The 71663-nt window shown below is 38.0% G+C and overlaps 5 protein-coding genes and 1 long non-coding RNA gene across 6 annotated transcripts; 1 reads left to right on the top strand and 5 right to left on the bottom strand.

The window, feature by feature from the left end:
- Nucleotides 1-11710: 11710 nt before the first annotated feature.
- On the bottom strand, nt 11711-13010 carry LOC306908600. Its single transcript, XR_013788025.1, has 3 exons — nt 12908-13010; nt 12588-12712; nt 11711-12467 (listed from the first exon to the last, which is right to left on the bottom strand). It is a non-coding gene; the product is annotated as an uncharacterized lncRNA (long non-coding RNA).
- A 1213-nt stretch (nt 13011-14223) lies between these two features.
- On the bottom strand, nt 14224-22596 carry LOC306908585 (NACHT, LRR and PYD domains-containing protein 3-like). The gene is made up of 10 exons (XM_079481601.1): nt 22482-22596; nt 21949-22103; nt 21757-21873; nt 20110-20229; nt 17991-19820; nt 17223-17396; nt 16939-17112; nt 16683-16853; nt 16301-16474; nt 14224-16048 (listed from the first exon to the last, which is right to left on the bottom strand). The coding sequence occupies exons 2-10, from the start codon at nt 22092-22094 to the stop codon at nt 15868-15870; spliced, it is 3087 nt and encodes a 1028-aa protein (XP_079337727.1). The 5' UTR covers nt 22095-22103; nt 22482-22596; the 3' UTR covers nt 14224-15867.
- A 10985-nt stretch (nt 22597-33581) lies between these two features.
- Nucleotides 33582-48004, bottom strand: pax3b (paired box 3b). The gene is made up of 9 exons (XM_079482257.1): nt 47675-48004; nt 46775-47010; nt 46433-46559; nt 46100-46237; nt 39797-39996; nt 39414-39579; nt 39156-39346; nt 36385-36574; nt 33582-34424 (listed from the first exon to the last, which is right to left on the bottom strand). The coding sequence occupies exons 1-9, from the start codon at nt 47727-47729 to the stop codon at nt 34390-34392; spliced, it is 1338 nt and encodes a 445-aa protein (XP_079338383.1). The 5' UTR covers nt 47730-48004; the 3' UTR covers nt 33582-34389.
- A 1787-nt stretch (nt 48005-49791) lies between these two features.
- rnf228 (ring finger protein 228) lies at nt 49792-53836 on the bottom strand. The gene has a single exon (XM_079482355.1). The coding sequence runs from the start codon at nt 53599-53601 to the stop codon at nt 52846-52848; it is 756 nt and encodes a 251-aa protein (XP_079338481.1). The 5' UTR covers nt 53602-53836; the 3' UTR covers nt 49792-52845.
- Nucleotides 53837-56446: 2610 nt separating this feature from the next.
- On the top strand, nt 56447-63228 carry sgpp2 (sphingosine-1-phosphate phosphatase 2). Its single transcript, XM_079482371.1, has 6 exons — nt 56447-56746; nt 57740-57901; nt 59475-59654; nt 61011-61100; nt 61760-62269; nt 62834-63228. Exons 1-6 carry the CDS (start codon nt 56450-56452, stop codon nt 62885-62887), a joined length of 1293 nt encoding a protein of 430 aa, XP_079338497.1. The 5' UTR covers nt 56447-56449; the 3' UTR covers nt 62888-63228.
- A 2343-nt stretch (nt 63229-65571) lies between these two features.
- On the bottom strand, nt 65572-71053 carry farsb (phenylalanyl-tRNA synthetase subunit beta). The gene is made up of 17 exons (XM_079482358.1): nt 70927-71053; nt 70381-70436; nt 69956-70110; nt 69781-69856; nt 69521-69636; nt 69265-69415; nt 69077-69185; nt 68919-68989; nt 68772-68833; nt 68546-68597; nt 68290-68351; nt 67994-68201; nt 67794-67874; nt 67229-67321; nt 66811-66928; nt 66575-66727; nt 65572-65965 (listed from the first exon to the last, which is right to left on the bottom strand). The coding sequence occupies exons 1-17, from the start codon at nt 70982-70984 to the stop codon at nt 65814-65816; spliced, it is 1773 nt and encodes a 590-aa protein (XP_079338484.1). The 5' UTR covers nt 70985-71053; the 3' UTR covers nt 65572-65813.
- Between the last annotated feature and the right edge of the window lie 610 nt (nt 71054-71663).

The raw sequence follows: 71663 nt of genomic DNA, 5'->3' as shown, positions 1-71663 counted from the left end.
ACAGGGAACCAGGCAAGAAATCCAAAAACCAAAATACAAGGAACCAGGGAAACGCTCAGAAATGCAGTATTAACTAAAACAAGACTTTACAAAGAATAGTGTGTGGAAGTGATATATATATGTGTATGTAAATGATATGCAGGTGTGTGTGCAATCAGTGCTGATGAGTCCGGGTAGTGAGTTATGGGAAAGGTAGTTGAGTGAATGATAAGTTTAATGTGGAGTGCCCTCTGGTGGTTCTCAAGGGCACTCCAGCTGGTGACCGTTACACATTGCTTATCAAAGGAAACATTATTTCTCCCACCACAGGAGAAACACTCATTGTTATTCTTACAGCGATATAGAGGAACAATTTTAGCAATCAGCTGCAGTGCACTTCTTAAAGTATCTGGCTTTTCACCTATGAAAATTTGTTTAAAGACAAGCGCTTTAATGCTTCTATGATCATTCCACTCTTTAATGCCAGTAAGGACGTTATCTGGGCTGGTCACATTAAGGCAGGTTTTAGAACATGGAGAGTTAAAGCTGTAGAGAATAGTACAGCTGTCTCTTCTTCTATTCAGAAGGTCTTGCATGTGTGTTACGGGTCTATCAGCCGTAGGGTTAAGCAGGAGACGCTCAGAGTGAATGCTGTATTTACCCATATCCTTAACTCCTGCTGCCATGAGATCTGTACCTTGATAAACAGGGTATTCATTTTTAGCAATGTCACGTTTTACATCTGCAGGATTCTCATTAGTGAGAAAGTTGCCCACTGAAGGATAGAATCCAGCTCGACACTGAACCTTCGGCACGTTGATGGCTACAGAATATTGAAGTTCATGTCTTTGTTCATTAACCCTCTTATAGCTGAAAGACATAAATAACAGTTTTTAGAGCAAAAAGGAGTACGTTTACAAATCGCTGATCATTTACTTCTTTTGTTTTTGATCAATGCAAACTGATGTGCTTTGTAACACCAAAACTCACTTCTGCTGAAAGAAGGTGATAATACGAGCAAGAGTATTCATGTAGATGTTCTGTCCATTCACACTGTTCAGTGTCGAGTGATGAATCAGAAAGAGCAACAGGACGCCACTCACAGATACTGGGAACTAGAATCACAACACAATACAAACACACATGAACCTGAGGAACAAAGCACTGCATATGTTGTGTGCAGGTCTGGATTGATGCGATTCAACAAAATAGTCCAAAAATGTCTTTTTACCAATTAATGACGAAACATTCTTCAGTAAAGAGTGCTCTGCTAAATAAATCAATAATCTGAGTTGAGTTATAGTTGTGAATGGGACTTACCATGGTGTCTGTGTCAGAGATGAGTTGTGTGTGAATCTAAGCTGGGATCAAGTAAAGTTGTAAAGTGTGTTTGTGAAGTATTTATGCTGGTTTTGATCCAACTTCTTCCTGGATCCTGTTTGCTGCAAACCATTAATACAACCCCCAAAACTGCTGAAGGCTAACAGTCATCGCTCAGATGTAATAATAATATATATGGTCCGAGGCTGAGTAAAGACCTTTTTATTTACTTTTACTTTGTCTCATGTGCTTATCTACAACTGCTTAGCAGTGTGTGTCTTGACAATATTGAGTTGTTAAATGACAATGCTGCTAAGTGCATACATTTAACAGAAGAAAAATATTTAGAATTTAATAGATTTTATTATGAATCGAATTGTTCTGAAATTACAGAAAATGTTTAATAGATTTGCTGTCTACCTAAAGATTCACACCCCTAGTGTAATGTGTATGTCCACACTTTTGTTGTTTTAACACTTCATAAAGCTGTCAGGATCCTGAACTTCTCCACCTGCTACATCAGTCTGTATTTGTCCACTTGTCTGCTTGCATGCCGCATTTCTGATATTTGGCATAGTCATAAGTGTGAAGACCACATGAGAAGTTAAGTTTGTGTAGAACATTTTATTATGCCACACTCTTAACCTGAATTAGTTGACTTTACTAGAAAATGGTGCCAAAATCTGATGCCTTCAATCTTACATTTTGTTACTGGAAGACCTGACGGTGACCTTTTAATAACAACTGTTTAATGTCCCAATACTTTCTATTCTTTGAGCAAGCATAAAAAGCATCAATATATTCAGTCGCGCAGACCTATGGGTATTCCTTGATAGAACAAGTTTCATGTTCGGGCTTGTTGGATCGGTTCTTGTTGAGCTCCTGAATTAATGAATCGGTCACCTTTTAAGGCTGTAACAGACAGCAAACCAAAACTGTTTCTACATCCATGATCTTGTGAATTCCCCCTTGCAGAAATAGTCTAATATCAATGTTTTTTTGACATCAGTCGTGTTAAGACGGCACATATTTAACAAGCCAGTAATAGATCCAATATGACCAATATTTTTCCCCGACCAACAGCAGAGAAGAAAATAATGTCTTTGAAATGCATCCTCCGACATTCTGCAAGTATATCCATTTATTATTTAAGTACAACCTCAAATCTAGAACTTTTCTTTTGTTTACTTTTAAGAGTATTGAACAACATTAAATAGTGTTGAGCTGGTTTAACACTAATAGACACTTGGGGCCGGTTTCCCGGACAGGGCTTAAGGCTAGTCCCAGACTAACTGAAATGTTAGAGGTGTCTTTAACGAAAATAATTTACACTGGCATATCTTAAAATATATCAGTGCGATAGTTTTGTCTCAAGATGCACACCAGTGATGTTTTTTGTAAAGTATGTTTTTAAACATAACTTAAATATCCTCATTTAACTAAGGCCTAGTCCTGGTTTAAACTAATCCTTGTTCTGGAAACCGGCCCTTGGTGTTAAAGTTACATTAATTCGGTGTAAAAAAGTTAACACATTCATTAACACCCATAGTGTGGACACATATAGACACTTTTCCAGTGTTAAAAGTGACAATGTGGGTGTTTCTTTTACACCAGCAATTGTGCTGTGTATGTTTACCATGTCTTTCGTTGATCATATAGATGACCAGGAGATGCTTCCGAGCTCTGCAGAGATGATGTGTTGGCTCTGATAAGAGTAGAACATGGTCACATATATTTGGCTCGTGGACCAGCCCTTATCGTAAAAATATAGATAACGTACTTTTAATCTTTAATGCTGTTTGGGAAACTGTTTAACATTTGCAAATCATTTGAATTTGAAACGGTACCTTTAGCAAGTCACTGTTATAAACCAATTAACTTTCTATACTGTAGAATTAACATTAGCAAAGTGTAGTTGATGCTGTCCAGTGAACATAAAACTGTTATTTTAAAAAGTGACAAGCTTATAAAAGCCAATATTATACTTTTGGCGGGTATCCAAAGCAACTAACAGTACATTTTATCTATATATTTTCAGATTCTATACTAGTATGGGGTCAAACCTATGACCTTTGCATTCAGTGGGTTTAATCTGAGATCTGAAGCCACAGCAGCACCGCCCCCTTCTGTGACATCACAGTATGACCGCCAGCCCGCGAAACTAAGGGACACTTTTTATAACAGCTTAGGGAGGCAGGCACCCCGCTTCGTGTCTTTTTGCCAGAAAAGAAAATTGTGCATCTGCTGTGTCACCTGTGTGTAGTGTTTATATCTTCATCCTGGAGGTTTGGTGGAGCATCCAAAGATCACTTGCTCTTTATTTATACACAGCTGGATCCAGGAGAGTTTGATTATAGCGACTGAATTAAACTTTAGAAAAGACACATTTTACAGTTTTAAATCCAGTGTTCACATCGAAAAATTGTTTGCATTTGAAAACTAGGTAAACTACTCAACTCTTGAAAGCAGAATTATCAAATTTATTATGATCACTTTTTTGTTTTGTTGCTTTGGTAAAAACTACGGTAAAAAAACGTCCCCAGAAGTCAGCTAAAGCATCTTTGATGTCCTCATGTAGTAATGTTTATAGGCATGCAAGTAAATAAAGTGTATGGTGAGTTGTCTTGATTTATAGCATGAAAATGTGCGTGTTCATGAATTTTGGATTGTAGTCATTACATCTTCAGATAGAAGCTTAAAGTTTGCCAAAAAGATTTATTAGATTTGATTTTAATATATTTGTCAAAGCACCAAGCAAGCATATTGTAAGTCTTTCAAACTTTAAAGTGTGCAAAGTAAGACAAATATAAAGCAATGCCTCAACTATGAGTTTGTAAGACATTTCTCATCAATGGGAAGATTATCTCTCCCACCACAGGGCAAACACTCATTGTTATTCTTACAGCGATATAGAGGAACGTAGTTTGCAATCCTCTGCAGTGCATTTCTTAAAAGTTCTTTTCTCGGTGCATCAAGATGAAAGATTTGTTTAAAGACAAGTGCTTTAATGCTTATATGTTCTCTCCAGTTTGCAATGCCGGGAAGCACCTTATATTCGTTTTTCTCATTAAGGCAGATATCAGCACATGGAGAGTTAAAGCTGTAGAGAATAGTACAGCTGTCTGTTCTTTGATTCAGAAGGTCTTGCATGTGTGTTACGGGTCTATCAGCCGTAGGGTTAAGCAGGAGTCGCTCAGAGTGAATCATGTATTCAGGCATTTCCTGAACTCCTGCTGCTATGAGATCTGTACCTGGATAAACAGGGTATTCATTATTAGCAATGGCACATTTTACACATGAAGGATTCTCATTAGTGAGAAAGTTGACCAGTGAAGGATTGAATCCAGCTCGACACTGAACCTTCGGTACGTTGATGGCTACAGAATATGGTCGTTCAAGTCCATTTGCATCAACCCTCTTATAGCTGAAAGACATTAAATAACAGTTTTTAGAGCAAGAACAGATGATAAAGAAAATTTACACTTCTGTATAAACTCACTTCTGCTCAAAGAAGGTGATAATACGAGCAAGAGTATTACTGTCAATGTTCTCTCCATTCACACTGTTCAGTGTCGAGTGATGAATCAGAAAGAGCAACAGGACGCCACTCACAGATACTGGCAACTAGAATCAAAACACATTACAAACACACATGAACCTGAGGAACAAAGCACTGCATATGTTGTGTGCAGGTCAGGATTGATGAGATTCAACAAAATAGTCCCAAAATGTCTTTTTACCAATTAATGACAAAACATTCTTCAGTAAAGAGTTCTCTGCTAAATAAATCAATAATCTGTGTTGAGTTATAGTTGTGAATGGGACTTACCATGGTGTCTGTGTCAGAGATGAGTTGTGTGTGAATCTAAGCTGGGATCAAGTAAAGTTGTAAATTGTGTTGGTGAAGTATTTATACTGGTTTTGATCCACCTTCTCTCTGGATTGTGTTTGTTGCAAACCTTTAATACAACCCCCAAAACTGCTGAAGGCTGACAGTTATCGCTCAGATGTAATAAGAATATAACTAAAGAATGTTTATTATAAGTTACATTACCTTTTTTTAAGGTTTAACATTTCTTGATACTTTACATTGTTGTTATTATCTACCACATGGAACTTCAGATGTACCCTTATTACAACATACTGAATACTGATCAAACAAATGTGACTTTACCAAAAGACTTCAATAAGCAAAAACTATAACCTCTTACTAACAAATGTAAATACCCTATAAGTTACTATTCTTTGACCAAACAAAAATAATGAAAATATGCAGACACAAGGGGTTATAAGTAATCTTATGTTTTGGGAATTTTAAGAGAACAAAGTGTTTTAAGAGAGATTGTGTCGCTGCACTTTGACATTGTTGTTTACGACACCCTGTGATATTTATTTAAGGTGTGAAACAGACATCATAGCAACAGATATAAAATATCTCAGCTACTCTCTAACTGATCTTGACTCAGTTTTTTAATGTTTCTGAGAGTCGGGCAGCTGTGACTCTGCCTTAAACTTTGATATTCACAACCATCTAAGCACTTTATACCTGTTCTCACACCACTGAACATTAGGTCTGATAACTTGATATTTACATTACATTAAACTTCAGTAAGTACAAACTTTATAACCTCTTACTAGCTAACGTTTAACGTTTAAATACCCCATAAATTATTATTTTTCGACCAAACAAAATATCCAGACACAAGGGATTATAGGGTATTTTATGTATTATGTTTTGTACATTTTAAGAGAAAATGTTTTAAGAGAGATTGTGTCTCTGCACTTTGTTGTTTACAGTATTTAAGGTGAGAAACAGACATCATAGCAGCAGACATTAAATATCTCTTGTGTGGAAAAAGCTACTCAGCTATTCTCCAAATAATCTTCACACTGTTTTAATGTTTCTGAGAGTCGGGCAGCTGTGACTCTGTCTTGAACTTTGATATTCACAACCATCTATGTACTTAATACCTGTTCTCACACCACTGAACATTAGGTCTGATAACTTGATATTTATATTAAACTTAATGATTTTTATTTCAGATTCAGATTGGAATCACAGACTTTTACTAATCTTTGATGTTTTGTCTTCTCTGTATGTAGTATAAATGCTGCTTGCATTTTTATTGTGTTTTCTTCACAGATTTCTGTGAATGGCATAATTTTTTTACTTATTACGGAAGATATCAGCAAATGGAGAGTTAGTTTTAAGCCCTTCGAAGCTGCAGTGAAACTTTAATTTTGACCTTCAACCGTCTGGAGTCCATTGAAAAACATTAATTTCCTTTCGACTAAAGGAAAAAAACAAGCATCTTGTGTAATGAGTTAAGTGCCCAGTAGTGTCTGAAGTGGGTCTAGAACCCGGTCCTTCCTGCTGAGAGCACAACTTAACTACCTTAATCTAGAAATCATGCAGCGCCACCTGGTGGTTGGGAGAGTCATTGCAGACAGATCCTTACATCTTGGATAACATAGGAGTGTAAAAATTTATGAAAATTTAAATTAAAGATGATCTACTCCTTTAAGAAGAGCTGGAAACGGCCACACGAGGAGCCTGCCTAAGCAAGGCACAGGAGAAGCAGCAAAGGACCATTGAAACCCTTCTATGCAGACGTAACCTGCATGAAACAACAAAACAAAAACGCCGCAGCTCACATCATTCCTGGCAACATGATACATAAGCCCAACAAAATAACTATAATGAACCATAATGAACCTAAACAATAACTATAATGAACTATAATGAACCTAAACAATTTTCTAATTAAGAAAATAAAGTTAAAATAAGCCACATACCCAGGGAAATAGGCTGACAGGGCGCATAGCAGTCCCTGCTAACAATAAATATAGTTAACACCCATCCATAATACAGGGCTACAAACAGCACTTCCCTACCTGAAGACGACTGATGACATCACCAAAGAAAATAGCAGTGCCAACAATGACGCACATCCAATTGGCCCGAAGTTCACTCATATAAACCCACGGGCTCAATCAAAATAAATAAATTCAGCTGACCATTCAGACATCACGTGATTCGCCCTGCTACACATGCAGCATGTGCAATGTTTGGCCAAAGGTAGTGTGAAGAGCACATTAGTGGTCAAGAATGTGTTGTCAAGTGTGTGTAGTAGGCCTACATTTTACTATGGGACACTCATAATCTGAATTAGTTGACTTTACTAGAAAATATAGCAAGAATCTGTTGCCTTCAATCTTATACTTGAACGTATAAGACATCTGTGGCCCTTTAAAAACAACTGTTTGATTTCTCATTACTTTGAAATCTTTGACCAAGCATAAAAAGACTCAAACTATTAAGACTTATGGCTATTCCTTGATAGAACAATGCTGGTTCAGACTTGTTGGTTTGGTTCTTGTTGAACTCCTGAATGAATGAACTCCTGAATGAATGAATGAACTCCTGAACTCCTGAATGAATGAATGAATGAATGAATGATGAATGAATGAATGAATGAACTCCTGAATGAATGAATGAATGAATGAATGATGAATGAATGAATGAATGAATGAATGAATGAATGAATGAATGAATGAATGAATGAATGAATGAATGAATGAATGAATGAATGAATGAATGGGTCACCTTTAAAGGCTGTAATGCACAGCAAATCAAAACTGTTTGCCACATCCACTAAGATTTAGCGGTCCCATAAACTCATGAGATCAGCCATACAGAAATATAGTCTAATCTCAAAATGTTTTGTAGAAATCAGTCGGCTTCAGGCTGCACACATTTAACAAGCCAGTACTAGATGTGGCCAATATGTTTCCACGAGAAACATAAAAAAGTAAAAAACATGTCTTTTTGAAATTGTTTAATTCCATGCGTGAATGTTTGTTGAATGTAACTATTGTTTACCTACTACATTTACTTTACTAGAACCTGGAAAATATGAAGCAGTGGGAGCTTATCATCTGCATGAGTTTGTTATGCAACAATAATTGTGTTAAAATGCACATAATAGGGAGACAGAAGAACCGACAGCCACCTCTGATACTGCAGACCATCATTATACCCCAGCACTAGAAGCCCTGAAGATAAGAAGCACAGAAGCTGACCTTTGTTTCAAACAGTAGGTGTTGTATTTTATATAATATTTGTTAAATATTACGTGCTTTTAAACGTTTGTTATAAAAAGAAAAGTAAGCAATTAAAAGAAATATAATTGATTACAAAAACTGCGTATACCTGGTTTTAATTGAGTGTATTTAATATTGAGCACAAACATAGAACAAACAAGTCTTCCGACCAAATTGTGAGTACTTAAAATAGTTATCATTTAGGCCGGACTTGACTTACTTTACATAACCTCAAAATAATTATTTATGTATTTATTTATTAGGGGATAATAAAATGTACACGTCGTAAAACAGTTTGTTTGGTGTTTTTATTTCCATTTTCTGACTCGTTGAACCTAGAAAATATGAAGCATTGGGAATTTAATAATCTGCTTGAGTTTGATCAATGTAATGGACTTTCGTTAATAGGCACATAATCGGGAAATGTTTAACTACTATCTTTATTATACTATTGTCTTCCTGCCAAAGTTTGCATGGGTCTGTGTGTTTTTATTCCCATTTTCTGCATTTAGAGTCCAGAGATGAAGCAGGACGAAAAAGAAGAGGCCCTTTTAGGCTTTATTGAGAACCTAGACCAAACACAACACACTGGTTACAGTTTAACGCATGCTGATATCATCCATTCTATTCAAAATGGTGAATCTTTAAAAATCACATGCACCCATCATTAAAGCAAGCAAAAAACTTCAGTTGAATCTATGAGATTCAGAATTAGCTACGTGTGTCATGATTCCGCTATCATGTCATGCTTATTCTTGGTCTTGCAGCGGAGTCATGGCATAGCCTTAGGTTTTGTGTGAGAAAGACATGGCTTTGTTTTGATTCTGACTTGCCATGTGCTTTCTCGTGTCCTGTCGGTGTTTCCCGCCATTTTGTCTCGTTAACCTTCCCATTAGTGTTTCATTACCTACACCTGCCCCTTGTTAATTATCCTGTGTTTGTTCCCCTTGAAAACATCCTCGTGTTCATTGTCCTTTGCTTGTTCATTGTATTTGTTCTATGCATTGTAGCTCAGTCGTGTCCTGTTTTGCATGTAAAGGAGATTTTGATTACCTTGCCCCTTACCTTCATCCTCGTGTCTGCCTGCAATTGGGTTCTTCCCCTACCACAATCGTGACAACGTGTAAACATCTATGAATTTAACACACGGACCAGTTTGTTTAACTTTGATCGTTGCTAAATAAGTGTATAATGTTAACTATTTTCTCTAACAAACTTGTCTTTTTTGTTTTAAATTGCTTTTTAAATTTCTTAGTTCTGTTGAACACACATTGATTTGGAAATTAATCGTGATTAACCGCGTCAGTCATTACTTGTTAGAACTTTAGTCAATCAAATGTTGTAAATGTACAGTATCTATACTCTATAAAAGTCTAAAAAAAGCAAACAAAAGGTCTCCTGATGAGAAAGCTAAGCAAACAAGCATTTCATCTGAAGATAAAATGATCACATATCATTATTTAGGAGTACTTGCACATTTGTTGCAAAGTAGTTGTGATAAACACCACAAAACCTTTTTTTAAACACCAGCACCGTTTTCTGCAGCTCAGAGCATCTTGAGGTTGAAAAAAAGTTAAACAATTACTTTTTCACAACTGACTGTTTCCATAACAACATACGAGCAACGTGATTGGCCAAGAAGGCTTAAACATGAAAAAATTAAATGGTGGCCAAAACGCCAGTTGGAGCGTGGTTTTGTATACATTTTTGTCAAATTTTTACTTTCAATAACTTTTTATTGCATTTCAAGTGAGAAATGAGTATTGTAGTTTTTAAATATATGATTAAATATAGCAAATAGAAATCCATAACGCTGCCTATGAAGCCTGTCTCTCTGAGCTGCCTCCGGGCACAGATGCTGCCTCTGAACATTGTCGCCGTCAAATATTTTGCTAAAAAAGCGCCATTGTCAACTTTTTCTTGTTAAAAAAGAAGTCAAGTGTGAACACAGAGTTAGTTTACCTACCATGATGTCTGTCGTAGATTATTGGAATGACTTGGAGATGTTTCCGAGCTCTTCGGAGATGATGTGATCGCTCTGTTAAGAGAGTGTGGTGATTGGGAGGAAAACATTTATCACATTTATTCTGCTCGTGTATCACCCGTTATGGAAAAAAAACATACTTTTAATCTTTACTACCGTTTGGTAAACTGTTTAACATTTGCAAATATTTGTTTTAACAGTAATAATTTGCAAATAACTATAATAAACCAATTCACTTTCTATATTGCAGGAACATCATGAACAAAGAGTATTTGTTGCTGTCCATCAACAGATTCAACACTACCAAAGTGGACATGGACACTGTTATTTGAAAAGTTACAGCCTTAAACAAGCTTATTTATTCATTTGGCAGAGATTAAAAGCAACTTTCAAAGTACATTTAATACAAATAATGACCTTTGCATTGCTAATTAAGCGCTGAACCAAATCCAATATACTGCTCAAGATGACACTTTTTTTTAATGTAGAAATATTTTAGGATTTGGCCATTTCTGTGTTGAATAAACATAAGCTGTAATATTAAGCTGTAAATATTTTATCATGTAGAAATTTTGTAGGTGGGAGGGACCTTGGAGTATTTTTAAATACAATGGGGGCCTGTATATAGTAAAAAGGTTGAGAACCCCAGTACTAAACATTTCATTGTGAAATAAATAAATAAATCTATGGCACCGCTGTGAAGAATGACGTTCCTGTTTTAATGAACGAAACTTCTTACGGAAAGAACTTTTGTTCTATAAATGTTTATTATTTGTGTAGTTAAAGATTTTACAGAAGACATGCGTTTTGAAATGTATGTTATAATGAATATAAATGGGCTGGGATGGTATATGAGAATGATGTGGGAAGGCAAACATGACAAAGCCAACCGTTAAACAATAAATTCAATAAATGGTAAGATTTTTGAGATGCAAACATAATGTATGATGTTTAGTCTAATGTGCATTCAACTTAGCATGCCTAAAAACACAGATAGCATTCAGTTTAGCATTCAAGGAATAAGAAAAGACTTTGCGTATATGATGGATTTAATAAACACTGAAGATTGCAGAACTATTATCGTAAGGAAACGACTATTTTTGTATTCATGTAATCCTCTGATAATCAAAGACATGTTTACTAAATGCTAAAGCATCTGTGATGTCCTCATGTAGTAATGTTTATAGGCATACAAGTAAATAAGGTTTATGGTGAGTTAGAGTGAAAACAGTGGGAGTCTTTGCATTGTCTTGATTTATAACATGAAAAATGTGCGTGTTCATGAATTTTGGATTGTAGTCATCACGTCTTCACACAGAAGCTCAAAGTTTGCCAAAATTATTTATTACATTTGTTTTGATAACACAGTTGTTAAAGCACCAAGCAAGCATATTGTAAGTCTTAAAATATAGCATTTTTTGCAAACATTAAAGTGGGCAAAGTAAGACAAAAATAAAGCAATGCGCAATGAGTTCATATCTTTTAGTTTGTAAGACATCGCTCATCAATGGGAACATTATTTCCCCCACCACAGGAGAAACACTCATTGTTATTCTTACACCGATATAGAGGAACATGGTCTGCAATCCTCTGCAGTGCATCTCTTAAAATATCTTCCGATCCTTCACCTACGAAGATTTGTTTAAAGACAAGCGCTTTAATGCTTCTATGTGCACTCCACCCTTCAATGCCAGTAAGGATGTTATTTGGGTCTTTCTCATTAAGGCAAGTTTTAGAACATGGAGAGTTAAAGCTGTAGAGAATAGTGCAGCTGTCTCTTCTTCTATTCAGAAGGTCTTGCATGGGTGTTACTTGTCCTTCAGTCATAGGGTTAAGCAGGAGACGCTCAGCGTGAATGAAGTTTGTTTTACTAATTTTCTTCACTCCTGCTGCTATGAGTTCTGTGCCTGGATAAACAGGGTATTCATTTTTAGCAATGTCACATTTTACACATGCAGGATTCTCATTCTTTAGAAAGTTGCCCAGTGAAGGATAGAATCCATATTCACACTGATCCTTCGGTACGTTGATGGCTACAGCATATTGAAGTTCCTGTCTTTGTTGATTAACCTTCTTATAGCTGAAAGACATAAATAACAGTTTTAAGAGCAAAAAGGAGTACGTTAACAAATCACTGATATTTGACTTCTTTTGTTTTTGATCAATGCAAACTGATGTGCTGTGTAACACCAAAACTCACTTCTGCTCAAAGAAGGTGATAATACGAGCAAGAGTATTCTGGTCGATGTTCTCTCCATTCACACTGTTCAGTGTCGAGTGATGAATCAGAAAGAGCAACAGGACGCCACTCACAGATACTGGGAACTAGAATCACAAAACACAAACACACATAAACCTGAGGAACAAAGCACTGCATGTGTTGTGTGCAGGTCAGGATTGATGCGATTCAACAAAACAGAGCAACAAAAGGTTCTTATTAATTAATCACAAAACATCCAAAAAGTGCTTCTAAAAGTGCTAAAACTTAATAATGTATGTTCTGTTAAATTTGTGACTTACCATGGTGTCTGGGTAAGACTTGTGTGTGAATCTCCTCAGAGGCAGAGATGAAGTGAAGTATTGTGAAGTGTATTGAACGTGAAGTATTTATACTGGTTTTGATCAGCCTTCTTCCTGGATTTATTTGCTGAACACTGTTGATGCAACCCCAAAACACCAAAAAAGTCTGTTTAGTGAAGTTGTGCCACTCGGTCATCTTTTCAACACGCCTCTGGCCAGTTATTCAAACTAGACATGAAATGGAATACTGGTATTTCTACCATCGATGGCTAAAATTCAAACTAAATGACATATTTAAAAACAACATTTGGAAATGATGTAAACCATAACGTTTGTTTCCTATGATCAAATTGCCCTTAAACACATCATTTTTCATTTTGCTTACTGCGCAAAGCTTCGTTAGGGCGGCCATGTTGAGCGCTGCATTCCTGCATGAAGCCATAGAAGATCTTTGGACCAAGTACATTTAGATTTTTCTTTATTTTGTTTCATATAAAAAGCAAATAAAACACTGACTTATAGTCCGTATGGTTTCATCAACAACAGATGCGTTTTAAGATAATGGCAAAGGGCAAAAAAAGTGCAACGATTGTTAGTGAACTATGTGGAAATTGTATTTTTCCTTGAGCAATTATAAAGTTGCTTGCACAATAATAAAAGTTTTGTAAGAATAAAAGGAAACATCTATTGCTTTAAAGCATGAAAAAGAAAGAAACATCAGTTTGTGAGACAGCGCTTAACAATGGGAAATATTTTGTTTTGTCTTTCACAAGCATCAAACCCCTTCTCACATCTGTATTCTGTTTAGTTGGAATGCAGTTTAACACTGAACGGTTGCTGCTACGTTTATGGCAACAGAATATTGACATTCGGTTTTATTTTCAACTTTCTTTTAGCTGTCTTAGATCAAGAATAGAAGATGACTGAAAAAGAACACGAATGATTGAAATGTGACATCCTATGCTGGGGAAGAACCTACTTCTAGGTGCTAGAGACCCATCTAACTGAATTAATCCATGTTTTCTTTAGTTCTCTGTCGTATTGTGGAAATTGGTGAAATTATGTATTTTTGTGTTTTGATGGGGGAACGATCAGCATCCCGGCACAAATCAATGTGATGTAAAAGGCAGCGCACTGGACTTTTATCCCTCAGCCTTCTTTTGAAATCAACATGGCGGCAGGCTGAATAGGTCTATACTGCTCCAAACCGTGGTGTCTACAAGCACTGGCATTTTTTCAGACTTCTGGCAGTCTTGTGCACTTATGTATTGTCATACACTTTCAAAATAAATAAACAACATTAAAACGGTTATTTTAAAATGATTATATTATATATTTGACTGACAGATACTTTTTTCCAAAGCGACAATCCAAACATTTATGTATATATATATAATTAACAGTATGTTTACATTTACATGTTAGTCATTTAGCAGACTTTTTTTTCCAAAGCAACTTACAAAGAATTCAGGGAGCAATAAGGGATATGCAAAAGTAGAAAAAGTGCAAATACAAATAATACAAAACTTTGAAATACAAAGTTACTAGTTTCAACAAAAGCTAGACCACTAACAGGTGAGAGAAGAGAGAGGGTTAGTGTACTTTTTTTTCACAGAAGTATTGGCAGAAGAGGTGTGTTTTAAGTAGTTTTTTGAAGGTTGTGAGAGATTTGGTTGACCGGACCGAGTTAGGAAGAATGTTCCACCAGTGAAGGAGAATGAGCGGGAAAGCTGTTTACTGCCCTTATGAGAATGCATAACAACATGGCGCTCGTTTGCTGAACGCAGGGTTCTTGATGGGGTGTTTGACTGTAGTGGGGTGTGAAAGTATGCCAGTGGCGATCCAGTGATAGTGCTGTGGGCAAACATCAGTGACTTGAATCTGATACGGGCTTCAACCGGTAGTCAGTGGAGAGAGATGAAAAGCGGTGTCACATGAGCCCTTTTGGGCTGTTGGAAGATGAGACGTGCTGCTGCGTTTTGAACCAGCTGAAGTGGTTTGATAGCCATTGCAGGAAGACCAGCAAGGAGAGCAGTGCAGTAGTCCAACCTTGAGATCACCAGGTCCTGGACAAGGAGTTGTGCCGCATGCTTCGTGAGATGGGGTCTAACCTTTCGAATGTTGAATAAAGCATATCGACAGCTGTCCATCAAATATGACTCCGAGATTCCTGGCTGATTCAGAGGGAGTGATTGTGGAATTTCCAAGTTAGATGGTGAGATTGTGTGCCGTGAACACGAGTAGTTCTGTTTTGGCCGGGTTCAGCAGGAGGTGATGCTTTTTCATCCAAGCTGAGATGCTAACACATTTACCCATTTCAAGAAAGCTTTCCATTACAGTTGAACTTGCATGACTATCTGATTCTTACTGTAGATAATCTTTAATCTTCCTCTTCGGTCTCTTTTGTAATGAAGCTGTTTATGACAAGTTGCGACAAGTCAAATTGTGAAAGTTGTGAAAGATTTTAAAAGATATTCTCGAAGGCAAATGTCCATACCTTGCTGAATATTCATCCAAATGTGATGATGTAGTAATGGGTCTCATTGTGAGGCCGTAACGGACAGCAAACCAAAACTATTTGCCAAGAGTATGTGGGCACATAAACTCATGAAAACTGTCTTGCAGAAGCATCATATAATGCTAAACCACTCGACGCGAAGCCTCCACAAAGTGAATTCAAATCATTAATTGCACAGCTAGCCGTGGATTATCCCGCTTATATGGTCGTTTTTCAAGTTAAAGCTTATTGATGTTTACGTTGTCATTTTTGATCATGACAGGTAAAAATGACAGCTATTTTCATCAGTTCATTTAAATGTTGACTGGACTGGAACTACCGGTTTAAATGGTTTTAATGCCCACCTTACAGCCAGTCTGAATTAAGTATTCAAACAGACCATGGTGTAGTTATTTTTTATTTCTTTGAAATTAAACACAGCTCCATGTTGACTCTTCATTTATCAATCAATCTTAAGTTTTTCCAGTTTATAATCTGAATGCTCTTGTAGGGCAGTAAGCAGCTTCTTCGCTGAACCCATTTTGTTCCCAGAAAAGTCCAGTTCTCTGAGGTGGGTGGGGTTCAATCTGAGAGCTAAAGCCACATCAGCACCGCCCGCTTCTGTGACATCACAGTATGACAACCTGCAGAGAAAGCATGTCGATTTTCTTGTAGTTGAGAAAACCAATGTTTTATTTAATCTTAAAATTAATGTAGTGAGTCATAAATAACCATAATGTAATGTCAAGAGAAAGTGGGCATTAAAGATAACATGCATTACAACTTGGAAAAGCTCTCACCATAAAGCGTAGCTCTAAAAGCAGTACGGGTTAAAAGGGTTTATCATCTCTCAATAAAACACAACAAATATATTTCTGTTTATCTTGTTCACTCACCTCAGTTTCTCTAGTTTACACTGTTTTTCCTTCAATAAATTAGAGATGATCTTCACTCCTGAGTTTTGTATCTTGTTTCTGTTCAGACGGAGTTCAGTCAGATGAAGAGAGTTTGATCTCAGAGCTGAACACAGACCCCCACAGCCGTGTTCTGTGAGACCACAGTCCTCTAAACTGCAGACCGGGGGAGACAGAGAGCCAAATAAGTCACATGTTAAAACCTGACCATGCTTTTCAACCCCTTTAAAAGTGCATTGAAATGAACAGATTTAACACCTAAAAAAATGAACCGTCATTATTTATGTATTTTAAATGGACCAGGTCACCCGATGGCCGAGTCTTTAAAATATTGTAAAAATAAAGAACTGTATTGAATAAGTACCTTAGAGTTTTCAATTTACAAAAAGGATTCTTCAGTCCATCACATAGAAACCTCAAGCCTGAATCCATCAAGTGATTTTTACTCAAGTCCAGATCCACGAGAGAGGAGTTTCTGCTCAGAGCTCCGGCCAAAGATTTACAGCTCTCTCCTGTGAGACCACATCTCACGAGTCTGTGAAAAAAAACCTCAGCCTGTCTTTAATATTTAAATGTTTTAAAACAGATCACCGAAGCTAATATGAGAGATGGGTACAAACATTAATTTCTGTAGTGCACAGTTTGGGTTCTTCAGTATTTGTAATAATGTTTTCACTCCTGCATCTCCGGCAGGATTGAAGGTGAGGTCCAGCTCCATCAGATGGGAAGGATTTAAGTCAAGAGATGCTGATAAAGATGTACAATCCTCAGCAGTTATACCACACTCGGATAATCTGTGTTTGAAAAAGATAGAACTGTATTAATAACGTCACACCAATAAATCTAATGAACCATATAAACCAAATATATATACACAAACAATGATTGAAACAATCGATCTTACTCTAGTGTCTCAAGTTTACAGTGCAACGTCTGCAGCCCTTCAGACAGAATCTTCATACCAGGACCACGGAGTGAATTTCCACTGAGTTTCAGCTGTTTGAGAGAGGAGGACTTTGAGCCGAGCGCTGACCTCAGTGCCTGAAAACCTCTGGAGCGGAGATTGCAGTGTCGGAGTCTGAAGAAAGACAACAAAGTGAATTCCGGGGGACACTTTCACCTAAAGCTGAGTCAGTACTGAAAACGGATAATTGACAAATAAAATGCCCAAATTACACTACCCGTCCAAAAAGAAAAGTCACACACGCCTTTAGCTTTGAATACGTCACGCATTCGCTTTGGCATTGTTTCAATAAGCTTCTGCAATGTCCAGAATGTCATTTTTATCCCGTCCAGAGTTGCATTAATTTTTCACCAAGATCTTGTATTGATCATGGGAGAGTCGGACCGCTGCGCAAAGTCTTCTCCGGCACATCCCAAAGATTCTCAATGCGGTTAAGGTCTGGACTCAGATAAATTATGTCTTATGCTCCCTGAACCACTCTTTCAAAATTTGAACCCGACGAATCCTAGCATTGTCAAATGCCCGTGCCATCCGGGAAGAAAGAACCCATTGATGGAATAACCTGGTCATTCAGTATATTCAGGTAGTCAGGTGACTTCATTCTTTGGGACCTAGACCTCCAATCCAATTGGAGGCTCTTACCTATTTGCTGAGCTAAATACAGATGTTTTGTTTGGTGTATGTTATAGTATTTACATATCTACTTACTCGGCTGCTTTGGCTTCCATGACAACAGGTAACATCTTCTCCAGACATTCATCTGCATCGTTCTGACTGTATTTCCTGAGGTCAAACACATCCAATTTGTTTTCAGACGAAAGAAGGACAAACACAAGAGCCGCCCACTGCAAAGCAGACAGCTTGGTTTTCGCGAGTTTTCTGCTTTTTTGGAAACTTTGTATTTCCTCTACTAAAGAAAAGTCATTGAGTTCATTAAGGCAGTGAAACAGGCTGATATATTTTTCTGAGGTGAGATTCCTCCTGATTTGCATCTTTAAATACCCTGTGGTTTCAGTCACTCTATCGTTAGGAACAGGTGATGTCTGTGGTAGTATGTGATGCAGAAGAGCCTGGTTTGAATCAAGTGAGAGACCCAAGAGGAAGCGGAGGAAAAGATCGAAATTCCCATTCTTGCTTTGCAACATCTTGTCCACACCCGTCTTGTGTAACTCGGAAATGGTGGAACATTTGAAGCAGGTTGCAATCTTGGATGTTTTCCAGAGATTAAGTATGCCCGTATCTCCACGACTGAACGATGTGTGCACATAAAGAGCTGCTAGATGTTCTTGTATGGTCAGATGAACAAAGCAGTAAACTTTCCCCTGATACAAGCCAAACTCCTCTCTGAAGATCTGAGTGCACAGTCCTGAGTACACTGATGCTTCTGCTACATCAATGCCACACTCTCTCAGGTCCTCATCATAGAAGATCAGATTCCCTTTCACAAGCTGCTCAAAAGCCAGTTTGCCCAGTTTGAAGATCATGTCTTCATCATTCTTCTCATAGTCCTTCTGATGTTTGATGTTTGTCTGAATGATCAGGAAGTGTGTGTACATCTGAGTGAGAGTCTTGGGGATCTCTCCTTCACTCTCTGCTTCACTCAACATTCTCTCTAGAACAGTGGCTGAAATCCAGCAGAACACTGGGATGTGACACATGATGTAGAGGCTCCTGGATGACTTCAGGTGTGAGATGATTCTGTTGTTCAGACTCTCATCACTGATTCTCTTGCTGAAGTATTCCTCCTTCTGTTTGTCAGTGAAGCCTCGTACCTCTGTGACTCGATCAACACACTCAGAGGGGATGAGATCAGCTGCTGCTGGTCTGGAGGTGATCCAGATGAGAGCGGAGGGAAGCAGATTCCCCTTCATGAGGTTTGTCAGCATCACGTCCACTGAGGCCGATTCACTGACATCACACAACCTCACGCTGCTGTGAAAGTCCAGAGACACACGACACTCATCCAAACCATCAAAGATGAACAACACTTTATATTCACCGCTGGAGATTTCCATTTCTTGTGTCTCTGGGAAGAACAGATGAAGAAGCTCCAGAAGACTGAGTTGTTTGTCTTTCATCAGATTCAGTTCTCTGAAAGGAAGTGGAAATATGAGGTGGACGTCCTGATTCTCTTTCCCTTCAGCCCAGTCCAGAATGAACTTCTGCACGGAGACTGTTTTTCCAATGCCAGCGACTCCCTTTGTCAGCACACTTCTGATGGGTTTGTCTTGTGCAGGTGAAGCTTTAAAGATGTCATGGCATCTGATAGGTGTGTCCTCTGTTGCTGTTCTCCTGGATTGTGTCTCAATCTGTCTCACCTCATGCTTATTACTGATCTCTCCACTTTCACTCTCTGTGATGTAGAGCTCAGTGTAGATCTCATTCAGCAGTGTTGGGTTTCTCTCATGTGATATTCCCTCACACAAACACTCAAACTTCTTTCTCAGATTTGATTTGAAGACCTCAAATTTGCCCCTTTCACACATTTGCCCCTGTAGAATGTCGGTGTCCTCATCTCCAGCCTCTAGTTGGTCTAACCTGTAAAATATAAAGGATAATTTTAAATTAATGAGCAAGTGTGATTTAGCTGCTCTGAATGGATCTCACTGTAAAGCTTTAGACTGAGTTTTATGTTCTCATGAGCTTCCCAATCAGCAAATACAGACATCTATAGTGACAGCAGCACCTAGTGGTCAAACTTTTCACATCAACAGTATTAAAAAAATCAATATAAATTGTTTGTACATTGAAATTATAAATTGATCCAAATAAGGTGCAGCAGTTACCCAAAACTCATCTCATCTGAAACATGTTCAATGGCTCTTACACTGGTTCTGGTGGATGTTCATTCCCAAATGTATACGGGAGCTTCATAGACCGGTTACTCTTCATGGATAAACAGCTAGGAACTGGTGAGAGTGAACTTTTCCCCTCCCGCAGGTCTGAACTGAGATCAGAGAGGTAAACACAGTAAAACAGAGTCAACACAACTGTACTGGTTTATGCTACATTGAAAAAACTGTTGCAACAAGCTCACAACAGTGTTGCTTTTGCCTGGGGTGAGGTTATAATACACTGCTCAAAAGAAGTAGGGGAACACCTAAATCACACTTTATTAGATCACAATGAACGAAATACAAAGGGTTAAAACTCTTCACTTACTGCATATACGTTGCATAATGTATAACATGAATAATTAATAAAATAATGTGACAATGGTCAATGAAAGCCAAAATCATTCAAGGAATTACAGTAAAATCTGGAAATACTGAACAACTTGTTTGAATTTCATCACAGTAACTCATAATGTTAGTCAGTAATGTGCATTGGCCTACATGCCCGTATGAACCCCCAACAATGTCTGGGCATTCTCCTGATGAGATGTCACATGGTGTCCTGTGGGATCTCCTCCCAGACCTGGATCAAAGCATATGTGAGCTCCTGGACAGTCTATGGTGCTACTTGACGGCTTTGGATACATGAGATCCCAGAGGTTCTCAATTGAATTGAGGTCTGGGGAACATGAGGGCCAGTCAATATCATCAATGCCTCCAGAAACTGCCTACAGACTCTGGCCACATGAGGTAGGGCATTATCATGCACCAGGAAGGCTCTCCAGTGCACCAGCATAAGATCTGACAATAGATCTGAGGATTTCATCCCAGTACTTCAAAGCACTTCCTCCCCAGACCACCCTTGCTGTTAGCTCTCCAGTGTACCTGTTGTCACTTTTATTTGCACCAAAAGAAGTAAAAAGGGTTCACAATCACTTATACTTCCTTACTTATACTACCCAGCAAGGTTAAGACTCGCCTCATTGAATTGGCTGGGGGATTAGCTAATCCTAACCCGTCCCCCACATCTGATCCTAACACCTGACGTTAGGGAGTCATTTTTTGGCACCATACCGGGTTGAACGATATTTCTGAAGGTTAACTGAGATGCTGTGATGATCAGGTGTCCCCATTCATTTTTTTGAGCAGTGTTTATGTGCACAAATGGCAGAGCCATTATTTAATCTTAAACATATACATACAGTATAAAAGGGCATTCAAATGTACAAATCATTTCACCTCTTAAGGATTTAAACCTAAAGAAATCAACAAGTGGATTTATGGCTTAGAAAAATATGTTTTATTATCGTTCCACCCTCATCTGCTTCCAATTTATTGTGATCACACGATAGGCAGAATAAAGTAGTCAACCTTGGGTGTTTTTACAATGGCATCAATAATCAGAAACTTGTCTTTGTGAGATAATATATTCCTAAAGATAGCAGTTTGAGACTGTATATAACAATTTAGGATTGTCTGCTAATCCTACAAGACTAAATACAACTTTAATGTTGTTGTTTTTTTCAGTGAAACGTAAAGGTGGCCCAACCTTTCAAACAAACATGCTAGAAAGTCTTTGCTAGTTTATGATAGACCCAAAAAGTAAAAGGATGTGTGCTCTTTTGCCAGAAAATTGTCACCTGTGCGTAGTGTTTATATCTTTATCCTGGAGGTTTGGTGGAGCATCCAACGAGAACGTGCTCTTCATGGACACACAGCTGGGTCCAGGAGCGTCCGTTCGCATTGACTGAATTAAACTTTAGAAAACAAAAATCATTGAGCGTTAAATCCGGTGTTCCACGTCACAAAAAGGCAATAGGCAAACTACTCACGTCTTGGAGCCTGGATCATTATGTTCATTGTGATCAGTTGTGTTCTCTGATGACACGGGGTCAGTTTTTGTATCTTGTATGGAGTGCATCATCTCTGAATGGGAGTCTTCGATATTGGGGGTCACAACGGACCCCTTTGTGTTCATGGCGCTCCTCTGATAAACAAAGATACGTTTACAGAATGCTCATATCATACTTCGATTTTGGGTTAGTGCATTGCAAAAAATACAACACAAAGCGAGTCACCCCACCAAAGGGTTAAATAAGATTAATAGCTTGTTAATATACAGCATAAAGGTAAATATTTAACCAAGTGTACATGATGGAATTTTACAAAAACTCTATGTGACAGTAAGCTAGCTGGATGTAAACATTTATTTCATATAGACCCTATAATATACGTAAATAAAATGTGCGAAAACGATGTGCCAGTCACATTTTTCTGAAAACAGAGTCTGAATATACCAAAATAGTAAAGCATCAGGGCTTTAAAACAATTGAAAGATGTTTATACTGTGAGGTACATTACTCACACGTCCTCTAATCCCTCGAGGGAATACTCATCGAAATATCCACATTAATGCGTTTTTTATTGTCCAGGAAGAAGCGTTTGACTTCAGTTTCGTTTCGTTTCTTGAGTTTGACTCCGCCCACAGCTACACGTCACGATTCACGTCCGTCGTGTTTAGATAATCGTGTTTCTGGATTGATAACGGCATCATATCGGTGGATCAGCTATTTAACTCAAATGGTCTTGTTTTCATTTACAATGAGTTTTTGGCGCATTATAAGAATCCTGTCACACCAGGGGAATATGCAAAAGTTTTTGGTGCAATTTCTCCTGAAATCTGCTGTTTAGACATCAGAAAAGAATTAGTACTCAACAATTGTCCCCACTTATTATTGTATGTACTTATGTAAGCAATATCTGTTTTTCCCTTAACGCAAAGATCAGATCTATAAGAGAGTTCTGTGCTTTTGCCTTATATTTACTCATATTGGAATCGTTTTGCAGAAGATATTGTGTGGAAAAAGGTTTGGCTTATACCTAATCACTATTTAATTACAAACAAATTAATACATAGAATAAAACCTGTAAAACATGACTTTATAAAGTTTAAAAGTGATATTGATGTTAATTGCACATTTTGTGACAGTTGCCCTGAAACTGTGGTTCACTTATTCTGGCACTGCACATTTGTAAGACCATTTTGGCAAAATGTATGTGCACAAGAAACATTGATGACCAATTTATGTTGTTTTGGGAACATATTTTATTCGGTCTGTGGGAGGACAGTAGAATCAAGCATAATTAAAAAAATGTAATGGCAAAATTTTATGTTCACAAATATATTTTTTTTACTTCATTCAGGAAAGAAACTGAGCTTTATATTGATTGACTCCGATTTTCTAGGAAGCAAAAAGCAATTAAAACATTGAATATTTGTAAATGCTTTAATATCTTCATGTATATTAACAATAGCCCCCTAATTTGCAAATCTTTGTTATATATATATATATCTGTTGAATTTCATTTCATACACGAATGTTTGTAAAGAATATTTTTTGTTGTTAATAAAAAATAAATAAATAAATGTGTTTCTGATTCTGATTTAATTACAAAAAATCGCAGTCATTTAAAACCATGAGTTACTGATGTGTGTTTGTGTCGTTTACTTGTTATTCCCTTCGTCTTTGCACGAGAATGAGACGATCTCCGTTAACCAACTCCGTTGCGTGATGACGTCAGTGTCGGACTCGAAACACCTTGTGAACTTTTCGATGATTTTTAATTTTTTAATTTTTTATTAACATATTATAGAGCATTGACAATAAAAATTCATTCATAGTTTAAAATTCACAAACAACCTGAGCTTTCTTACAAATATTACAACACAGTATTCATATCATTCCCATCAGTAAGTAGGCCTACAATGAAGACGGTGTAAAAAATAAATAAAAATAAACAAACAATAAAATATACAAAGTAGGGGAGTGGGACGTTAATCAAATTATAAAACCTAAATCTTTCAATAAGGACAAATAAACTGCTTTAGTTTTTTCATCTTTAAATATGCTCTGAATTCCTCCTTGAAAGCCAATAACAAATATACATTTGTGTATATCAAATTTCAACAGAAGCAACATAATGTTAATTACAAAAGACACCTTTTTATCCTGAATTAATAGTCCAAACTTAACAAGTTCCCAGGACAGTATCAGCCTTACAGGTATTCCTTGTTGCAACCAGCTCCAGAATGGACTTTTCAATGTTGGACCGTCCTGAATCGATTTCCGGGTCACAGGGGACAAACACATCAAAGTGATATTGAAAGGCCTTTACCTACTGGAATAGATAATCCTTGCTCTCAGTAACCAAACATCGCTTTATTATATTGTTCATATGTTTTTCAAACACTTTGATATCAAATCAACCAACCACTAGTGCATAAAATAATGTTGCAATAAATGAGAATTTCCATAACAGAAATAAAGCGTAGAATTTAAATCTTGTTTAGTCTTCCGTTGCTTGTTGTGTTTCCGTGTTAGAGATATTTGTCTCCATTTCAGGGCCAGGCCCAGTATATTTTCTCTTCAATTTATGCTTTGTTGAAATATAACCTGTGATATCTGTGTCTGCTTAGAAATTTGTTCACTGTGGTTAATAAAAACTAATTTTATTCAATATCTTCTTAGTTTTTTGCCTGATATGAGTTAACTTGGCTGCCATTGAAAAAACTGACAAAATCGGATATTACCTTATGGACCACTTAGCAAGATGGTCCAGAAGCACTTCCGGTTTTGTTCTTATTCATATTATATTATTACCTTTTGAACTTACATAAAATAAAATCTTAAACAGTATTTGTTATAAATGTTCTTTTGGTTGTATTTTGTTCAAACAGTCGTGAAGTGTTGTGCACTGAGCGTTGGATCAGCATTGCTTATGTTTTCCTAAATATTTAGAAAATGTAGTGATAAAGAAACCGGTTTTCTTAATGTAATGTTAATAGAAAAAGTCACTGAAGATAACAATGAACGTTTATTCACAAAAAAATGTACACTGCCATTTAATCATACAAAGTGTGTAGTTCAGAGTGATTTAATCATTGAATCAGTGTATTTTGAAATCACCACTTTTATTTTAATGGAAAATTCACTAAAACTCATTTCTCGTGAATATGTTATATGGCTTTGTTTTTGGTGGGAGACAGTTCTCATCAATAGGGGTGTTTCCTTCTCCTTTACAAGCATAGCATGTTTTTTTCTCACAACGATATAGAGGCACACGAAATGCAATGAGCTTAAATTTGCTCTTAAGATCTTTATTTGAGTCATGCATCCAAAACTCCCTGAAAACAAACGCTTTAATTCCCCTGCGTTTGCTCCAGTTATCAAGAGCGTCCACTATGTTGTATTTGCCTTTCTCATTGAGACACGAGCCAAAACACGGAGAGTTAAAGGTGTAGAAAATACTGCAGTTTTGATTGTTTGTGTCCAACAGTTTTTTCATGGGTGAGTTGTTAGCAGGCTTAAGTAAGAGATACTCAGAATGAGTATAATAGTTTGCTTTTACCCTCCGTTTAGTTCCTGCCGCTATGAGCTGTTTACCCTCGTAAAGCGAGTTGGTCTCATCACCAATAACATTTTTCACATTATTTGCATTTTCCTGTGTCAGAAAGTTTTTCCGTGAAGGATAAAAACCCTTCAGACATTGAGACTTTGGTACATTGATGGCTGTGGCATACTGACGGGGGTGTCCATCAACACCAAGTCTCTTATAGCTGGAAAACAGGATCAGACACAGTTTAGAGTGCAGTTTAGAGTTTGTATAGTTTGGGAAAATCAATCATTTCAATATTTGCTTACCCTCAAACCATTTGAAAACTATATATATATATATATATATATATATATATATATATATATATATATATATATATATATATATATGCTATATATTTTATTTTTTTATGAAAAAACAGTGGGGGGTTTTCAGAAACATTAAGTCATTGAGCAGACGAAATTGTTTGTATTATTTGGTGTTGATGAAAGCCATGTGTCTTTAATCGTCTGGTTGAAATGAAAGGTTCGTGTACATAGCAGTGATGGGAAAAAACATGTTTCTGAATGACCTATCCTAGGGAAGCCAGTAGTGGTCCAAGCACAGAGTAGTAACAAAGTAGTAATATTTATAGTAAAAAGCATCATTTCTATAGAATAAAAATCACGGCTTGTCAGGCACTGGTCTCAATGCACTTTCTTTTTACGGGAAAACAATTCTTTACATTGCTTCTGTTTTGTGTTTCACAGAAGCAGGAAAATCAGGCTTGGAACAATATGATGACTCTTTTCAATGAGGGCAGAATTTTAAGTTTCGTTTCCTAACCTGTTTACTGTAGGGTGATGGTTAAATCATAATGGTTAAATCCTTTTTCCGTTAATGACCTTATTCTTTTACAATATTGACTTCATTTCGTTTCCATTGCCAAGTTATTTTCCTCAATGTATACTCACTTCTGCTCAATGAAGTTTATAATGCGGGCGAGAGTATCAATGTCCACGTATTCTCCCAAACTTAGTGTCCAACCAGGAAGCAGAAAAATCATCAGAAGACCCCTCAGATACACAGTAAGCTTCTACAGACACACAACACACACATTTCTACACTTGTTTTCTATTTGATTCAGTTATTTAACAGAACTTCTTAGTTAGTCATTCTAAATCTGGACTTACCATGTTAACTGTTGTCCTGAAACTGAAGATGTGCGACTCTCCTCACAGACCTATAGTAATGTTGAAAGTCTGGAACGGTTAGGTACAGTAGACGTGTCAGCTGTACATCATATGTTTTGTCATGCAAAACGACCATTCTGCATTTACGCAGAAGGTGTCTGTCATGTCTGTAAAAAAAAGTGCTTTGCTTGTCATAGTAGTTATTTATATTTTATGAAAGGGTCAGTTCTGGTGCTTGATTCTGATTGGTTGAGACGAGTTCTTGGCTGTTATAAAATACCCTGATTTATAACTGCTGACCGCATTACATAGCCTAAATATCACTTTATTTACTTAATTTGATAAAACCTTGCTACGTATATGGAATAACCCTTTAATAAAAGCAATAAGAACTGCGAAGCTGTGGGTTACAAGTGCATTTTAAAACATCTAATGGGGTTTTAGGCACGACGCGAAACACCCTTAGCTGTTATAAAATGCATTGTAACCCGCTGCTTCACGGGGCTTGTTGCTTTATCACCGCTGTGATTGAATGAGCGTTGAGATTTAATTTAATAAGATACAGAATGACATGTCATATAGATTGATGTATACAACGTAAACAAGGTTTGATTCGGCTGATATTAACCTTTAAATAATTATTTGTCTGTTGAGGGGAAAAAAAGAAGAGTGTGAAAACAGTTTTTTATTCCACTTTCTTTCTTCTGCAGAACACAAAAGAAGATATTTTGAAAAATGTTGATCCCATTGACTTCAGAACCAATGCAAGTGAATGGGGACCAACGGTGTTCTGTTGCCAAACCGTAATGTAGCCATAAATGAGAATTTTCTTAACAGGTGCTTCATTAAAAACTAAATGTGAACAATCGTGTGCTTTTTGCTTTCACATACTAGATATTTGAAGTCATGCACAGTTCATTTTTATTGATTATGCTTTGTTATAAAAACACTTGTCTGCTCAGAAATTCAATAAAGGTACAATAATAATTTTAAAAAAGTGCATGGCTTCCCCCATTACCACTTTTATCTTATGGATATTTGAACTATAATTCTTGGTTTGTTTCTGGTGGGAGACAGTTCTCATCAATGGGGGTGTTCCCTTCTCCTTTACAAGCGTAGCACACAGTGTTGCTCACACAACGATAGAGAGGCACGCGGGACGCGATGAGCTTAAATTTGGTCCTAAGATCTGATCTTGTGTCATACCTCCAGAACTGCCTGAAAACAAAAGCTTTAATTCCACCGTGTCTGCTCCAGTTGTCAAGAGCTCCCAGAATATTGTATGGGCCTTTCTCATCGAGACACGTGCCGAGACACGGAGAGTTAAAGGTGTAGAAAATACTGCAGCCTTGATTGTTTCTGTTTAAGAGGTTTGTCATGAGTGAGTTGTCAGGAGGGTACAATAACAGATACTCAGAATGAACATTGTAGTTTTTTTCTCTTATAGTTCCGGCTGCTATAAGCTGTTCGCCCTGGTAACATGGGTTGTTCACATAACCAAAAGCATTTTTCACATTATTTGCATTTTCCTCAGTCAGGAAGTCTCCCTGATTAAAGTCGGCTTGACATTGAGCCTTTGGTACGTTGATGGCTATCGCGTACTGACTGGGGCGTCCCTTAGCATCAACTCTCTTATAACTGGAAAACATTAAGCAAACTTTAGCAGACACTTAAAAGCGACTCATTGACTGATTTCTGTTTGTTTATTTCATTGCACACTTACTTCTGCTCAAAGAAGTTTATAATCTTGGTGAGAGTTTGAATGTCCACGGCTTCATTCTCCAAACTTTGTGTATAATGAGGAAGCAGAAAGATCAGCAGAAGACCACTCAGAGATATAGTGAACTTCTGCAGAAACACAACATAACTTGTACACATACACACCACAACAATAATCGTCATGAGTAAATATTCTTGAATGTGACTTACCATTGTATCTATCGTCCTGAAACTGTGTGTTCAGAGATGACTTGCGTCTCTCTTCACAGATCTAGTAATGTTGATAGTCAGGAGGTGTCTGTATTTATTCTGTCGGTGAAAGGGATGGGCCTGTGTCGTAATAATATAGCACATATTTTTGTCATAAGCAGGAAGTTTTCCTCATATTTGAGTGGCTTTAAATTACGTTTAGATTTATGCATTTGGCAGACGCTTTTATCCAAAGCGAATTATATTGCATTATGCTATACATTTATACATAGGTGTCTGCAATCCCCTGGGATCCAACACATAACCTTGCGTTGTTAACGCAATGCTCTTACCAATACCCTACAGAAAATACATACATTGAAATATATGGGAAAAACTAAAAAGGTTATTTTTGCTTGTGATAGTATTTCTACTTACATTAATTTAAAATCCTTTGTTCTAAAATACAGAATGACGCGTGCATGTTGGTGTATATCCCATTTATTATATACATATATATCTACCAACAAGTCCTCAAACTCATACGACCGCATTGGCCGTTTAAAACGTTCCCCAAATACGACCCCGTGGAGCGTTTACTAATCAAGGTCCACGTTTAACCTTAAAGTAATAATTAGACAGAACAATGAACATTACTTCACAAAAAATCTGTTATTTTGATTCATTGGTACTTGAATGGCTGTCACAGAGTGACCGGGCGCCCATCACTGTCAACTCGCTTATTGCTGGAAAACATTAAATAGGACAAAACAGAAGTACTGTTTAGGTCACACAAAAAGTACATTTTAAATGTTTTGCTCTCTCACATATTTTCATCTCTAAACACGTTTGTTTTCTAAAGAAACGTTCTCTACATTCTTTACATTGTTTCTTTTCTTCACAAAAGCAGGAATATCAGGCTGGGAAAAATGAGACGGTTTTTGGGTGAACTGTTTCCTTTACAGACCAAATCACATTTCTGTTAATGACTAACTGACTGATACTCGTACATTATTCACTCTCTATCTGTTCTTATTGTAACGTTATTAAACATACTTAATTGTTTATAATGCGGGCAAGAGCCTGAATGTCCAACACACACATTTGACGATATCAATAATATGTTGCCAGGCGATGAAGAACATCAAAATTTCATGAGGAAATATTTTATTTAATAATTTTCAATTTTCAACCTAAGATCATGCTCAAAATTGCTGTAAAAGGATTCACAGGAAAAACTGTAAATGTTTTAATGTAAATTATTGTAAAACCGCCACTGAAATGTATGACTGTTTGCAGATCTATAGCGACTTACTGAAGGTTCTACAGTCAGGATTTGTTCATTTTGCAGTAATAATACTGAAAAAACAGAACTTTGTTACAGTAGAGCACTGAGAAGATCTGTCTGGCGACATCGACATATTTCTTTCAAGCAGGAAGATTTCCTTATTTTTGATGGGCTATGCGTGTTGTTGAAGAATGTGGGCTTGTTTTAATACTAAACAATTTTACCTTTAATATTGAAAAAAAACCTTGTTCTAAAACACATTTATTCAGGTGCAAAATGGCATATTATGCTGGTTGGTGAATATTCAGCGATGACCCATTATTAACCCTCAAGTAATAACTAGGCAGTTCATAACAACCAACATTAATTCACAAAAAAACTTAATTCATATGATTATTTTTAATTTCAGGTACATTGGATGATGCAAAACTTCCTCAGTACAAAGTGATTTCAAGAAGATGTGAGTTTGGGAGATTTGTTTGTTAAGGGCGCTTTTTCTAATCTCCGAATAGAGATTTAATCACGATGAAAATGATTTTGTTTCTTCGAGCTAGCCACAATCATTTGAGAATCTAAGCACAAACACATTTCCCCCATCAGCACTTTTCGTTTTAACTAGCAAATAAACTAGAGCTCACTGTCATGTCTTGGGACTGGTGGCGAGGCGGTGGGAGACAGTTCCCATCAATGGGGGATTCTCCTTACCCCGTCACAAGCATAGCACTCGGTCTCGCTCACACAACGATAGAGAGGCACACGAGACGCGATGAGCTTAAATTTGCTCTGAACATCTTTTTGTGTGTCAAACTTCCAGAAATCCTTGAAAACGAAAGCTTTAATTCCCCTGCTTCCGCTCCAGTCATCAAGAACTTTCAGTATGTTGTGTTTGCCTTTCCCACCCAGACACGTGCCAAAACACGGAGAGTTAAATGTGTAGAATATACTGCAGTTTTGATTGTTCCTGTTTAACAGGTTTCTCATGAGTGAGATGTCAGGAGGGTTCAGTAAAAGAAATTTGGAATGTATATTGTACTTTGTCATATTTCTGAGTCCTGCCGCTATAAGATGTTGACCCTGTTTATATTGCGCTGGACTCATTGGCAATAGCAGTTTTCACAATTCGTGCATCTTCTTCAGTTAGAAAGTTGTTCGGTGAAAGAATAAAGCCGGCTTGACATTGAGCCTTTGGTACGTTGATGGCTGCCGCGTACTGACGGGGGTGTCCATCGGCATCAACTCTCTTATAGCTGGAAAACATTAGGCATACATTTCCATTGGTTTTAACACAAACCATCATCAAATCAAAATCAATATAAAATGAAGCTGCTCTCCATACACTTTCTTTTTTCCAGTGTACACATTTGAAACCATGTTTCATTTCGGGTGTACTGTTCTTTATAACGTGCGTTTTAATCACGTTTCTATTCATGAATAATTGTGCAATTCTTTGCTCCCTCTGTTCTCATCGCATACTCACTTCAGCTCAAAGAAGTTTATGATGCGAGGGAGAGTATTCATGTCCACTGTCTCGTCCACTCTTTGAGTCAAACAAGGAACCAGAAAGACCAGCAGAAGTCCACTCCGATTCACAATCTAAACGGACACAAAACAACACAGTTACACAGACTTTTCATTGTCTGTTTTGTACTGAATTACAATTATATATAGTTCATGATATTTTCGATACTCTGGTATCACTTCATTTAAAATGATCAAAATAATCATTAGTACCGTGATATCTGTTGTCCGGAAATTGTAAGTTCAGATTCAGAGATGATGTGCGGCTCTCTTCACAGATGTATTGCTTTTATACTTTCACTGGCAGGGTCAGGTCAGTGTCAGCTGCACAGTAAAGGCTTTGTCGTGTTAAAAACATTGCGGAAGTATTGAGAAATGTGTTTGATTGTCAAAACAAACCAGGAAGTTTCATGGGATAAGCATAAGTACATGTGAAATCTTTTTGCGTTCACTTTTGTTTTGACCACACTGAAATGATGGACGGAATGGATAGAACCACTTGCAGTTATCAGATGATTCTTCAAAAACAAAGGAACTAGCACTGACTACACGTGTTGTTGTTCATCTGAAGTTCTGATTTCCTTATCTTAAGGCCTGTCATGGACCATTTGATTTTTTTTGTTGTCGTCCCAGAGAACTGTTCAATTCAATAGGGTGTCCCTTCCTTTCCACGTGACTGTAAGCGTATTGAATTGAAGGATTAAAAATCCAACTTGCAAAGTGTTTTCTCTACAAAGATAAATAAGTAACTTGAATATAGAATGTTTAGTTAAATTATTTTTTTGCTTATACTGAACAAAATGAGCCTAACCACGTTTCAAACTAACTTCTAACTAAGATGTTTTAGTTGACCGGACTCAGATTCTCAAGTTTTTGGCCAAAATGCGTCAGAAAGCTTGCCAACTTACAAAATGGAGTATTCCGAACATACACTATTGCAAGAGTTTGAAAGTTCCCAAGATGCATTGCAGCATGTTCAATTCTGTGTTTCTTGTTTGTTTTTCTTTTAAAGGTTAGTGTTTTAGTTCTTGCTGGCGTAATTTATTCTTAAATATTGTTGTACTGTTAGTTATGTGTTTAGAGTATTTTCAATGAATGATGGTTTTTGAATGTCACCATGGTTGAGGTTTGTTTGTTCAATGTGTAGGTGTAAGTGCATTCCACTACAGCTAAAACACTAACAGATACTTGATCAAAGTTATGGCCTGTTTGAGGCAGAAAATATTGTAGATACATTTGTTTATTTATACACCATATATTTGCTCGGCCAACTAAAAATATTTGGTTCTGTTGTTCTTTAGGTAAGCTTGAAATTTGATGTTTTGACAAAATAGTTTGAGGTTCAGACCACATTTGTTGCTTGTGATCGGTTGCCGTTAGCAGGCTGTAAAAAACTTTTTCTGACTTTTTTTACAGTGTACGTGCAATAATGGAATTTTTTATTCCCAATGTTAAACCACTTCTGTTAAAATAACCTTGTAAAAAGTGCATGTGCAGAAAATGTAAAAGCTAGAAAGAACTAAGAAATAACTGTTAAATCTGTTGTCTACGATGAAAAAGGAGTTTATATCAGCTGGTTTATGGTCATTCTTTTCTATTAAACTTCTACATATGTTCTACATTTTTATTTTTCTATTAAACTTAATATATCTGAACTGAACATAATATTCTCATCAAATGAACATTGAATGACACATTAAACACACGCACAGCAAGTTAAAGTGATCTTCACCCACTTTTGAGAACTCACAAATAAAATATGTGGTTAATTCAATAAAACAGTAACTCATGTTCCTCATTATACAGCAGACTACAGTAATTTAAATTATAAAAGAATCAACAACAATTTGATATGATCCTTGATACAATATGTGCATGAAAACACATGTTTAAAGACCAGATGAAAAACAGATCAGACTGCAGTTTTATTTTCATCCGTCTGAACTGTCTTTGTATTTCCTCTTGTCACGAACATGTGAGACAGTGAACTTTTAACTTTGACCCATCAGATGATGGAAAAGGGTGAAGGAGATGGGGACGCTTACCAGCAAATTCTGAAGGTCAAACAGAGCCGTAGGGAGAAAGAGAAACACACAAAAAGCACGGCGGAAAATGAAAAAAGGAAACATTTAAAAAATGTTAAAAAATAGCATTTCTTTCTCATTATCTTTCTATTTATTTTCATACAATTCTTTTATTAAGAAAAATATCTGATACAAATACACACAAGTACACAAAATAAATTAATTCAAACATCTTGAGTCGTGTTCTTGCTTGTGAATTGATGACAGCTGAAGAAACCCAACAAAAAAGATTTCTGTAGGTTGTTGTGTTGAAAGCAGGCAATTGCAATTTAACGCATACTGGATTTATTATGAAAATATGTATTTAATAAAAATACAAAAATGCTTTTTAAAGTAACATATTTTAAATGGTCTCAAAGTCACTTGAAAATGTGCTTCCGTTAATTTTTCCATCGTCCTTATTTATGAAAGCAAAAACATCCCTTAAGCAATAGAAAAATGGCCCCTGAAACAAAGCTGTATAAAACACTCGTTGTCCTCTTACAAACATTTGTCTTTTATTTACAACATATGAGCAGAGAAAGATGTTTCCAGCCCAGCGCCTTGGTTTGCCGTCGTATGCACGTTCATGTTTCATGATGATGAGCGCTGATCCTGAAGATCAAACGTCTGGAAATGTTTCTAGCTCTAATATTGCACTTCAACATATCAAAAAATTATATTTTTAAACATTTTATAAAAATCATTTGGTTTTTATTCAGTATGTCTTGCTGTGTTGCCTGTTTGATATTTTTTTGTAGAAAAATTTGAAATTCTTCCGATTCAAGTATTCAAAGTATGAGCATTTTCCAGGTATTTGCAATAACAAAATCAGACATTTGTAATGCCGTATTTTGACACTCCTGTACCTTTTTCTCAAATCCACGTTTTTCAGAGAAGTGGGAAAACTTCAGACTCTGGATGACTTCAGGCGATTTCAGGTCTCAGATAATGAAAGGAATCTGTCAGAAACGGAAGAGTAAAGTGTTTTAAGTCTTTCAAATATAACAAAAAATGTAATAGTAAATGTCAGAAAAATAAATGAACGTTTAATATAATCAATACATAATGAAGGAAATCCCTGTTCAAACGTCAATCTAAAATATTTCTTGGGTTAGCATTGAAATAACTTCTCACAAAGCATGACATAACTTCTCAACGTGATTGTAATATATGAGGCATTCAAACATCTCCATATGTATCTGCATCGTGATTTCTGGAGTAATACGAAGCTTTTGTTTGAGTTGATTCAGCCGCTGAACTTTGCATGTGCCATCCATTCGATACAGCAATCCGATTGAGAAGCGCTCCGTCTACCCTTAAGAGTCATTAAAGAGCGAACCGCGCTCATTTCATCTCTGTGGAAGCGTAAGAGTCGATTGTGACCTGCTATAGTGAGCTAGACAAGCTCAGCTGTTTCTGATCCTGATACTGCCACAGGAGATTAGCATCCAACCGTAACATTCATACACACAAACAGGGCCCACATATCAGACCTCTGTAAATCATAAACCAGACTCAATATCTTACGTTTTTACACACTGCAAAGTTACAGACGTGACATGCGAAGGTGAATCCTCAGAATGTGTGTACAGGAGTCGCTATTAAAGCATTTCGGCATCTTACAATTCACACAGAGCTGAAAGTGAGGGAGACTTGGGGGTAAGGAGTGAACTGCAAGGCAGAGGACTTTCATTTTTTAAACCGGTAATACAGTTTTTTTTCCTTTAATGTCTCCATGTATTGAGACCATTTGAATCGAATTCTAACAAAAGCACATCTCAGATCACCCAACAGCGTTGTGAAAACCGTATGAAAGTTATTCTATCAAACTTTAATTGAACAACACTGTAAAACTTTGCTGTAGTTTTTGCAGCAGGTTTGCCGGTAACTTACTGTAGATTTAACAACTACTTAATATACTTTGCAACTGTTTTCAATTACTTTAATCAAAATTAAAACACTTTGACGGTTCAAAATGAGCAAGAAGAGACCGGGATAAGCACAGCAACACTGCAAAAAAAATGTTTTCTGTAAAAATATTTAAAACGTCTTAAAGTACGATACATTTACATTACAAGAAAAGTGACCCAAGATATTTAGTCTTGTTTTACAAAAGAAAAATATATAAACTAGGTATGTTTATGCTTAAAACTAAATTGTGCATTAAATCTACAGTTCATTACTGGCCAACCTGCTGTGAAATTACAGCAAACTTACAGTAATTACAGTATTCTTCAATATATGCAAAGATGTTTAAAAATGAACTTGATTTCAGTAAGAGGTCTTGTATTCCAGGTCTGAAAACATCTAACATTGTCTCCTTAGTTTTCCAGTTTTTATTTTCTGTAAATAAATGTCATAAGTTTGTTTTCCTTGTTTATTATTATTTATTACTATTCCATTTTTATTTGAAAGAAATTAAACAAAAAACTAAAATTTACAACAAACTAAAAAAAATTTAAGTAATTATTAAAATTAAGGTTAAGTACAAGTCAGTTTATGCTCAAAACTAAAAATAATATCTGTAAGTGGGTAATAAAAATAAACTTAATTTAACAAATAAATGATTAAATAAAAGTTTCAACATCATACATTTTTACCGCACTTGCAGATATTTGTGCAGATGTTTTTAGAAAAACAAGAATTGATATCTTATGTGATTTTGCTTGTCAAGTAAATATCTTAATTTAAGAATTTTTAGACATGTGTACTGTAAAACCGATTGCACCTAAAGCACCTATACATTTCCATATATTTCCAGATCTATAAATATATTGAGATTGTCAGCATCTATGTTTTAAAAAATAAATTTCCAACTAGAGCTCCCCGTGGCCTTATGTCGGCCTCCACTGGTTCCACAGTTGGAGCGACATAACAAACCAGCAACAACAATACCGTATATGTAATGAGTGACCTTACTTTGTCCATACTGGGTGTAGTGGTAGGGGGCGCTGTGCTCCATGCTGTAGAAGGACGGTGGGCCGTAAGACAGAGCCTCAACACGCTGGGAACAGGTTGCGGTAGGGGAAGCGCCCGACTCCAGAGAGGATAGAGAAAACTCGGTCTGGGTCTGGTGTGGAACTCCGCCTGATGCTAACAGTCCCATAACCTGCAGAGAGAGAGAGAGAATAAAGTCACAAAAATGCTAGAAAGGGGGCGAGACTACCTGTTTGTTTAACTATAGTAGATATATTCAGATATATTATTTTTGCATATATTTTAGTTTGGTGACATTTGTGAAGCGCTGTACCTTTAAAACACACACACACACACACACACACACACACCCTACGTGACCTGCAATTGTTCAGACGTGATATAATTGAATTTTGGGAATTGTTTAATCTGATTCTTTGAAAGAACTATGCCACAAGGTCAGCACAGTGTGTGTATCTACAGTGTATGTTTGTTTGTCTACGTGCATTTAGGTTTGTGTGTGCTCATTGCTTTTTAACCTAGAAAACACTGCATTGCATTACAGAAAACTTGCACGTGCGCTCTGGGGAATAAAAGTCCCTAAACCATAATTCAATCTCCCAACAGAATAAACACATGCTCCGGTTGCTGTACCGAATAAGCACCTTAACATAGAACCAAAAAAGAGAAAAGCATGTCTCCAAGGCAACAAGATCTTATTACATCAGCGGATAAAGTCAAAACCATACTACACACATACAGATGCACACGGTCACGCACATGGACTCGCTTAAACCTCTTTCACAGCAGAGAGACATATGCTGAATCTTGGAGGAGATTCTGTTTCTGAACCTCTGGACGGAGCGCTTACATTTATACTTTATATGAGCTCTCTGGACGGTACATTTAAACTTGATTTATTATTTTCCTACAACACAATATCCCAAAGGTATTTTGCTGATCAAAAGATATACATGCAAAACGAAACATGGCAATAATAACGTATTTTGAGAAGATTCATGTGTGTGCCTTGAATCGGGGATTGTTCACACACAAAAAAGACATTTCTATCATCATTTATTCAACGTCTTGTCATTCCAAACCTGTTTGACTTCAGCAGAACACAAAAGAAGATATTTTGAAGAACGGCGGTAAGCAAACAACGTTGAACACACATTGACTTCCGTTGTATGAACACAACAACAACAAAAGAGCTCAAAATGTCTTATTTTGTGTTCCACAGAAGAAAGAGATACAGGTTTGAAATGACATGAAGGTGAATAAATGACAGATTGTTGTTGGTGAACTATCCGTTTAAAATATTTTTTATGCATTAACACATTGCATTAACATTAAAATGACGACAGCAAGCCGAGAATGTCAAAGTCCAACACACACACGCTTGTCAAACCGGTAATTTAGTGTGGCCTGTCAATGTGTTTGACAAACGCCCCGTGTTGAGGCATTGGTGTGCTCCTTTTACAAATGAGAAACATATGGGGGTCAGTCATACCATCTATCACACAGAGGGGGGTCATAGTGCCGGTACGTGTGTTCTGTTGTTGTTCCATTGGAAAGCATAAGATAACCGAGTGAAAAATGGCCCGTGGATGGCCCGAGATGGTGGAATTTATCCGTGTGATGTGACGTCTTGAAGTGTGTAATAGTTTCTACAGAAGCCAGAAGACCTCCATTAAACTGACACTCAAACATGAGCCAACAGGTGCGAGTTACTTTGAACTATACTGGATTTTATTTGTGACTCTTTTTATTAAGCCACGGTTTTAAATTCTGAGCATGAAAGATGAAAAGTTCAAAACCAGAAACGTGTTGCTTTGTAATTCAGCTGAAGAACTAAAGGAATCTTTAGAAAACTGAAGTTTTGATTTTCAAAGTAAGGGGCAAGTTTTCTTAACAGTCTATGGCCCGGTTTGGCAGACAAGGCTTAAGGCTAGTCTCAGACTAAAAGGAATGTGTGACCCGTCTTAACTCAATATAACTTGCCCAGAAATATCTTAAAATATATCAGTGCCATTGTTTTGTCTCAATATTCTTCTAAGGCAATTTTTATAAAAGCGACATAAATTAATTCATTAATTCAACTAATGCATAGTCCTGGTTTAAGCCGAGTCTGTGAAACCGTAGTAAACAGTAGTACAATTCTATAGTGTTTTTGAACCTTACTATAGTAGATATTAAAGAATACTACGGTTTGTCAAGTCACTATAGTTAGAATATGGAGTGTCACAATATACCGGTTTTGACAATAACCATGATATTAAAAACTAAGACGATTTATATCAATATATGTTAGTATTTAACAATTCAGCACATATTTAAAAATTCGCAATGGCTACAAGCTCACTCTCTGTCTCCCTACACTTGTATTTTAAACATATATTATTGACCAAATGAAAGCCAAAACACAAAATTAACAAAATTAAAAAACGAAAATTGACTAATAGTGTTATTTATTTCTTTAAAAAAATGTAGACAGATATTGCAACATATCGCGATATCGCGATTTTTTTTTTTACACGATTGTGACAGCCCTAGTTAGAATACTGCAATATACGTCAACAAAAAGTTAGTATATACTACAGTATACTACAACGTACTATAGTTCATACTAAAGTATACAACGTGGCTGATTTATAACAGATAACCCCACCCCAAACTCGCACCATTGGTTGGGCCAAAGGTCTACATGTAAAACTTCTGAAACATGATAAAAGAGATTCTTTACACGGCATTTAAACAAATACCCCATTTACCTGGGAAGATAATCCATTATTAATGGAAGAGTTCGGGGGACTGTTATGTGGTCCAAAGCTCTCCGAGTATCCCACGTAACCGTGTCGACTGGAGAGACAGTAAGAAGCCCCGCCCTCTGGCCCCGCCCCTCCAGAACTATGATGGTTTGGTGGTGGTGGAAGGGGCTGCGGTCTGTGAACAGTACTTGAATCTAAAGAATAAATCACATTAAATATTGTGAAATGTAACGTAAATGTAATTGTACGACGTTACTTTACCTTGAGAAAGGCCAGCAGGCGAGTACGGGCTCTCTGACAGCGGATACGGGGACAGACTGGACATCGCCGGGTGGGTAAAACCGGCAGGAATCAGGTGATTGAATGCCATGAGCTGATTGGCTCCCGCTTGTTTCCTCCAACGAGCTCGTCTGTTACTGAACCACACCTGAAATAGCGATTTTAAAGGAAATATGGAAAACTTAATATCATTACAACCAACCTGTACCTGTGGAGACATTTTTGGGAGTTCTGTTACTTCCTACATATAAAGGCTCATTAACATGTTTTTCCTTTAATTCAATGCCATGCACATGTTCCTGTGATGGTTAGGCGTTAGCATGAAAACGAATGGAAGTCTATGAAATGATCTCAGTAATGTATACCTGTACTCGTGCCTCTGTGAGTTTAGCTCTCTGTGCGAGCTCTTCTCTGGTGTAGATATCTGGATAGTGCGTGCGTTCAAAAGCTCTCTCCAGCTCCTCCAGTTGCTCTACGGTGAAGGTCGTGCGACTCCGTCGTTGTTTTCTTCTCAGCGGCAGGTCGGGTTCTGACTCTACGTCTGATCCTTCGCCAGACAGACTCGCTGAAACACAGACAGTGTCACCACAGAGACAAATTTACTGACAAATGTCTCCCCTCATTTAAAAAAGTAGATATAAACAATTGGTTCGTAAATAAAACCACATCATGTTTTTATTCCAACGCATCCATACTCACACTTACACTCATAAACTGACTGTAGGAAATCATATAAAACACACAAGAGCAAATAAAGATACAGTAAACATGGTAACTATGAAACTCAACAACAAAAGAAAAAGCTGATCATTATAAATTGCGGGTTACACTCATATTGTTTATTTTATTAGTATTATTCTGAGTGTTTACATTTAGCTATATGTGCATCTCTCTCTCTCTCTCTCTCTCTCTCTCTCTCTCTCTCTCTCTCTCTCTCTCTTTGTTGGACTGATTTCTGATTTACATCCTCCATCTGTGGAATCCGTCATGTTGGCCAGGACCCTCGGTGGAGGCCATCACCTGCCCTGGAGGGGGTGTAAGGGGCATAAGGGCCAAAGGTGGGTGGGTATCAGGGGAAAAATGAGAAAGAGAAAGGGACGGGGTAATTTAAGTCTATCTCATCTCTTCTAAACCCATTAAAGAAACTGAAATTCTGGCTACATTTCCATTTCCTCAAGTTGTTCTAAATGTGCATGAATTTCTTTGTTCTGATGAAAACCGAGAAAGATATTTGGAAAAACACTTGTAACCAAACAGTTCGTGGCCACAATTGACTACCATCATTTTAAAATATCAAGTAACTTTATACAAGTAATACATTTCCACATTACATGTATTCCACGCATGCTTTACCATCTGAGCTGTAGGGACACACGAAACCGAGCATTTTCAATTAGTGCGTAAAATTTCACAAACCATGCATTTTTATATTCTTGCTGATGAATGAGAAGTAATGCAAGTAAACTAAAAACACACAGACAGGCTGGATCTGGTCAGAAGACACGGTCATCGTGCTTCTAAACACACAATCTCAAAAAAGGAGCATCTCAAGAATCTATTCAGTGCCATTCTGCCTTCTGTAAATACAGAGAGCGTGTGTGTCTTTCTGTGTGTGTGTGTGCTTTACAGAATATAAATCACATGTTTGTGCGTGCTGATATTTAAGGTCTTTGGCATGCAAAGTTAGCGTGCGTTTTAAGGTCCTGCTCAGATACTTTAGCTCTCTGCTATGTAAACTGTGCGGTCACTAAAAGCATCTCTATCCGCCGGTTCTTTCAGCTCCAGGCCCTCGACTCTTAAATTCAATATTCCAATCCAAAATATAGCCGCGAGCGCATTTACCTCATGCATTCGTGTACACAAAATCCACCTAAGACGTTTCATTAATACTGCGGCAGTGCCAGCGAACATTCACACACTTTGGTCCAAGGTAAAACCACATGTGTGCGTGTGCGTTTTGCAGCATGTGTGTGTGAGATCCGATTCTCTTGGGGGCAGGTATTGAAGAGGGCTAATTGAGCCAATGACATGCCCCCTCGCCATCAAAAACGGGAGAGAAGAAAGACAAAGAATGGCACAAAGGAAAGCTCGGGAACAAATGCAGCGTTTCTGCGAAGGGTTCTTTTCAGCGCCGGGCTTGGCTGAGTGACTGGCCGACTACATTAAGCAGTACATAGAGAGCTAACAGATGCTGGAGATAGAAAGGATGAGTGACAGCTCGTGGGCCCATCTGCCCCCCGGCGTTTAGGGAAAGAGAGAAACAGGGGGAGGACTTGACTTACTAAAGAGCGACTGTGACCCTCGCAGCTGCCCCAAACAGACTCGACTTCAAATGTGCTATTTATCTCCTCGGGCTCTTTTGAATCACTTGAAAACAGTTTTCACATCTGAAATGTTTCTGTTGCTGTCTGATTTTGGAAACGAAATGAACAGAGGCCTTCATACAAAAAGCCCTACTGTATGTTCAGAGTTGTATGTCGACTACAGTGTCTATAACACTTCTATCAGTTACTTGCTACATTTGTAACATCATGTAACATTAATACACTAGCATACTACATTGTGAACATAGTGTCTGTATCCCGAAGGAAGCAGGTATCAAAACAGGAAGTACTCACCTGCTCTAAACAAACATCAATGTGACCTTTGCTCACCGGAGGTCAAACACTAATGACCTCACACTGACCTGTTTAACAAGTAAAACACATTCATTCAAACACACATAAGTGCTTGTTATCTACAGTATGACCAATTTATTATTACTCTTAAATTTTTCAATTGAATCAAATTAGCTTTACGATTCAATTCAACTTTTATTATATTTGACATGTCAGTTCAATATCATTTCAAAAGTTCGTTTGACTCATAAAGCTAATTTTATTTAACTTAAAAATTGAAGGATGCTGAAATGATTTTTTTATATTTCATTTTCCTTATATAGCAATAAAAGTAAACAGAGAAAATATCTCTCCAACTTTGCTCAGATAAGCAGAGACACAAATGTCTGAGATCTCATTTAATTCGGTCAGCACCATAACTATTAGAAGCGTTCTGTATTTTGTATTTCCCCATCACTTTACCAAGAAATTGATATATTCTTTAATCTGTTTTTTTTATTTTTATTCACCCTCATGCCATTATAAACCATAAAATGACTTTTTAGCAGAACACAAAAGAAGATAATTTAAAGAACAATGAACAGAATTGGCCCCCATTGACGTTCATTGTGAGACATTTCTCAAAAGACTCACATGCAGGGGACTTAAGGGTGAATTCATTTTTATTTTGGGGTAAACAATCTCTTTAAAAAAATGTATGAGACTTAAAAGAGACTGAGATCTATACTAACTTGAATGCATGACCAAAGATTGGAAACCTTGTTTCATTGTGTTTGCTTGAGATTGTTGGGCGCATTTATCAAAGAAGTCGTAAGAGTTTATTCATGAAGTATCATATAAATAACAGCTCTCCTGAATTCTCTCTGCCTTCTTTTCTCTCGCTATCTGACATGCACTTTGAAATTTTGCCTTCAGGGCCTGAATGCAAGCGAACACAGATTTCTCAGTCTGCTGACCATCACGCTGCACGACGATGAGATGATGGTTTGGGGATTTCCCTCGTTGTCAGTTTGACTGTAATAATCCATAAAATGTCTTTATAAAGATGAAACAATAAACGCTCAAAGCTTTCCTTTTCACTTTTATTCTTGACAAAGCCAACATGCTCTTATTGTACAAGTTACGTTTTGTTCAAATTCTCAAAAAAAGTTTAATACTTTGCGACCACAACTGTGCTTTAACAACCACTCAGAACACCATAGCAACCGCAAAGCATCACTACACTATGCCCTAACAACCAGACAAAACTCATAAGCCTGGACCTCTTATCTTCTGCTAGTAGCATAACTATACCATCTGCTGACAAAAAGCATCTTTCTTATTGACTGTCACAGATATAAAACATGTAAAAACCGTTGCATGTATTCATAAAGCAAGGTGAAGTTATATCACAGATCTCGCCACAGATTCTAAATGTGGCAGGTGTGCTATAAGGTGGTCCTACAAGTGAACGGCCTCTTGAAACTACATCCCTCTAGCGACATGTGCTTCATTTCAAACAGAAGTTTTGTCCTAGCTCGCTTTAAGTGAAATCCTACACAGCTGTTGCATCTTTCAACAGTTTTGTGCAAGGGTCAGAGATTTTTTCAGACAGGGCTTTGTCAAGCCAACATTTGAACTGTGGCGGCACAAACATGTTTGTGTTGACTTTCAGAACAAATTAAGGCCAGCTGACTGCACACTCCATGGTGCCACACAAACTCTGCCACACCAGGCCAGTTGGCACTCACCATCGACTACTTGCATATGCGTGTGTGTGTGTGTGCATGATTGTGCATGTGCATATGTTTAACACAGAGTCAATATGTGCATTCAAATGTATACCTTTCATTATGTTTCAGCAAGAAATAAATATGACTCACATCACTGTTTTGGAAGGGCAATTGCAGAGCACACCATACAGTCCAGTGAGAGTTCAGAAGCTACAGATTCCCCTCACAGTCGCCAGTAGCTTTAAAGATGAAATATGGAGACAGTCTAAAGGAAGAGGTCAGGAATCAAGCCGTTGCCAATTCAAAAGAAGGGTGTAAATACTGAACTCAACTTGCCTGTCTGTGTCTCCCAGAGAAGGAGGGGTGTGGGAATACAAGACACGGACAACGGCCCACAGATATAAACCCAAAATGTGCCGCAGGCCAAAAGAGAAGGAGAGGTAGAACAGGGCATAAGGAATGAAAAAGAGAGAGGCGTGTTTGACTCACTGGCCAGATGAAAGTGAAGTTCAAATAAAGAGCTTGATTTAATCGGCTCGGGGACTCGTCTTTCTCGGATCGCCGGATGGGCAGAGCGTGACGGACAGGCTTTGTGGTGGCGCGCATGACGAGAGTCTCACCCCCATTGTGACCGCCGCTCCAGGCCATGAAGGAACGGCCTAGGAGAACACTGGTCTCTATTGACGGAAAGAGCCTTTAATAAACTCCTGTCGTCATTAAGTGTGACACTGCGCTGGGATCAGTATTATTGAGACGGCTGAAGTAGTGCTAGCTGGGCATATGTGGCGGCCGTACAGCGTTCACCTCAATTTGTCACGCAGGGACGAGCTGTTAGCTCATTTTATATCATTACAGAACATCAAAACATACAGAGTCACTACAGATGTTAGCCGCTGGGCAGAAAATAACTTTTCAATTTTTCATTAACTGGTCTTCTATCGGGCCTCTTAGCACCAAAATAATACAGCAGTCAAAAACTCCACATTACAACATGTCCCAAAACTAAACATGATGCAGCAATTAATAATAACATTAATAAACCCATGCACATTTGTTTAAACCCAAATTCAATAATATCATATTTTCTCACCCTATCCATGCGATGCAGTGCATGCTGGTTACTGGAAATCTTTACCCCAGGTATAGGCTTGAGCAGAATGTGAAACCGAGCATTGAATGGAAATAGCTTTTACACTAAACCAACACTACGCATTTTTAGTTTTTTACTTAGTATTTGTACTTGGTATTTTTTATTTAACCCATATTTACATTACAGCAATGACAAGAAAAATAGTACATTAATATGTTGAGAGAATTTAAAACGAGTACTTTAATTTAGTCCTTTTACCTTTCCTTTTTTTACTCCAGGACCTTGTTGAATTAATCTAGGCCACCTTTAACCCCAGTTAAAGTGATAATTCACTCAAAAATGACAATTCTGTCATCATTTATTCACCAAAGAGTTGTTAGAAATCTGTATACATGTCTTTGTTTTGGTGAACACAGAGAAGATATTTAGAAGAATGCTCATAACCAGACGGATCTCGCTGAATCAGATTTTTGGTTCTGTTGAACACAAAAAAAGACATTTAAAGAATGTAGGAGAGCAAACAGTTCTGGTACCATTGTATTTTTTCCTATATGGCTGTCAATGGAAAGAAAAATCTGTCTAGTTATAAGCATTCTTCCAAATATATTATGTGTTCATCAGAAAAAAGACATTTATACAGAATTGGAACAACCCGAGGTGAGTGAATGATGACAGAATTTAAATTTTTAGGTGAAGTTTCACATAAACTCACATTTTGGCCTTTTGTCAGCGGTGGGCAGCAGCGCGCATCCGTCACCCAAATTCATACCCAAGCGCGCACCTGTGCGCTCGCTGCTTTTCTCTTTTGCTCGTGTGCGTTGTGCTATAATATTTATCTCAACATGTGTATTATTGAGTGATAAATAAGAAACTAAACTAGTAAATTCATGAAGAGAAACTGTCTTTTAGTTTAATCTATAATTGGAAAAACCCCGAAAACACATTTTGTTTCATTCCAATGTCTGCTATTCATTCCCAGTCAAACATTTTGTTCAAACTTATATTTTTTTATCTTTAAATATTTACTAAAAAGACAAATATGCACTCGTTACCTCAATCAACTCCATATAACTTTCTGTCTGAACTACTTTCCTTATATCTTGTCCAGCTCGTCCATAAAAATACAATCATATTCTTAAAATGTTTTAAAGAAAAAGAACAACTTTCCAACAACTTCAGATTACACAAATTTAACTCTATCAAATAATCTGTTTGTTGATATATCAGAGTAAAGAAGGATTCGCTTACATCTGTCTGCCAGAATCCCCTCGATGCTGTGTCCGCTCCTGTGCGCGTGCTCTTCTTGCTCGCACTTTTCCTCTTCGTCCTCATCCTCATCGTCACCTTTTGCGCCATATTTGCTCTCATAGCGGCTTATTGAACTCACTAAGTAAGAGATGAACAGAGCGCGTAAGTGCACAAACTCTCTAGACATTACCATCAAATTTAAATCGAAAAACAAACGCGTGCACATGTTTGGGAATGGCTTATATCATAACGCACAGTAATATAACTCTAAACGCATTAGTATAATTCTGGAAAAAATGCTAATTATTTCCCTCCATGTTCTCTATACCCTACCTGATGGTACGTTGTTTCGGTCACAAATTCCCTCTTTAAGCAATTTATCCCGGATTTCCCAACTGAATATTCCAGGATTATCCCGTTTATATTCCTCAATGCGCTTCTCCACCACTGAAGATGAGGTCTGTTAAAAATAATAAAAAGTCAATAAGGTGGTTTTATTCAAAATATATATTATTTTATATTCAGATTCACGTGGCATCTGCCAGACAGATCGGCGCACATTGACGTCGACCTGTTGCTTCGAGTTAACGTTTGCCCACAAAATTGCTTGGAAATATCCGTATGCACAGCAGTAATGATGAATCCGTACTTCATGCTTCCCCCAGAAGGCCTCACCTTGGTTTTCGTACCGCCGACAGATCCAGGCCGAATGGACCCGGTCTCCTGATAGCGGCACAGGATTTTGGAGACGCAGCCGTGAGAGACCCTGAGCTGGCGGGATATCATGCACGGTCGGATCCCGTGATGGGCCATCTCCACTATCTTGTGTCGAATGTGATTCGGTAAAGGCCGACCGTTGATGAAAACTCCTCCGAGCTGGTTGACTCGACCCTGGCCCATTGGAGTGGAAACTGCATCCAGTTATAAAGACAGTGAGGAGATGTTATCAAAGCGTTGCATTAACTTGTATTATAGATATTCGCAAGGCTGTGCAAACAAATCAAAAGAAATAAGTGTGCAGTTTACATGGCATATAGGCTACATGTGCATTTAATTCCCGGACATATATCATGTGTATATGCATTCTCTTTTTCAGTCCTCCTCAATGTTTAGGCTATAGACAAAAATCTGATTAAATTATGCATATATTCATTTTTAAACAGGCCTAATAGTTGCAATAAATCACAGTAAAGTTATGATTAGAAAACCATACCAAAGAATCACTGACCTGAAGAATCTATCATTTAAATAACATATATTTTTATATTTTAAAACAACCAAATCTGGTGAAAATAGTTCAAACACTGCTTATTAAATTGAACAAACACAAAAACAAATGAAGTAAAAACATAATATGATGTAATTAAGCAACAAACTATTTCAATTGTAATCTCACATTTCTTCACAAATATGTTGGGTGCTGTATCCATAAAAAACAACATGTGTCTCTTTGTCAAAGTTTATGCTAAAACAAATATCAGCCTCAACAACAGTCCCCAATGTTGGCATTAAATTAACTTTAAATGTATAATATCATTTAATCAAATATGTGAATGTATATTTTAAACGTTTTACCCTCCATTGGGAATCCGCCGATATAGTTGTGATGAGAGAGAGATGGACGCATCATCCTGGGAATGGGAACGAGAACTAAACCATGCAAACGCACAGACCCACAGAGCTTCTCCAAACGAAGAGGAATAATTCACGATCAGAAAACAAAATCAAGATCCACAGGTTTGTATCCTCCGAGGAAAAAGTCGAAGATAAGAAAAGTTCTTCAAAGTCTTTGTGATCTTTAGTTGTTCACATTACTCGTTTGAATCGAAGCGAATATAATTCTCATCATTATTGTTGGACACATTCGTCAAGCACGAACGCTTCTTCTCAAACTACTGAGACATTAAAGAGTTTGCACATCCCTCCTTGTCTATAACGCGAATGGCGCGTTCCGATTGGTCCACGGGCTCCTGTAAACGAACGCTGATTGGTCAAAGCAGAGAACTTTTGCTTTCAGAAACGTGTCTTGTAGCAACTTTTTAAAAACGAGAATGAAGTTTGTCTGCTTTCTAGCAAATGACCAAGTGCTCGTATAATGTCATTTATGTACTTATGTATAGCGCAGGAAAAGTGAATACACTTCGAAGAGTGAATTAATGTATTTTAAAAGACGTTTTGAAATTGGGATGATTCTAAACAGTTCTCCAATTTATATAAATTAACCCTATAAATATATATATATATAACGCTTATTATTATATATAATGTTCAATTGACCGTAAAAAAGGAACAATTAAATATCTTATACTACTTATTTAGCATCCTACAAAATGCAACAATAGAATTGCATAATATGGCCTATAATATCACAGACGCATGCAGCAACGTGAAAGAAAACTGTTTAAATGGACAACTGTTCACTTACAGGATTATATCGACCTATTAACTACCACTGTGTTATATTAACTATTCTCTCTCTCTCTCTTTCTCTCTCTCTCTCTCTCTCTCTCTCTCACACACACACACACACACTGACTTCAATGACATGTGGCTCTTTTGTTGGTCTCAAAAGAAACTTCAAATGTTTTCTTTTTGCCTGCGCGCGGGGACAATGGTGCGCACGCGGGAGGGAAGCACGCGGGGGAAACGGGGGTCTTTCACGTGCAAAACACTTGATTATTCTCTCTTACTTAAAAAGTTAAATCAACGCATTTAAAAGTCCGGATCCTTTCATGCATGAGAAGTTAACAATGCATATGTGTGCGTGCGTGCGTGTGTGTGTGTTTAATGAAAATCTTGAAATAATTTTTATTTCACATTTTATAATCGCTTCGCATTGACTTGACTTCTTTATGTTTGAGTTAGGTTTTTTGCAAACATAAACAGTAAATGTTACATTTGTTTCTACACTGATGGGTGTCAGCCCTTTAAAGCGGCCTACAGATGTCAAGAACAGGGACGTTTTTAAGAATTAAAAGTGATTCTCGTTAAACATTTCTGTTGTTGTGATCATCAATAAAATCGACTTACATTTTTAAATCAAAGTTACTGATATAAGAACGTGTTGTTTAAACTTCGAGTTACTTTCTACTGGATTCGTTGAGAGGTCTTAAAAGTTAAACTTCAAAAACAGAAGGCGGTATGTGAAAAAGTAAAGATTGCTGTGTGATGTATGTTTCGGCCTTTTTGAAGCACCAGATCTCCGTGTCGAATCCATTATAGAGAAGAGATCGGAACACTGAGGGAGCTTAATTAACTACACTGACAAAGGGTCAAATATCTATATTTTCTAAGGTAACAGTGTCAAACTAATTAAACTCAGCTGCACAAAAAAATTGTTTATGAAAAAAATATTATCTGCAGGAAGAAAAACAATCTGAACATGATGTTTCTGGGATCTTTCTCTTTCACACACACACACACATAAAATTGACCATTTTACTTCCAACAGTGCATGTTTTGTTTGTGTCATTTGTCTTGTGATGTGTCTTGTCTAGCCTGCAAAAGGTCACCATCCTTTTAACCTCAATTAGATTGGGTTCAGTTAGAGAAAACGTAAATCCCACCGCAGACAACAGAAGAAAATCATCCGTCCCACATGTAAGCATCCCTCAGCTCCAGGCTAGAGCTATGTTAGACAATCCACCAAAGTTATAAGTCAATATTTTCGTAAACACAGGCACTTTAAAATTCAGTGTTATATTTATTTTTTTAAATCAGGTACATCACAGGCAAATATCTTCAGACTTCAACAATAATTCTTGTCAAAACTGATTTTTTTAAATTGAATTGAAAAGCCAACCAAAAAGTGTGTTTTGTGTAAACAAAACAATTTCAATGTGCAAATACAGTTGAAACAAGTTTCACAACAATTATTGAGCCATTATATTAAAAAGACACATTTTATCATGTCTAATCTAAACATATTACAGGAGAGTATAAGGGCTGTTTATAAAGCCCATGACCCTATAGTTACTAACAGAAGTGCATTAAGAGAAATATCTCATCCCAGACAGTCGCTGGGTCAATGTATGTGTGGGAAACACTGATGCAGGAACAACGAACATCGTGCCTGATAATCCAAACAGTTTCAGCAACAGCGGTTTCATGAGAAAGGGAGAAGGTCACATAGAGCAGCGTGTAAATATGAATCATTTTTATGAGGACACTTCAAATGTGTGTGAAGTAAGAACGATTCGTATACCATTAATACTCATAGTTTGGTCCTTAATGAGTTAATGATTTGGGTTTCCTCCAATTCTCATTTTAAGAGCGTCTGGACCAGAACAGAAGACAAGTGCAAGTATCCAGACAACACAGCCATCATAAACCAGAATATTCATACATAAACAGGGTAGTAAACCAATGTCCTGGTATGGAATAATATCATGACATAGATGTTGTCTAATCTGGCAGGAGAAGCTGTAAAGCTGGTGACTACATAACACCACGGCACTACACTAATTCCTATACAAGTGCTCCTTTGTACCATTTATTTCTAACCGACAACAGCATCAAACAGTCTCAATTTTAGAGTCAAAATCACCATTGCATTAGTTCAAATACCCCCCACACACAGATTCGGTTTATAAACCTTCCTTACAAAAATGTAAGCAATAGCCCACAACACACACGCGCTTGCACTACACAAGCACCACCAGCAGGGGGCCGACTTGAGTTGATCATTACATTTCCTCACAAAAACAACAACAGCTTAAAATACCAAACAGTAAGCTCATATAAAATTCCATCGATCATTTCTAATAAAAATGTCTGTTTCCTCCATAAACAAACGAATAGATAAAAAGGAAAGGCACATAAGAGCTAATTTCAAAGAACAGTTCACCCAAAAATTAAACTTCTGTCATTAACAAACGTATTTGCCATATAGGTGTTATTGTATAGAAAAGAGATGTGTAAAAAGTATTTGAATGTCTCATTTTGTGTTGTACAGATATGCAGAGGGTTCCGGGCTAACTAAAGTAATGCAGAATTTCATTTTTTAGGTGAACTTTTCCTTTAAAAGATACGGATCAAGTTTGGTTACCATTCTCCAGAGAATGACTTTTATACTATAAAGGGAAAATAAAGGCTATCAAGTGTCTCAGTTATCATTGTGACAAAACTCAAAAGTCCAAAAAGACCATCTGAATGATATATTTATGAATACTGCCAGCAGGCTACTAAGAACGGGTGATCGCGCTCTGCAAAACTCAAGTTAACCAGCCACGTTTGGCGTCATGAATCAGCTTTGCACCTCCAGGACAAATAACTAATGGGAAACTTATGATTTGATAAGTGGGTCAGTATATACTGGACAGCACTGCGTGGCTGACTTCCAAGTGTGTGAGTCTTCATCATTGATTTTTACTGCTGCAGCCCATCAAAGCGAGGACACGGCAAAACTCGAACTGCTTCTCGGATATCGCATTCCACCTTGCTTCACCTCTGTGCAAAGTTTTTTTCTTAATAACTCTTTCACAGAGATCTGTTACGGTAACTTCAGTATCTGTGGAGCTCTCCACCAACACTCGTTCCGTTCATGTGCACTTAACACGAAAACCCAGATCTGTATGAAGTTCCCACCGCAATAAACTACAGATGAGTCATCGCTTGAGGTCAAATACGGCAAGTATTGATTTAAGTAGCTCTCAAGCAAGGAAGGAAGGTCTCTGCCATCTCTATGGCTCCAACATCTATTCTGTATCATGCAGGTTGTTTTTTTTTTTCTAAACTAGGTACGCAGGGAGAGTCTATCTCGATAACGTGAGTACCAAGGTTAATGTATCGTGATGCAGTGCATGTCAAAGCACACAAAGACGACAGCAAAGAGAGATTGTCAGTCGGTTGTCAGATGACACAGTTTCACCGTGACAGATGCATAGGTGAAGCGGAGAACAAGGAGGAGGTATAAAACACAATTTCATATTAAAGCTACTGCTCCATATGAACAAAGGGGTCTTTCCTTCACAGGCCGAATGGCATGAAATACAGCGAGAGGTTATACCCATCGGGTTGCAGACCCATTCATCAGCCGTTTTGAGATTCTCAGCCTATTCTCTGCCTTTTATAAGGATGTAAGATAATTCGTTGAGTTCAGGAATTTTGCATACGGCATGATGTACAGTGGCTACCAAAAGTCAAAGACCTAGAAACCGAAAAGTTAAGCCATAAACTATGGATTGTGAGCTCTTTGGAACATTCTCAAAACATAATAAAGATAATAACACTTCATTAAAATGAACACTTCTGATTTATACGTGACGAAAACTGCTTTATGGAATTACAAAAATGCCAAAAAAGGAGCATTAGTGGTCTCGGATTTCTGGCTCCCGCTGTATGTCGTGGCCTCACAAAATATTTGAACATATTTTGATGTGGACATGTTAAGTTCATACAGGTTTCCAGCAGAGTAACATATGGCTATATCCACTAACATTTGACAAATACTGTATTGTTTGTTTACATTTTAAATAGTACGTTTGTTGCTTTAATATTTCAATTCTAACTTATTTCATCTCTGAAATGTGTTGCTTGAAAAGTGCTTTCTTTAAACAAATGCTCGCTCGCGTTTTTTGAAAATTGTACTCAAGTGTACAAATACATTTTGAAGCCATTGTTTGTCTGCATTATGACCGCGACCCTTTTGTCTAGACGTCGGTTTTGTCATCAGCCATTGCAAAACTCCATTTCTCTCGAACACAAACACACACACACACACACACGCGTGAACAATAATCATCCTGTCACGCGTTTCTCCTGCTCGCGTTGGCAGTGGCCGATGCGCGGCCGGTCTCGTGTTCCGGTCTGTATTTGAGCCAGCAGAGGAGCCACGTAACCACCACGGAGACCATGGCGAGGATGCTGGCGACAGACAAGCACAGCGGTCCCGCGGGCGAGGGCGGCCCGCCGTGGCTGTGCACGAATATCAGGCCCATGAACAAGAGCACGAGCATGGAAAGGAAAGAGAAGATGACGCACACGCATCCAGCGGTCAACGCGAGCCGCCTACAGTTGTGGCAACTCTCGTAGCGCGAGACGGAGTCTTGGGACAGCGTCGTCGTGGTGGACGGCGTCGCGTGTCCCGCCGTGGACGCACCGGAGGCGTCCTCCTCGCGTCTGAGCGCCACGAGCGCCGGATGGATGGGAGGCGGGTGGGGCGGTAGTGCATCTTGAGGCAAAGGGTCCGAGTCGATATAGAGAGGGAAGTCCTCCGTGACCTTGGTGTTGTTGGGCAGGTTCTGTATCCGATAGTCTGGCACGGGCGTCCGGTGACGGCACACGGGGCAGCTGATGCGCCACGGCCGCTCCTCGCGCAAGTGCAGCGCGTGCAGGCACTCCTCGCAAAACGTGTGCAGGCACTCCAGAATTTTGGGCGCCCGACGGTCGAGGTCGAAGTAGTTGTAGCAGATTTTACACTCGTACTCCTCGTAGGGAAACGCCGCGGATGCCGGTGTACCGGGCGGCTGTGGCCCTTCGGCTGCTACATCGTCCGCTGCCATGGCATCCCGCCTCACATCATCATCACCGACAACACAATGAGCGCGAGACAGTCACACGCCTTCCTCCTCTTTATCCTCTCGAGAGAAAAAACGTGCTTCCGTTAAACCCGGTGCCTACGGACATGTTTGTGTCAGGCCTTTAAAACGCGTTTCGGTGGGTCCTCAGAGTAAATCGTTAACCGTGATGTTTGTCAGGCTGGGTGATGTCATGGCGATCGCGTGGGCTGCTGCAGACGACCTCACAGAAGCCCGGTTGCTTCCCAGATATGCTGACGGGGACGCGGGAATCACGCCGCAGCCCGCGTCATCATCAGCACGATCCAAGCATCGCTAGATCAAAGCGTCAGGCGCGCGTCCGGGTCAAACGACACGCGCCGTTCACAAATCTTCGGCTGGTGGACGTTGTGAACGCGTACGTCAGATTTAACTCTTCTTTTGCTGTCCAGATCTGTTCATTCATTGGTCCTTCTTTAAAACAATCCGGACTCTGTGTGGGTTAATGTTGGCCTACAGCTCTCTCTATTCTGAGTCGTCTACCTGTCGTTGCCATAGAAACTAACATCCCAGAAACATTATGACTTCGGGAAGGTGCTATTTTTATGATGGATCTTATTCAAATACTGTCATGAAGTTCCACACATTGCATATTCCTCATGAAAAATAATATAATCTTTGGACTATTTTGATAATAATTGACTTGGATTTCTATGAAGTAGGCCTACAATTGAATGTCCTACCATACATCATAGGCTATAATAAAATAAATATTAAATGAAAATCTATGACACATGAATATATTACATAGTAACCAGTTATTGTTTATTGTATGTTTTACATTATGTATTTTATATTTAGTGTCATATTATTATGAATCATATCACTTTTCATAGTTTAGTTTTTTTGTAACATCCTTTTACCAAAAGAAAGTTCCCTAATGACTTCATGCAACAGGAAATGACAACAACACAACTGTCAATACTAAAACAAATTCTACATTTTGTTTGGAGACACAATATACGATAAATAACTCGAAACTGTTGGCACAAACTTTTTAGACTTTAATAGTTAAACAATACATTCAAGTTTGATTGGTTCTACACTGCAAAAAATGACTTTCACACTTAATCTTCTTTTCTTGTTTCCCAGCAAAAAAAGTCCAAGCATTCTTGAATCAAGAAGTTTTTTCTTGATGAGCAAACTGACTTAAAACGAATGTTTTAAAATATGAAATTTCAGTAAATTTGTGCTTAAAACAAGCAAAAAGATCTGCCAATGGGCTATGAAAAATAAGCTCAGATAATTGAGAGACTAAGAAAAAGGTAAACCTTAATTCAAGATTATTTTTCGTACCCCATTTTGGCTTGTTTTCAAATTCACCGAAATGTCATATTGTTGGACAAAAAACAAGACAAATTTTCTAAGGTCAGTTCGCTCATCAAGAAAATACTTCTTGATTCAATTTTTTTGACATTTTCACTGGAAAACAAATAAAAAGACCATCCATATTTTAACTCAATAAAGTGGCATATTTCTTTTGTGACTATCAACAAAAAATTCTGATTTTCACCAACAAGCACTTTTGGCATATTCATTTACAAACATAATTTTTCACATTTTATATAAACAAAAACACTTTTCTTTGGGAAATGGTTTCAGAATAATATTGTTCTGGTTTGACAATGGTTATCTGTTTATGATACATTTTTGAAGCACTATAACTGTACCACCTGGAAAAGTCTTTGGTGCGATCCCTGCAGGCATTTGCATAAACAACAGAGGAGACGAGACTATCAACAACTCCTCACCTTTACACCCAAAACAATCTCCTGTGGGGGAAATAAGTTTCTCTTCTCATGGACATAATAATAACTTTGTTCCAAAAGGACATTATTACATGTTCAATTTGTGAATGATGTCAATTGGAAGAAAGTTTGTCTTTTGCATAATCGTTATTTTGTTACAAACACTGTTAAATATGTACAGCAACCTCTAAACGTATTCACAGAATATACCCGGATAAATGTTTTCTAGTTTAAAAAGGATACAAATGTTAGTTGTAATTCATTTGTTTTGGTGCCGCCCTCTGGTTGTTGGCAAAATTTACTTGACTTTCTTGTTGAAAATATCAATAGAAATGTCATTTAACAATGGAAACATGTATCGTTAGGTCTGTTTGTCAATCAGAAAGATAAAAGAAAAAAACATGCTTTAAAGCATTTAAGGAAGAAATTATTTACCCTCCTATGTAAACTTAATTTTACCCTCCAAAAACCAGAAAGCTTTTCATATTCTACAGTCAACTATTTTCATGTATTTATAACTTTGCTTAATCCCCCTAGCAAGATTTGTTATGTTTACGTACCTTTTTGTCATATCTTTTTAGTTTTTTTAGTTTAGTTTTATCTTTTAATCTTCTAATTTCATTGCTTACAATAATGTTGCTATTCAATAAAAACAACTGGAAACATATTTACGAATTCTGTGATATTTAATGGTCATCTTACCATCCTACACTAGTTCATCCCCTTATGGCACCATGTAAGATGTTTCCATACTTTCAATCATAAATAAGTATAAATAAGCTTAAATAGGCATAGGTATTCTGAACTTTAAATCATTTATTTGTTTAACTTTATTGTTTAACTTGTTTAATTAATTTGTTTGTAATACTTCTTAAAATTACAACAAAAACTGTTTTCAAGTTTAAGAGATAACCGTACAACAGGAAAGACCAACCTGGAGCAGCCGTTCTTCCTCAGGTAATGCACCCAGCCAATCAAAACGAGCACAAAGTCAATACGTCAGCATCGACTGAATGCACGTTCACGCTCTGTCACCTGCCGCTGTAATGCACACCTGTGCGCGCGGACCGGGCTGGTGCGCAGGAGTCAAAGCTAACGCGGCCATGTGGGGGGTCATCTCGTATCTGCAGAGTCCGGAGCTCGTGGCCGGTTTCCAGCGGTTCTGCGGACTGGTACCGGTTCCTACGGAGACTCCAAACGGATCCGTGAAGGCTAATGGGGACTCGAGCGGTTCCGTAAAGACTCATCGGCGCAAAGCGGAGCGCGTAAACGGGAAGCCCGCTTCACATGACAGTAACTCCAACTATAAAAGCGACAGTTTACAAAGTGACAACAAAATCAGAGTAAGTATTTAGGGTTTCATTCAAACGACTTAAAAATGAAAAGCCGCTTTTTCCTAAAGTTAAACAGTTGAGTTTCGGCTTTTTACAACAGAAATACCAGAATTTCCCGTTTCTCGGGTTGGGTTACTTTTGAGAATCGCTTGAGAAACGTGCTTCAAAACCTGAATATAGCCTATGAGTTTCCACATAAATGTTTGTATTGTCAATGTCAGATATTTACACTTGCATATTTAAAGGAGCTGTAAAATATTGTAATGTTTAGTTAATTTCTTTAATGACTTTAATATCTTTGTAGATTCAAAGTGAATAAATGTCATGACATTAGACCAAATAGGAGTTAAAGATAACAATATAACATTTCAAGACCAACAAAAGGGTTGTTCGATTTTGAACCGTGAAACGTTTTATTTATACTAAACTAAAAAGGGTATTTGGACATGCGTTGTATTGTCTGTCTCAACACTCTTGAGAAAGTAACTAACTAGAGGTTACTATTTACAAGTCATATTAATAGTGGGTACATGAATGATCTTTATAGAGCAAATAACCTAATCAAGAAAACGACATTCTAGTAAACATGGCTTCCGAGGCCCTTTAAATCAAAGTGTTTCTAAATGTCTAAATGTTAATGTAAATAACAACAATCCTTATCAGCACCCGGTCATGCCAACTATGAGGGCAGAGAAAGTAGAACTAGTGATGTCCATTATCAGATGACTATTAACTGCGCACTTATGCTAAAAAAAGATCATCAGACGTTCTCAAATGCTGAATGTCATCTAGATTTCATACACCATAGACTACAGTGATGGAAGAAAATCTACATTTTAAAATAATTGATGGTAGTTGATATCGTGTCATAGTGAAAATGAAAGGGCCTCAACAACTAGAACAAGATCCCTTATTCTCTTAAACTTTAGTTCAAAGGTATAAACTAAGGCTTATTTGTAATTGAAATCATCTTATACAGCTTTGTCTTTTTTCTGTGTACAGGAACATCATCGGCCTCAGTATGAGGTGAAAAACTGGATTCTCTATGTCCTGTTTGTGGCGTCAGCAATGCTGGGGCATGAAGTGTTTTACATCACTTGCCTGCCCTGCATCCACTGGAACCTCGACACGTTCCTGTGCAGGCGGCTTGTCAATATGTGGGCTGTGAGTCTCTCTATCTCTATCTATCTCTATCTATCTCTCTCTATCTCTCTCTATCTCTCTCTATCTCTCTCTATCTCTCTCTATCTCTCTCTATCTCTCTCTATCTCTTTGTCTGTCTGTCTGTCTCTCTCTCTATCTCGCTCTCTCTCTCTATCTCGCTCTCTCTCTCTATCTCGCTCTCTCTCTCTATCTCTCTCTCTCTCTCTATCTCGCTCTCTCTCTCTATCTCGCTCTCTCTCTCTATCTCGCTCTCTCTCTCTATCTCGCTCTCTATCTCTATCTCGCTCTCTCTCTCTATCTCGCTCTCTCTCTCTCTCTCTCTCTATCTCGCTCTCTCTCTCTATCTCGCTCGCTCTCTCTATCTCGCTCGCTCTCTCTATCTCTATCTCTCTCTATCTCGCTCTCTATCTCGCTCTCTCTCTCTATCTCGCTCTCTCTCTCTATCTCGCTCTCTCTCTCTATCTCGCTCTCTATCTCGCTCTCTCTCTCTATCTCGCTCTCTCTCTCTATCTCGCTCTCTCTCTCTATCTCGCTCGCTCTCTCTATCTCGCTCGCTCTCTCTATCTCGCTCGCTCTCTCTATCTCGCTCGCTCTCTCTATCTCGCTCGCTCTCTCTATCTCGCTCGCTCTCTCTATCTCGCTCGCTCTCTCTATCTCGCTCGCTCTCTCTATCTCGCTCGCTCTCTCTATCTCGCTCGCTCTCTCTATCTCGCTCGCTCTCTCTATCTCGCTCGCTCTCTCTATCTCGCTCGCTCTCTCTATCTCGCTCGCTCTCTCTATCTCGCTCGCTCTCTCTATCTCGCTCGCTCTCTCTATCTCGCTCGCTCTCTCTCTCTATCTCGCTCTCTCTCTCTCGCTCGCTCTCTCTCTCTATCTCGCTCTCTCTCTCTATCTCGCTCTCTCTCTCTATCTCGCTCTCTCTCTATCTCGCTCGCTCTCTCTATCGCTCGCTCTCTCTATCGCTCGCTCTCTCTATCGCTCGCTCTCTCTATCGCTCGCTCTCTCTATCGCTCGCTCTCTCTATCGCTCGCTCTCTCTATCGCTCGCTCTCTCTATCGCTCGCTCTCTCTATCGCTCGCTCTCTCTCTCTCTATCTCTTTTTCTCTATCTCTTTTTCTCTATCTCTTTTTCTCTCTCTCTCTCTCTCTCTCTCTCTCTCTCTCTCTCTCTCTCTCTCTCTCTCTCTCTATCTCTATCTCTATCTCTCTCTCTCTCTCTCTCTCTCTCTCTCTCTCTCTCTCTCTCTCTCTCTCTATCTCTCTATCTCTCTATCTCTCTATCTCTCTATCTCTCTATCTCTATCTCTATCTCTATCTCTATCTCTATCTCTATCTCTATCTCTATCTCTATCTCTCTTTCTCACATACGCACGCAAATTAATGTATGCTCATGCAAATGACCACACACACGTATGGTTCACTATGGAGTTTTACTGTAGAATTAGAATTATTTTCATTCATTGTTACAATTTCGATTTCTGTTGTTCTATTTTAATACGTTTAGTTCAATATTGTTTTCAGTTTTATTCTGTAAAATGATTTAAACAAAATCTTTATTCTGCCTATTACTGCAGGTTGTGATGTATATTGGTCAGGTCATGAAGGATATTTTAAAGCTGCCTCGTCCTCCAGCTCCCGTTGTGGTCAAACTGGAGACGCGTGTCGATGCCGAGTACGGGATGCCGTCCACGCATGCCATGGCAGCCACTGCCATCTTCTTTACGCTTCTGCTCAGTGCTCAGGAGCGAGTGAAGGTGAGGTGCTTAACATACTGAAGGGGCGGGGCATCAGTGTCCATCAGTCACTGGAAGTCCCTCCCACACATCTGCTCTGTGGCTTTACAATGAACTCCTGAGTAAATGATTGTCAATCAATGTCAGCTGTAGATGGATGCATTTGTCTGTCAGTGACTCCTGCTCTGATGTCATCAATGTTATCGATTAATAATAAGCTATATAAAATATTTCAGAATATCTGCCAGCGTCCTTATAAACACTCCGTAAAGCTGAACTATCCCATAAGGGTGAAGAGATCTACATTAGCTTAAAGACTTCACCCATCACCCCGTATATGTGATTTATAGAGTATACCATTCAGTTACACACGAGTTCAAGTGACCCATAATCCTTTGAACTTATTCAGCAAGCGTTCTTCATTAACTTCATGTGAAAGACCTCCAGCTGATAGAGGAGGAGAGGTAGAGATGGACAGATGGAGGGAGGAGGAGACGGAGAGGACGAGATAGAAAAGAGGGGGCGTGGTCGCTCATGAATACGTAAAGATGCTTCCAATGTTGTCAGTGATTAACAGAGTCCTGAATAAACCCTGTGGGAAGAGAACATGTCAGGGGCAGAAAGAGAAGGATGCCAGGGAGGAGATGAGAGGATGTTGTTAGAGAAACATCTATACGTCATGAGTGACAGACAGAGTGGATGGAGACTACAGTATAGATGATTCCTTATAGAGAGAGAGAGAGAAGATGGGTGGAAGGAAGGGAGGGAGGATGTTTTTTGATGAATGAATGAAAGCCTGGAAAGAAAATGGTCTAATAATTTGTTATCATAACTGTGTTTTAAGAAAGTGTGTTTTTCCCCCCAAAAAATGTCCTGGCAGTTTTTTAAGTAAATTAAAGTCTCAAAATGAATATAATGAAATAATAATATAACTTGATCATTATGTTCCTGGACCTCAAGTTTCCAAGGTTTCCAAAGATTTCTGGTTGCACAAAGAAGCATTCATTTCTTTAAAGTACCATCTCTTTCTTACTTTTTTATAATCTGAAGAACCTTTCGCCACAAAGAACCTTTTATGAAACAAAGGTTCTTCAGATGTTAAAGGTTCTTTATGGAACCAAAAAGTTTTAAGGCTTTTGAAGCACCCTTTTTTTAAGAGAAAAATTCCCTGTATATTGCTATGGATAAAAGCATCTTAGATTTGTTATCATGAATATAAACCTGTTTAAAAACCCACTGTTTTCTTCATGGAAAAGTTCGTATTTGCAAAAACACATCTCGGTCTCCAAAACATTAAACGGCGTGTGTGTAAATGATGTAAAAAAATATTTTGGTGTGAACTATTCTTTTTAAAGGTGTTTTTTGTGTTCACATTAGTTTCAGTTTGAAGTGGGATTGACTGTGGCCGTGGTTCTGTCTGCACTCGTGTGCTTGAGTCGTCTGTACACTGGCATGCACTCGGCTCTGGTAAGTCTGGAGTATGTTTCTTTTGTTTGTAGATAAACTAGTGGAAAAGAAAATGGGCTTTTGCGTTAAAAATAAAACAAAACATTGACACTCCTGCATAATTCATGCAGACTGGCAACTCTCCATAGATTTTCCCTATAGTTCCTTAAACAACAAAGCAGTTTTATGTTTGCTAAGGCAAGAGTTTTGTCAATCACTCATACTTTGGTTAGTAACCTTCAGCATTAAACTTGTAATTCAACCTGTGCCATCTGTGTGGCATGCTGAGGAGTGTTTTTTTTTTAAAGATTGGACTTTAAATATTACCCTTGTAAGTATTGAAAATGGGTCCAAAAATCAAATTTTCATAGAAAGTGGTAATTGTAGTTTATAATTTCTATGCTTTTTAATCAACATCAAGGTTTATCTCATTGCAACATTCATGTAAATTCTTCAAATTTTGTAATCGTCCGTTTCTGAAGTTTAAGGTTTCTTTCTGTTTTAAATCAGATATCGTGTGTATCATGTGTTCTGCATACTGTGGAAAGTGTTATACAATACTTTCATAAATAGTGTCAGAAGATAATACCATGGTACTTTTACTGACTATTATGTATTACATAATTTAGTACACATGACAGGAACATGAACTGAAAGATTGTTATGTTCCCTCCTCTCAGGATGTGATTTGCGGAGCTCTTATTTCAGCCGGCATCATGATCGTGTCGTACCCTTACTGGGAAACCTTCGACCGATTGCAGCTCCACAACCCCATCTCTCCCGCGGTGGCTTTGATACTTCCCCTTTTCCTGTGTTACAAATACCCCGAACTGGACCATTACAGCACCACTCGAGGAGACACCACCATTATTTTAGGGTGCGCGGCTGGAAGTTCCGTCGGATACTGGGTGAATGAGAGATTGGGCCGGACCTTTGAACTAGTGGCGCCTTTTCCGGTCACTCTTTCCCCTCTGACTCCTACAGCGTTCGGCCACGGTGTCGCACGTTTCCTGGTTGGGGTAGGGATGCTGGTGCTGACCCGGCAGGTGTTCCGCTGGGCGAGTCTGCGGGCGCTCTGTCTGGTGTACGGAGCGTCCCCGAGGGACATTGATGCTCGCAGAAGGAAGGAGATCGAGGTGCCCTATAAATTCATCACGTACACGACCATCGGCCTGGTGAATAGCATGATGGTGAGTAGAGTGTTTGAAATGATGGGACTGATGTGATTTCTGTGGAGCTTTAATGGAGATTCTTGCTGTGAATTTGGACCGACGTGCCTTTTAAAGAGAAACCCTCCCCATCAGTCCTCGTCAAGGGATTCATTCACTTGTGTCTGTTTTTACAACTTATTAAGTAAACAACTGCATTTCCCCAAATCAAATTGAGAGAATTACAGTGTATAGATGACTGGTTTCAGGAGCTGTGTGCCATTGGTTGAGTTACAAACAGTCCCACTTTAATTTTTTCCACCTCTATTTTGGGCTGGTCAGAATGTTTATACAGTACTAAAGTATTTACAGTTTGTTTGGCTTACGGATGAGTTATAGTTGTTTCTGTAAATTAAGCTGGGATATGAGAAAGTAATACCGTTTACTTTGGAACTCAGTTCAGGACAGATTTATGATGTATCAAAAATGTCATATGAACATGTAACTGTACCTTTGAAGTGGTAGTACGGCCAAATATGAAAAGTATTTTATCATTTTTTCAGCCTAATATCATACCAAACCTATATGACTTTTGTTTTTCTGCAGAACACAAAAGACGATATTTTGAAGAACGTCGGTTACCAAACACTGGTCCCATAGGCTTCCATTGTATGATGCAAAACCACTCGGACTCAAAATGTCGTCTTTTGTGTCCCACATAAGAAAGAGTCAATCAGGTTTTTATTTACATGGGAGTAAATAAATGAAAGATTTTTGTGTACTGTCCCTTTAGCGTGTAATACATCTGATGCCATCATTAGAACGGCCTTTCCGCATCTCAAATGCTATGACTACCATCTCTGTCAATATTACTCCTTTGTTTTTTATCATGCAGATATAAAGTTGATATTTATTGCAAAAACTGTACTATGAGGTTCAGGTACAACTTGCATGTATTTGTGTCTATGAGCCAATGCTGCTGTATAAGGAATAAACCAGGTAAAATGAACTCCTCGCCTACTGTTCCTCATCCGTCTGTTTGGTTTAAAGTGCTGGTTTGGTGTTTGCTCTGTGGTTTAATGGTCCTTTGTGACTCCTCAATATCTCAAAATATTACACAACCACAAACACGCCTCTCGTGTAGCCACAAAGTCTCACACCCCAGCCTGAGCTCCAGACAAACCTTGATAACCTCAGATAAACACACACCCAAAACAAACACTGCATTGTCAAATGTTTAAACCAATACTGCTTCTCAGATTTTACAATGTTAATATTCATTCAATCTATGTTAAAATTACACTTAAGTGTAGAAATGGTGAAGTGGCATTTAAGCTTCTTTAAAGGGATAGTTCACCAAGATATTTAGGAAAATGTTGTTGGCCCGTTGACTTCTATCGTATGGACCCAAAACCTATGCAAGTGAATGACTGCCATCGCTGTTCGGTCAACAACATTTTTCAAAAATCTTCTTTTGTGTTCTGCAGAAGAGAGAAGGCCATAAAGGTTTGAAACGATAAGTGGATGAGTGAATGATGACAGAATTTTCTATTTGGGGTAACTATCGCTTAAAAGCAGGTAAGTGCATCATGGGATGCCTTGTAAAATACAATTGAAGCATCCGTGTATGCTGGATACCTGCTTCCATTCAAGCACATGACAAACCCATTCAGGGAAGTCTGTTTGAGATGTTGTGGTGAATTTATTACACAAACATGTTTAAGTGTCATGTTTAACCAAAAGAAAAGGTCCTTGTAGCAGTACTATAATATACTCGCATACACAGGTTACTTGTCATTTATTTCTACAAGACGGCACGTGTGAAACAGACACACACGGACAGCTGAAGCTGTTAAACTTGCTAACACACCCCTGACAGCTCAGTGCATTTTAAACCCTCTTCTGTTTTGAACAGACATAAACCGCACCTTCGTTTCTGCCACAAGAAGATTTATAACTGAAGACAATAAACAGTGTCTGATCGTTCTTAATGGTGTTTGCTAAAAAAAAGAAAAGCGATTCTGCTCATTACGTCTTCAGGTTTTAAACATCCATGATGCTTTTGGTCAAGTGATTTACATCTGATGCCATATCTAAAGATGAGAATGCATGACAAAAGACCTGTGTGACCATAATAGGAGTAAGCGAGAGCACTAGCAACGTAATATATAAACTATTCAGAACATTTTAACTACTTCATACTGTAGGAACACCCTGGAAACCACCTTCATCACCCTCCTATTATGTAAAAAGAAAACGTCATGTTTAAAATGACAAGAGTGTGGGGTAATGATGACCGAATTTTCATTTTCAATGTGAACTATTACTTAAATGATAATGGATTTGGAACCCAAATTACTATTATTAAATGCTTAGAAGTCTCTTGGTGAACATCCAATCAGCTTCCACGTGCAAACCACCATGCTGGAAGACAAAGACGGTTCACTTTTTCTCCAAAAGTGCCATCCCCTGATTGGGTCACCTTTACAGTTTAAAGAGACCATAGTCTCTGCTGGCCTCCGGTCCTCTATTTCTGCTCTGGACAAGGCCCCGTCCCCTAAGTCTGTGCCAGGCTACAACCTTCAACCAACATCAACTAAAGCCTCAACAAACTGCATCAGGACATTATAATGGGCAAGTATCATACTTCGGCTTATTAAACAATAGAACACCATCAAACCTTCTCACAGAGGTGTCTTCGAAGGAAGAAACTGATGGTTTGGTTCAGGCCGAATTTCAAATGCTGCCATATATCCATGCGCTGTTCTTCTCTCTGCTTCAACATCAAACTCTTCCAATGCTAAGCTGTGTGTGCATATGTGACCCTGGATCACAAAACCAGTCTTAAGTATAGCACAGGAACATTTGTAGTAAAAGCCCAAAATACATTGTCTGGGTCAAAATTATAGATTTTTCTTTTATGCCAAAAATCATTAGGATATTAAGTAAAGATATTTTGTCATATTTCAACCCAAAATATATAAAAACTTTATTTTTGTGAGTGGATGGCCTGCTACAGTGCCTCGGATTAACAACTTCAAAGGTGATTTTCTCAATATTTAGATTTTTTGCACCCTTTACTTCCAGAGTTTTACACTCTTGTATCTCCACCAGATATTGTCTCATCTCAACATCCCATATATCAATAAAAATCTTAACTATTCAGCTTTCAGTTGATGTAAAAATCTCAATTTCGAATAATTGACCCATAAGACTGTTTTTGTTGTCCAGGGTCACATATGATTGTTATGCATGAAGTTAAGCAGAATCACGTGTAGATCATGTTGTAGTCGAGACCAGCTCATTCGATTCCGAGTCAATACCGAGACCAGAGAGGGCTGAGTGAATGCAAAAACTCATTTAGACTTTTAAAATCCATATTTATTAATTTCTAAGTTGTGCTGGCACAAGCATACACTCGTAATGTTCAATAGCTGTAACATGTACTAGCCATAGACAAAATATTTTATTGTTTGACTAAAACATGCTGTTGTGACGTATAATGAGTGAAAACAGTTTGTGAGGGAGGAGCCAAGATAGCATACAGTTGTGGGGCGTGGCATACAGTCATAGCTGCGTTATGATGTCACAGGAAGGGCTCGATGTCGATATCGATGGCAGAGCAGGGCATGGTCAGCTCAAAACGATTGATGACGTCGGGGTGAAGGACCCCTAAGTGTCCGATGCTTTTGCCGCGAGAAAAGATCTCAGCACAGCGACCGGGGAAGAAGGTGGAGTCTGTAAGACAGACAGACAAGATAATGCGAGTTAGGTTAGTACTACGAGTAGATGCTGATGTTTGGCTTCCCAGAATTTCAGTTGATATCACATGGCATTCACAACAACCCATTTCACTTCCGTCCCGTGATGCATTTCTGAGTAAAACAGGTCTTTTTACCAAGTCTGAAATGTATTGTAGAGTTAAAAGTTAACCAGCTAAATCTCTGTGTTAATTATTAGCAGGATTTTTAAAAGACTGCATTAACAACCACAGACCTAAAACAATAATAGCTGTTTGATTATGAGCTGACATTAATTCCAGTCGAGGTGACTTAAAGGTATTATATTTAGATGAAAGATTGTGAAAACAAACATGTTTGTCTTGAAAATAACATGCAACAAGTCAACAATTCCACAAATAGAACAAGTCCAACCAAAACAACTCCAAGACTTTCCATTCATATTGTATTGACCTACTACATGAACCAAAATGCTGTTAAATATTAACCGCTGAAACTTTAAATATGACGGTCATAAACAGTATCACAGGGGCACAAACATCTCTCGCGCTCCCAGCATCAGAAGATGGACAGCATGTCCACAAGTCACTTTAATATTATGACTCACCCTCTGCCGCCTGGATGTGGTATCCGTGGTTACGTCCCGGTTTGACATCCAGCAGCTGCATGACCCGATCAAGAAGTCCGTGGATGACTTCGAAACCCGGGCTTTTGTTGTAGTACACGGCACACAGTCGCCGGTTATTACGCGCTCCTACATCTGTATGTGTGTTTAACATCATGATGTTCATTGATATTGACATTAAATATAGATGATGAGATGCAGTCTGGGAGTCTACATACCTCGCGTTTCATCTTTAAGGACGACATCTGAAATCTCAAACAGTTTGAGAGGAAGGGGCATCTTCCTGTTGGCGGCGACTGTTTTCAAGAGACCAGCCAGAAGTGTTGTGCGTGCCACCTGCACACCAGTGACAACCAGCATCTTTAAGTTCGTCAACTCTCAGTTTACGGCTAACTTCACTAATTACTTAACACTTCACTATAAGTTTCTATTTATATAGATGTATTAAATGTATTATTACTTAATACAGTTATTTATTGTTAATTTCTTTTCAAATACTTTGTTTTTTTAATAAGTAATTATTCAAATAGATTATCTTTAAGTTATATTACTTCACTGGATAACTTGATATAAATGTTGGCGGACTGACCTCTAGTGGTCACGTGTGGGAAAAGCTAACAGGATGCTGTGCTTCACCTGAAACTCTGCGGTCTTTGGGTTGGAGATGTGCGCTGCTCGCGTTTCTGCAATGTTCTTCCCAAGTTTATCGGCAATATCTTCTTCTGAGCACTGCAGAGAAAGAGACTTTTATTAATGAGAACATACAATTAAAATGAAGAGATTCTTGTTCTTCTAAAACAGGTATGTACTATATATACATACTATAACTCTTAGGCCCTGTTTCACAGACACGGCACAGCTTAAGCCAGGACTATGCCTTATTTAAATAAAGTTATTTATGTCACTTTTATTAAAATCACTGGTGTGCATCTTGAGACAATGGAAGTGATATATTTTAAGATATTACTGGGCAATTTATATTCAGTTAAGACATTCATTTTAGTCTGGGACTAGTCTTAAGCCTTGTCTGTGAAACCGGGCCTTATAAACACAGTCCGTTATATAATATAATCATATCTGTTATGTTGATGCATTTAAAAGGTTTTGTTTCTGCTTTTTAGGTATTAGTATTTTGCAACCCAAATTGCTCGTGTGAGATGAGAGAGAGAGAACATGGATGGATTGAGGGGTCATTTCTCACCAAAGCGAAAGTTAACGCTTCAGTAAATCCAGCAGCTGCAAGGTCTTGTCTTAATAACTCTGTCAGTTTATTCAGAGGGAGCTGCGCAGACAAACACACACAAGATCAGAAACACAAATCATTTAGTCATTTATTATTGTAATGGATGCGCATAACAGTTCTTCAGAGATTCTGATTGGTCAGAATGAATGTTAGTCAACCTGATTGGCTACTGTATAAGTACGGGGCGTGGTCCTGACAATGTTGTTAAAGCCAAAGGCAATGGCAGCGTCCTCCATGATGTCACACGCGTGGATGACATCAGAGCGTGTGGGTGGGATCTCGACCTGGATCCGATTGTCCTCACCGCTGACCTCTGACCTCAGACACATCTTGGTCAGGAGCTGAGCTACACTTTCAGCTGACTCGCTGAACACAAATAAAAGCACAAGTTCAAGATTTTACATCGAAGGAATGATATGGATCATTTATATCACGTCTCATGTGTCACACTTACTTGATCCCAACTTGTTTGTTGATAAAGTCTGCAGAGAGCGTCTCCGTCCTGTAAGCCAGCTCCTACCAACAAGTGTCGACAGTCAGCAAATGACCAAACATTTGAGATAACATTGCTCTATCTTGTAACTAGATTTATTCTTCCTGAAAAAAAATAGTTTGATTTGGGATTGGGACTGTCAAAAAGAAGACTAATATTCATTTTTTGTTCTTCGATGAGATAACATTTAGAGCAAAAACTGAAGTTGAATACATACAGGATACACACATGATCTTCCATCTGGAGAAACAACCTCCGCTTCCTCCACCCTGAATAAAGAGAGAATCACATCTGTTAAGTTCACTTAATCATTAGTAAACACTGGACATACACAAATAACTTGTTATGAATGCTTCTAAATAATGCATATACAGAAGTAAACAATCACTTGTTGACACTTAACATGTGTGTGTGTGTGTGTTTGTGTGTAGTGCATAACTTACGTGAACGGCTCCTCACAGTACTCACTAAACATGGTCACTACCATATCCAGCACAATCTTCGCCTGAAAACACACACAAACCATCATTATCACAATCAACATGCATTCGATCCGATCCGATCTAAAAACATGATCAGAATTCTCGTACCTTTGTGAGGTCCATAGCTGTGCACTCGATAAAAATGTTCTTTGTGTTCAACGAAATCTTGCTGTGGTCTCCTGAGATGAAAGAATTCAACATCCTAAATCAAACCTAAACTGTGCGTTTGTCATGTCTGCTTTCATGGATCTGTGAAACGGACTCACCGTTGATAATGGGAGGCATTGATAGGACGATTCCATTGCTGTCGTATATGATGGGATACAGAGGCTCATTCTCTATGATGTGCAGGTAGTGTCTCAAATGACTGTCAGTCTGAAATAAATTCAAGATATTCAATTTAGCGGCTGATAAATACGTATTAAACAGCCGACAGCAGCCAATCAGAGCTCACCTTATAGAGACCCATGAGTTCAGTGGCGGTGTACTCTTTGCTCTGATTGAGCGGTTTGAAGCGAATGTCTCCGGGCGGTTTGGCCGTGTAGGTGAACGGACCGGAGATGGTGTCCAAATCATGTGTTCCTATGGCAACCAGAGTTCTCTTCCTGAAAAGGAGAAGAGGCATGGTTATGAGTCACACCGAGCTGGACCATAATGGAACACATATAGAAGATTTCAACAAAACCGAGTGTGAGCAAGTATTTACACACCTGCAGATGTTTTGGTGAAGTTTCTCCTGCAGCTCTATGAAGCTCTCGTATCGCTCCTGATTGAACGTGATGTTGCGCAGCACAGCTGCTACCGCGTGTGGCCTCACAGACGCCGTCTACATGGACACATGAGGAACATGTGACATAAGGATCAGCAGTAAATCAGCACCATTACTCTGAGAGATCTCTCTCTCCATACTTCAATACAGCCGAAGGGGTTTTCTCTCATAGTATCGGATATGGAAATATGAATCATTCACCTCCTCAGTTATGATCAGACGCTCAGGCTCTCCCCCATTGGCTGGACTCACACGCTTGTACCGGGGAGCGTCAATCCTATAAACACACACACACAATCATCTTTTTTTACTAAAAACTAATTTAATTGAGATGCAAAATCACATAAATGACTTGATTATAAGCACTTGGTCGTACTTCTCTTTGAAGACCTGCAGACCCCTGACCAGACCCTCCAGACACAGCAGATCATAACGGTTGGCTGGCACATCGATCTTGTACAGAACAACATCAGACGCGCCCTCTGCCTTCTGATCGCCCTGTTCTCGGCTTATGATATCCTTCTCTGAAGTCTAGACATTAATATCAGGACGCATTATAGACAAACGCACGACAACAAAACAATGTAAATGGCTACATACATTTGTACAAATGTAAATAACTGTCTATTAAATAAATATGATTTAAATGAATAAGCTAATTGTAATAGCTCAATAATTGTAAAACAATAGCATACGCCCTGTGAAGTACATTAACTATGTATTCGTTTTTTTGTAAAGTGTTGTCTCTTCTCCTTATTTGTTTATTTATATACATAATCTTAAATGTAAAATTCGACTTACGATCTCGTCCAGCTCGAGTCCGAACTCGAAACATAGTTCATCAAACTCTTCATCAGCTAAAAACAATAATAATTTTGTTAGAGGAAAGTGTGTGTGTGTGTGTCGCGTTGTGATGACGTCATCAATGTGCTACGCTAGGACATCTGAGGTTTTCAAATGAATGAGGAATAATATTTACTTCATTTTAAAACATAGAACGTAACGCGTTCAATCAAAAGCTGACAGGAGAACCGTACCGTTTAAATACTACACAAAATCCTTAACTAAAATCTTTAAAATATCGTAATAATCTGAATCTGATGCAATCGCTGCGACACACTGGATCAAACACACGCATCTAATGTACATTTATTTGAGTCACAATACTGACTCGTTAAGCAAAGTTAAGACGATAAGAGCGAAAAAAATCAGTTACGACTTATAATATACATTATGGACTTATTCCTGCATCGTTTCTTTATATGGAAACACGATCAAACGCCCCAAAAAAGATTAATTTCCCTAGAAATGTAGATCGTGTCGGGTTTATTATGATAAATCACGTACTGTACGTTTTCCCCAGGGCTTCAAAGAGCAAATCTCTCTTCACGCTGACAGTCGGCATGGTCGCAGCTGATGATCAGTCCCGAAGAGCCGAGCGCCGCACGAACATTTCAAAATAAAAGACCAGTCAAAAGAAAAATAGACATTTTACAAAATAAAAGAAAACAGCATGACATCATGTTAACAGCTACAATGTTTTAATTAAAAAATGCATTGGGAAATTCTGAAATTAACATGAACTATACTTCTACAGCACTTCTTAATGTTCATGTTAGCGAATGCATTAGCTAATGTTAACAAATCAAGATTTTAATTGGACTGCACAAAACACGATTTGTCAGGTAGGTGCATTTCAAAAAATATTAGAAATATATAATATTTCAATTACTATGTGAATTCCATCAGAGTGACCAGTCCCGGTTAATATGTTCACAAAGAAGAAAAACAGAATGATTCAGTATTTTGTGCTGTGGATTTATTGAAAGTGAACAAATGCCTTACGCTATTAAAGAAAATACTACTATTACTACTACTACTACTGCTACTACTACTGATAACATTTATATATTTTAAATATTAGAATATTAGCAATACAAATAATAGTGAAAAATTTATAATTTAAATAATAATTTTAAACATTATTTTGTCCGTCAGGGTTTGAGTCGGTCTCATCATGTTCAGTGTCTCGTGTCAGTAGAGATGTGAATCTTTGAAACCAGCGTCTCAGTCTTCCCCAAAGA

Source organism: Barbatula barbatula (genome assembly GCF_947034865.1).
Source record: "Barbatula barbatula genome assembly, chromosome: 19".
Lineage (NCBI taxonomy): Eukaryota > Metazoa > Chordata > Actinopteri > Cypriniformes > Nemacheilidae > Barbatula > Barbatula barbatula.
This window is presented reverse-complemented; position numbering and strand designations above follow the sequence as displayed.

Coding starts and splice junctions, on each gene's coding strand:
- LOC306908585 (XM_079481601.1), bottom strand. CDS start 22,094: ATGAACACAAAGGGGTCCGTTGTGACCCCCAATATCGAAGACTCCCAT. Junction 21,874..21,948: donor AATGATCCAGGCTCCAAGAC/GTGAGTAGTTTG, acceptor TGTTTTCTAAAG/TTTAATTCAGTCAATGCGAA. Junction 19,821..20,109: donor GAACATCCACCAGAACCAGT/GTAAGAGCCATT, acceptor TATATTTTACAG/GTTAGACCAACTAGAGGCTG.
- pax3b (XM_079482257.1), bottom strand. CDS start 47,729: ATGATGCGTCCATCTCTCTCTCATCACAACTATATCGGCGGATTCCCA. Junction 39,580..39,796: donor TCACAGAGGCACGAGTACAG/GTATACATTACT, acceptor TCGCTATTTCAG/GTGTGGTTCAGTAACAGACG. Junction 34,425..36,384: donor CTACACCCAGTATGGACAAA/GTAAGGTCACTC, acceptor CGTTTCTGACAG/ATTCCTTTCATTATCTGAGA.
- rnf228 (XM_079482355.1), bottom strand. CDS start 53,601: ATGGCAGCGGACGATGTAGCAGCCGAAGGGCCACAGCCGCCCGGTACA.
- sgpp2 (XM_079482371.1), top strand. CDS start 56,450: ATGCACACCTGTGCGCGCGGACCGGGCTGGTGCGCAGGAGTCAAAGCT. Junction 56,747..57,739: donor AAAGTGACAACAAAATCAGA/GTAAGTATTTAG, acceptor TTCTGTGTACAG/GAACATCATCGGCCTCAGTA. Junction 59,655..61,010: donor GTGCTCAGGAGCGAGTGAAG/GTGAGGTGCTTA, acceptor TGTTCACATTAG/TTTCAGTTTGAAGTGGGATT.
- farsb (XM_079482358.1), bottom strand. CDS start 70,984: ATGCCGACTGTCAGCGTGAAGAGAGATTTGCTCTTTGAAGCCCTGGGG. Junction 68,598..68,771: donor TACTGTGAGGAGCCGTTCAC/GTAAGTTATGCA, acceptor CTCTTTATTCAG/GGTGGAGGAAGCGGAGGTTG. Junction 67,322..67,793: donor AAGCGTTAACTTTCGCTTTG/GTGAGAAATGAC, acceptor CTTTCTCTGCAG/TGCTCAGAAGAAGATATTGC.